The sequence below is a fragment of the Triturus cristatus genome, chromosome 2_1, assembly GCF_964204655.1.
Source record: "Triturus cristatus chromosome 2_1, aTriCri1.1, whole genome shotgun sequence".
NCBI lineage: Eukaryota > Metazoa > Chordata > Amphibia > Caudata > Salamandridae > Triturus > Triturus cristatus.
In genome coordinates, this window is record NC_140581.1 from 366,596,982 (window position 1) to 366,668,698 (window position 71,717).

The 71,717-nt window shown below is 47.7% G+C and overlaps 1 protein-coding gene, 1 long non-coding RNA gene, 3 other non-coding genes and 1 pseudogene across 5 annotated transcripts; 5 read left to right on the forward strand and 1 right to left on the reverse strand.

Annotated features, from left to right (window-relative positions):
- The first annotated feature begins 656 nt into the window (after positions 1-656).
- Positions 657-789, forward strand: LOC146865297 (U1 spliceosomal RNA; annotated as a pseudogene).
- An 897-nt stretch (positions 790-1,686) lies between these two features.
- LOC146865298 (U1 spliceosomal RNA) lies at positions 1,687-1,850 on the forward strand. Its single transcript, XR_014977318.1, has one exon. It is a non-coding gene; the product is annotated as a U1 spliceosomal RNA (small nuclear RNA).
- A 615-nt stretch (positions 1,851-2,465) lies between these two features.
- Positions 2,466-2,629, forward strand: LOC146865299 (U1 spliceosomal RNA). The gene has a single exon (XR_014977319.1). It is a non-coding gene; the product is annotated as a U1 spliceosomal RNA (small nuclear RNA).
- An 881-nt stretch (positions 2,630-3,510) lies between these two features.
- Positions 3,511-3,670, forward strand: LOC146865300 (U1 spliceosomal RNA). The gene has a single exon (XR_014977461.1). It is a non-coding gene; the product is annotated as a U1 spliceosomal RNA (small nuclear RNA).
- A 4,043-nt stretch (positions 3,671-7,713) lies between these two features.
- Positions 7,714-9,018, forward strand: LOC146865301 (uncharacterized). Its single transcript, XM_085640724.1, has one exon. It carries the CDS (start codon positions 7,714-7,716, stop codon positions 9,016-9,018), a length of 1,305 nt encoding a protein of 434 aa, XP_085496850.1.
- Positions 9,019-29,001: 19,983 nt separating this feature from the next.
- LOC146865302 (uncharacterized) lies at positions 29,002-51,125 on the reverse strand. Its single transcript, XR_014976621.1, has 2 exons — positions 50,880-51,125; positions 29,002-29,666 (listed from the first exon to the last, which is right to left on the reverse strand). It is a non-coding gene; the product is annotated as an uncharacterized LOC146865302 (long non-coding RNA).
- Between the last annotated feature and the right edge of the window lie 20,592 nt (positions 51,126-71,717).

Consider the following 71,717-nt stretch of genomic DNA (forward strand, 5'->3'; position numbering starts at 1 on the left):
CAAGGACATAGCATGGATGACTGTGAAGGGTGGCCTGCCAGTGAGGTCCTTCATGCACAGCAGAGGCCTGTGCCCGCACAGGAACTGCCCAAGGGGATGCCCCGCAGAGGAATCTGCACACCATCTCTTCTGGGCCTGCCCCTTTGCCCAGAGACTAAGGGCCGCCCTCCGACAAGAACTGGTAGCCCTCATCCCCTATGAGAACATTACGGACCAGTCCATGCTGTACGGGCTGTTTCCAGGGACACACACAGAGGAAGCTATCCAGGAGTGCTGGAGACTCCTCTGCTGTATTAAAGACATTCTCCTGTTCGCCAGAACACGCCTGGTGACCAATGGAGAGGTGGTAAACAGAGAAGGGTGCCGCAGGATGGTGCTCAGCCTGCTTAGAGACTATGCAGCCATGGACAAGAGGGAAAGTGAGGAAGAAGAAGAGCTGTGAGAAAACCCTCCTTCCCCACTGTACTCTTTAAAGTGGCGTCTCCATTAAAACCGTAAAACGCTATCTGCAAATACATCTGATGGAATGTAAAATGTCTCAATGCATTGATTGACTGAAAAGTTAAAGTGGATTGCCTTCCCTAAGGGGTGAGGTACCACTTCCTTAAAAACTATGTATCGCAACTTTTAAGCACTTAATAAAAGTTTTTGCCCCAAAACTGGTGGTTCTCCCAGGGTGAGGCTCATCCATTGCACTTCGGATGTGCTGACCCCTGCGATGTCCCCAAATGCGGGATACTCGACTGCATAATTTCTGGTAGTGGGGGACTGCGTTCGCGCTTTCCCCTGATCTCTGGTTTCAAGAAAGACAAAATGGAAAAAAAATAAAAAGGAGTCTGGAGCACCCTTTCTCGTCTTCTGTGGTCTTTCTGGGCTGCTGCGGCTGGATTGGAGGGGGGCGTGGGCAAGAGGGAATCACATGCTAAGTACCGAGCCTGGGGAATGATGGGATAGTTGCAGCCTCCCACTCTGGGGACCTATCCAGAGACAGGGCAGTAGGCCCTGGCCAGGTGACATGTCTGCTCCTTTCCATCGCCCCCCCTGGGGCTGTGGCCTGGCTGCCAGCCTCTTGCCTCGCCCTAGCCTTCCCAGGCCCAGACTCTGGCTGAGGACCCCAGGCCGTGGCCCGGCGAGGGCTCTGCCCGGCGAGGGTTCTGTCTGCAGCGTTTGGGAGCGTTCGTGAGGGGCTCGGGGCGAGAACCCCTGCTCACTTGCAGGCCTGTTTGTCCCTGGCTTTCAGCCACAAGCAGTCGACTGGGGCCTAGCCAGGCAACATGTCACTGCATACCTCTAGAGGGGGCCTCAGTGGCAGCTCTTAGGCTTCCAAAGCCCCAAATCTCTGCTTCTGGGCCCAAAGTGGGCATGGCAATCGCCCTTCTGTGAGTGCTGTAGCCCTGGCTTTGCCCCCGTGTGAGCAAGGTGCAGCATAGCGAAAGCAGGGCCCTGATTGGCGCTGCCGGTGGGCGTGGACATGCAAATTTTGCTGGCCGGCCGAGGCCTGTGGGAAGCTGCTGTGGGTAGCTGCGCGCTTTCCAAAGTGGGCACAGGGGCCTTGGCTGGTCACCTTGCGCCCCAAAATGCCCATGCTCTGCCTCGCCCGGCCTCAGGCCTTGCCTGTGTGAATGCCACCCTCGCCCTGCGGGGAGATGCCCAGCGGCCCGCCCTCGCCCTGTCCCCTTCCAACTCATACTTACCTGGCAGGGGAGACACCATGATCACGAAGGTGGTTCTCCCAGGGTGAGGCTCATCCATTGCACTTCGGATGTGCTGACCCCTGCGATGTCCCCAAATGCGGGATACTCGACTGCATAATTTCTGGTAGTGGGGGACTGCGTTCGCGCTTTCCCCTGATCTCTGGTTTCAAGAAAGACAAAAAGGAAAAAAAAATAAAAAGGAGTCTGGAGCACCCTTTGACGTTTCTTGTGGTCCGTCCAGGGTGCTGTAAGCTGGCTGGAATGGGGAGTGGGCGAGGGCCAATTAGTTATGCAAATTTACAAGCCTGGGGGATGCTGGCTTAGGGCTTAGAAACGTGCTTCTGGGCCCGATTTCGACCTGGCAAGCACTCTGTTGTGCTTGCGAAAGCCTTTGCTTGTGCACAATTTGGAGGGCCTGAAAAATCTGCTGTTGGGCCCGATTTCGGCCTGCCAAGCCCTCTGGTGTGCTTGCTGTAGCCCTGGCTTTGCCCCCGTGTGAGCAAGGTGCAGCATAGCGAAAGCAGGGCCCTGATTGGCGCTGCCGGTGGGCGTGGACATGCAAATTTTGCTGGCCGGCCGAGGCCTGTGGGAAGCTGCTGTGGGTAGCTGCGCGCTTTCCAAAGTGGGCACAGGGGCCTTGGCTGGTCACCTTGCGCCCCAAAATGCCCATGCTCTGCCTCGCCCGGCCTCAGGCCTAGCCTGTGTGAATGCCACCCTCGCCCTGCGGGGAGATGCCCAGCGGCCCGCCCTCGCCCTGTCCCCTTCCAACTCATACTTACCTGGCAGGGGAGACACCATGATCACGAAGGTGGTTCTCCCAGGGTGAGGCTCATCCATTGCACTTCGGATGTGCTGACCCCTGCGATGTCCCCAAATGCGGGATACTCGACTGCATAATTTCTGGTAGTGGGGGACTGCGTTCGCGCTTTCCCCTGATCTCTGGTTTCAAGAAAGACAAAATGGAAAAAAAATAAAAAGGAGTCTGGAGCACCCTTTCTCGTCTTCTGTGGTCTTTCTGGGCTGCTGCGGCTGGATTGGAGGGGGGCGTGGGCAAGAGGGAATCACATGCTAAGTACCGAGCCTGGGGAATGATGGGATAGTTGCAGCCTCCCACTCTGGGGACCTATCCAGAGACAGGGCAGTAGGCCCTGGCCAGGTGACATGTCTGCTCCTTTCCATCGCCCCCCCTGGGGCTGTGGCCTGGCTGCCAGCCTCTTGCCTCGCCCTAGCCTTCCCAGGCCCAGACTCTGGCTGAGGACCACAGGCCGTGGCCCGGCGAGGGTTCTGTCTGCAGCGTTTGGGAGCGTTCGTGAGGGGCTCGGGGCGAGAACCCCTGCTCACTTGCAGGCCTGTTTGTCCCTGGCTTTCAGCCACAAGCAGTCGACTGGGGCCTAGCCAGGCAACATGTCACTGCATACCTCTAGAGGGGGCCTCAGTGGCAGCTCTTAGGCTTCCAAAGCCCCAAATCTCTGCTTCTGGGCCCAAAGTGGGCATGGCAATCGCCCTTCTGTGAGTGCTGTAGCCCTGGCTTTGCCCCCGTGTGAGCAAGGTGCAGCATAGCGAAAGCAGGGCCCTGATTGGCGCTGCCGGTGGGCGTGGACATGCAAATTTTGCTGGCCGGCCGAGGCCTGTGGGAAGCTGCTGTGGGTAGCTGCGCGCTTTCCAAAGTGGGCACAGGGGCCTTGGCTGGTCACCTTGCGCCCCAAAATGCCCATGCTCTGCCTCGCCCGGCCTCAGGCCTAGCCTGTGTGAATGCCACCCTCGCCCTGCGGGGAGATGCCCAGCGGCCCGCCCTCGCCCTGTCCCCTTCCAACTCATACTTACCTGGCAGGGGAGACACCATGATCACGAAGGTGGTTCTCCCAGGGTGAGGCTCATCCATTGCACTTCGGATGTGCTGACCCCTGCGATGTCCCCAAATGCGGGTGTTGTGTCCTACTTTAGTGTCGTGTGTCTCGTGGTTTCGAGTGTTCCTAAGGTGAGTGTGTGTGCGTGCATGGAATGTCATAGTCTCTGTGACATTCGGGTTCTGGGAGTTGCTGTTAGTCTGGCTGAGGATGTGGAGGTGTATCCTGGCGCTCACCTGTTTCATACTTTGTTCTTAATAAAGAACTTGTGACTTACTACGAAGCGTACCGACCATCACTTCAATTGGCGACGAGGGTGGGATTGGAGCAGCGGCGTGCGAAGGATTTAAAAAAGTGATGGTCGGTACGCTTCGTAGTTAGTCACAAGTTCTTTATTAAGAACAAAGTATGAAACAGGTGAGCGCCAGGATACACCTCCACATCCTCAGCCAGACTAACAGCAACTCACAGAACCCGAATGTCACAGAGACTATGACATTCCATGCACGCACACACACTCACCTTAGGAACACTCGAAACCACGAGACACACGACACTAAAGTAGGACACAACACATCCCCCCCCCTTAACACAACAAACAAACAACTAACAAACCAAAACACAATAAAAAAAACAAAAACAGCTTATATCCACAAACACAGAAAGAACACCAAACACAAACAACAGTACTACACAATATACTCCTTAAGCCAACTAGGCAAAATCTTTTTCCTTTTTCCTACCCCCATGCCACCATCACCAGAAACAGCATCCCCCTGTATAGGTAATGTGACACATTCCTGTGGAGGTACCATGCTTGGCTGACACGACATAGACCCTTCCCCCTCTGTAACAGAAGAAGTGTCCTTGGCACCCCCATGACAGAATTCATCCTCCTGAACCACCTCATGTTCCCGTACACCTTCCACACCTAACTGTGACCGTAGGTTACTATTCTCAAAATAATCCTCCACCCATTCGAAATCTTCCCTTTGATCCTCCACAAGGTTACCATCATCCTGACCACCAATCACAGCTATATCTTTCAAATTCCACACCTTCCCATCACTTAACCTAACCGAATTCCTCAAAACCTCCATAACTTGCTGAGGTGACTCAAATTTACTCTCTCCTTTAACAACTTTGAACGGTTTCCTGACCCGTACCCAATCGCCAACTTCAATATCCACCTCCTTGGCACCATGGACCCTATCATAATAAACTTTAGTTTTTGCATGTACTTCTTCCAATTTACCTCGTACCTCATTAGGAGACCAATGATGTACTCCACTTTGTACTAACCACTTTGGATTGTACTTACTCCTTGGCATTCTACCCCTCATCATGACAAAAGGAGGCAACCCAGTTTGAATTTGAGAAGTAATTCTGTATGACCACACCGCTTTTTGCACTTGTATCCTCCAATCCAGATTTTTGTTCATTGACGCTTGAATGACCCCTTTAATCACTCTATTAAAACGTTCCACCGTACCATTCCCACTTGGATTGTACAGCGCCGTGGTTTTATGTTTAATCCCACACCTTTTAAAGTACTCTTTAGCCATATTAGAAATAAATTGCACCCCGTTGTCCGTAAGAATGCAACCCGGTAAGCCTTCCATCACAAAGATATTATCCAAAAACCTTAAAACGGACTGAGTATCTGCCTTCTCTACTATTTCTACAACTGGCCATTTGGTAAACAAATCTATAGCCACCAACCCATACTCTTTTAACTCACCAACCGGTCCAAAAATGTCCACCGCAATAGTATCCCATGGCAAACTCGGAATTAAACCTTCACTCATTGTGGGTCTTAAAGTTTTCAAAGACTTGTCCGCCGAGCAACAAACCGAACAAGTCTTCACAAAACCTTCAATCTCCTTGTCAATTCCTGGCCACCAGAACATCCCCTTCACAATCAACTTCGTTCTGACAATTCCAAAATGCCCCTCATGACATAATTGTAAAATCCTTCCACGCAATGTCTTTGGAGGAATTATTCTATCACCTCTTAACAACAGATCTCTGTCTAGAACCAATTCCATCCGTACCTCCCAATAAGATTGCAAACCTCCTGAAATACTCGCCTTCCTCGGCCACCCTTTAGAAACGTACTCCACAACTCTGTCCAACACCTCGTCCTTAGACTGTTCCTCTAGCCATTCACCTTTACTGATAGCAGCTGCACCAGAATCATGTACTAAAGCTATACTACAGTTCCCCCAAGGATCATCCACACACTCCTCCAATGGAGTGGGCAATCTTGATAGGCAATCCGCCACTACATTATCTTTGCCCGGAACATGCACCATCCTGTAAATGAACTCCTTCATCCTCATTGAAATTCTGGCCAATCTAGCCGAAGCAACTGCTGTACCCTCACTAGATAAAATACGAACCAAAGGTCGGTGATCCGTACGAATCACCACAGGTTTCCCCCACACAAAGGCACGAAAATGTTCAAGTGCCCATGCACACGCCAATGCCTCTCTTTCTATGATCGGATATTTACTTTCTACAGGTGACAATGCTCTAGAAGCAAATAAGATAATCTCTCTTCCGTCCTTCCCTTTTTGTGACAACACAGCGCCAAGCCCTTTATCGCTAGCGTCCGTAGTCAAGAAACAATCTAAATTCGGATCAAAACTAGCAAGAGCATTCACTGCTTGAAGATCCACCTTGACTTCCCTAAATTCTCTTTCACACTCCTTATTCCAATCAAATTTTGCATTTTTCTTTAAAAGTAAACGAACATTGTACACTTTCGATGCAAAATTCTTTATGAATTTCGCACAATATTCTGCCATACCCAAAAATGACCTTATCTCTTCCTTAGACACAGGGGCTGGTGACCTAATGATGTTTTCGACCAATGTTGGCTTAGGTCTTACCCCTTCCTCACTTATAATGTGCCCCAGATACGAGACACTCCTCTGACCGAATTTACATTTAGTTAGCTCAACAGTTAACCCCACTGACTGTAAAGTTTCCAAAACTTGAATCAATTTTTTATCATGCTCCAGTTTGTCTTTCCCTGCTACCAAAATGTCATCTTGAAAAAAACGAACACCTTCCACATCACCAAACAATCTGTGCATTAGTCTCTGAAAAACTGCTGCAGCAGATGCCAGCCCAAAAGGCATTCTTGTGAATTGAAATCACCCAAACGGCGTAATAAAAGCTGTGAGGTTCCTTGAATCTGCTTCCAACACAACCTGATGGTAAGCCGCAGACAGGTCAATGGTAGAAAACCACGTAGCCCCTCTCAAAGATGAAACCATCTCATTGATTTTGGGTAAAGGAAACTTTTCTATGACAATGTTATTGTTTAAATGGCGCAAGTCTATGCAAAGCCGGATTTTTCCGTTAGGCTTGCGGGCCACGACAACCGGAGAAATCCATGCTGATGTCTCCACCTCTTCAATAACTCCTTTGCTTAACAAATTCTGTATTTCACTCTTTACCTCATCCCTAATCAATATCGGAATGGGTCTTGCTTTGTGAACTTTAGGTTGTGCATCCTTTCTCAGTATTATTTTGTGCTCAAACCCTCTGAGCTCCCCAAGCACTTTCCCGAACACCCTAGGAAATTTCCTACTCAACATTTCACTCATCTTACTGCACTCATCCATTATCAGCACTTTTTCCACACTATTAGGATCAAGAATTACATGCAGATCCTTTTGATCGAACCATCCCAACACTGACGGTCCCCTCTTAGCTATGTACAATTTCCCTCTTGTGGATCTCCCTTTACAGTCAGTGGGGTTAACTGTTGAGCAGATAGCCTGGCACTGATAAGGGACACGATCCAGTACATCACGGACCGCAAGATCCGGGCTGCCCTGGTCTGTCTAGATCAGGAGAAGGCATTCGACCGCGTCTCCCATGAGTTCATGGAGAGGGTACTGCATGGCTTTGGGCTGGGGGAGCGCTTCTGCGGTTACGTTAAAGTAATGTATAAGGACATCTTCAGTTCAGTCATTGTAAATGGTTGTAAAACAGACCCCTTTCCTATCAGGTCTGGGGTAAGACAAGGCTGCCCGCTCTCGCCACCTCTGTTTGTTTTGGTTATAGAGCTACTCGCTGAGTACATCAGGAAGAACCCAAACATCAGAGGAATCCAGACACCCGGCGAGGCGAAGAGGGAAGTCAAGTGTTCGCTGTACATGGACGATGTCACCCTCTTCTGCGCGGATGCGGAATCAGTCCAATCTCTGCTGGAGGCGTGCACAGACTTCGGCAAGGCATCAGGGGCGAGAATCAACGTGGACAAGTCTCAGGTCAAACTCTTCGGGCGATGGGACCTCTGCAACGAGCCTCTCCCCTTCCCCATCGAGGCAGGACTGATGAAGATCCTCGGCGTCTGGTTTGGAGGGCCAGGGGCAGCAGCGAAGAGCTGGAACGAACGTTTGGCCAAGGTGAAGCAAAAACTGGGCCTCTGGAGCCTGAGAAACCTGAGCATTGAAGGGAAGGCTCTGGTGCTCAGGAACGATGCACTGCCCGTGCTGCAGTATGTGACACAGGCCTGGCCACTCCTGGCCAACGTAGCACGGGCCATCAACAGCATGGTGTTCCACTTTGTCTGGCACTCCAAGATGGACAGGGTGAAACGGTCAGTCATGCACAAGGAGCACCGCAAAGGGGGGAAGGCAGTCCCCGACATCTCAACGATCCTCAGGGCCTTCTTTGTGTGTGGCTGCGTCCGGATAACCCTGTTAAATATGAACAAGGACCACTCTGCCTACAAGGTGTTCCGCTTTTTCCTCCTCCCGGTGTGGAGACGGCTGGGATGGGATAAGTGGGAGAATGCTGTGACTTTCAACTGGGACCTCCCATGGTACTACAAGGAGGTAGAAAAGTTTGTGGGGGAATTTGGGCTGAACTGTGTCACTCCTTGCCTTTGGAAGCCCAAGACAATCCGCAAACTGATCAGGACCAGGGACACCACCGAACCAGTGAGCGACCTGCCACCAGCAACGGCAACGCACGTGTGGGAGAATGTATCCTCCCCAGTTCTGACCAACAGACACAAGGACATAGCATGGATGACTGTGAAGGGTGGCCTGCCAGTGAGGTCCTTCATGCACAGCAGAGGCCTGTGCCCGCACAGGAACTGCCCAAGGGGATGCCCCGCAGAGGAATCTGCACACCATCTCTTCTGGGCCTGCCCCTTTGCCCAGAGACTAAGGGCCGCCCTCCGACAAGAACTGGTAGCCCTCATCCCCTATGAGAACATTACGGACCAGTCCATGCTGTACGGGCTGTTTCCAGGGACACACACAGAGGAAGCTATCCAGGAGTGCTGGAGACTCCTCTGCTGTATTAAAGACATTCTCCTGTTCGCCAGAACCCGCCTGGTGACCAATGGAGAGGTGGTAAACAGAGAAGGGTGCCGCAGGATGGTGCTCAGCCTGCTTAGAGACTATGCAGCCATGGACAAGAGGGAAAGTGAGGAAGAAGAAGAGCTGTGAGAAAACCCTCCTTCCCCACTGTACTCTTTAAAGTGGCGTCTCCATTAAAACCGTAAAACGCTATCTGCAAATACATCTGATGGAATGTAAAATGTCTCAATGCATTGATTGACTGAAAAGTTAAAGTGGATTGCCTTCCCTAAGGGGTGAGGTACCACTTCCTTAAAAACTATGTATCGCAACTTTTAAGCACTTAATAAAAGTTTTTGCCCCAAAACTAAAAAAAAAAAAAAAAAAAAAAAAGGTGGTTCTCCCAGGGTGAGGCTCATCCATTGATCTCCTGAAGGGAAACTTGTTGGTCAGTGTTTAGGGTGTCATTTATGACTAATTGAGCCAGGTTAGGAGAGGCAGGGTTACGGTAGGTGAGTACCAGGTTAGTACTTTTGGGAAGCAGTCCTAGCCATTTTTAGGTCGAGCCTACAGCGCATGCGCTGTCTGCAAGACCTTTTGTAATCACTTACACCACGTTTATGCCCGCCTGCTGCTTGCCATAGGTTCCCTCCAATGCCCCTCTTAATTGCTGCATCTTGACTCGTTCTGGAAGCCAATAGCTCACTTTCGTTCAAGACAGAGGAGGACCAGCCAATTATAGTCTCCTTACAGTTTCATTCTTTTATCTGTCGATTTTGAGAACTCTTTTCTTTATTCACTGCAGGCACAGTGCAGCCTTGTCCCAGTGCTGCCTTATTTTTGCGCTTTCGCTTTCAGCATAGCCTCTTTCTATTGCTGCTTAGTGCTTACTTTAAACAACTGGTGTAATTCCCGAAGCAACTGCTTAAGAGGCCAGAGAGTGAACTAGAAAGGCACACGCGCTAGTCGTGCACGGTGACATTAATGGAATGCCTGATTATTCTGTAATTCACGCCCTAAAACTGGAGCGGCATGCTAGCTTTTAGCTCAATTCCCAGCAAACTTGCTTGGGAATTTAAGATTAGAATTAAACAAAGGGCAGCACTTGCCTACCAGATTGTGGGGCAGATTTATGTTGCCTGGCGCATCCCTGCAAATCAGCAAGGATGCGCCAGGAATGATGCGTCACGCAAGTTTACCCTTGCGCCACACATGATGCGCCGCATTTATAATGCGGCGCATCATGGCGCAGGAATAAACAGATGCGTGACGCATCCAATGGCGTAAGGTTGGCGCAGTGCTTCAGTTGCGTCGCAAGCGCGACGCAACTCCAGCACTGTTCCAACCAACCCTATCCCTAACATGGTGCGTCAAGCCTTACGCCTGCTTCAAGCAGGCGCAGGGTTTTGGCGCATCAGCGTTGGGAAAGTGACTCAGTCAAATCTTATAGATTTGACTGAGTCACTTTTCAGGGGCGTTCCTGCGACGGAACGCCCCCCCCTATGTCGACACGCTCACGTGAAACCTGACGCAGGTTTTACGTGGCGCAGGGCTTTACATCGTGACGCATCTCCATAGATGCGTCACGATGTAAATATGGTGCAACGTGGCGCAGGGTTTACACCGCCGCTGCGTCACAAAAGTGACGCAACGGCGGCGTAAAAGTGGCGCATCTCCGATATAGATCTGCCCCAAAGAGTTTATAGAAAGAATCAACAAGGTGGGATTATTCATGCTGCATGGATAATAAATAGCATTTTGTTTCTGCTTCTACTTTTTTTGCAAACAACCAGTATCATAAACAGTGTGCGCCGCATGCTAATTTCACAGTTGAATTTCCAGGCAATGTGCTGTCCACAAGAGCTTCTATTGGCATCTATGCAAAAAACAAGTGAATCTCATTTTTGTATGATGCCAAACAGGATGACATTTTACTCTGCACCGTTTTACTGGTGGCCTATTGGCTGCAGCTGATAAATGTTACCTTTTTATGCTGCAGCTGCACTGAGTATGAAGCTCATGGGAAATATTTGTAATTATTTATGCAGTTTTCTATGGCGCAAACTTAACCCGAAGGCTTTAGCGCGCTTTACATGAGCACCTGTTGCATTACAGATGGACACATTCATTTTTGGGCATGGGAAGATTAAGTGATTTGACCAGAAACACTGGATGTTTGAGCGTCCTTGCCGAGACTCGAACCTAGTTCCTCAGTTTCAAAGTCGGCCGCCCTAGCCGTTAAGCCACACCCTCTCCTCAAACCATATTTACTGGTGACAGTTACCTCTTTACAGACCAGTGGGTAGCTTCTTTTATTCGTGCTGTCCCTGTATGTGTGTAGACGGTGAACGTTTAGGGCTTATTTCAAGATTTTACCCAACATATTCTTTTACATTACCCCTATGGTACAGTGCTGGGATTATTAGGGAATTTGTTACTGTTTTAAAACACCTGCATTGTTTTCTTCGCATAACTATACTACAAATTGACAATTTAAAGGGGCCTCCAATGGAAAGAAAAGAAATATTTTAACAAGTCGAGCATTGCTTACAATGTCCTGCAATTGAAATTCTAGAATGTTCCTTTGCCTTTGTTGATGATTTCAGCATAGGTTTTGAAAAGTATTGTGGCATGGTTCACAGGATGGCTCTTTAGTAATTCAATTAAAAAAATACACGCATTCCCGCATTATGCATTGGATAAACAATGCCATCATTATTCTTTTTAAATGAAAGGTGTTTGAATTTACATCCCCCTTCTCTAAAATATGGTGCTAGCACTGGCTTCTACAATAGAATTACTAGAGGGAATGGTATTTCTGGATGGTGCAGTGGGATATAAAAACATCTTTGCTTCGTGGGATCAGCCCTCAAAATCAGTGGGAATTTACCTACAACTTATTTAAATTCCCGTTTTTATTGCAATTTGTTTTAAATGTTTCAAAGACAAATAATTGAAGGTTAATGCGGTCATCTAAGCCTACAGACTTTGGAGAAATACATGAAGCCTTTGCCCTGGAAGGAAAGTTGTTTGGTCTTTCATTACTTTGAAACGTTTTGGCTGATTCTTGGAGGCATCTACAAGTTATTTAATGGAGAAGGCAATTGTCTTGATTTTTTTGTGCAAAAGCATGTCAGCGAGAGGCCATCTTTCAGGTTTGCACACCCCTCCTCTCCACCCCCAGGAGCCCTCCTGCCTCAGCTCCCTTGTTTGAAAGGAGTATAAAGAGGAGTTATCAGCCGCCTGTGAACTCCTGACTTTCCAGCCCCTCCTCATCATCTGTACGAGCCCTCCCCGCAGGAGCAGTGCACACACAGAGCAAAAGACCCTTAATAAAATGCTCTGAGGAACATGTTTGCTTAGGTCGAGCCTTGGCATTGAGCATGCGCTGTCTGGAAGACCTGTGGTAATCACTGTACGGAGTGTAACAATGCTGTAATCCCACCTGCCACTTGCTATTGGCTCACTCTTGCGTTACTCTTTTTTCCTGGCTCCTGATTGGCTGGTGTTCCCGATACATAATTTCCGTTTTATGTCGAGGAGCACCGTCCAACTACAGCTTACTTGTGCAGTAGGTGGTTATGTGTTCCGTAGTGGACTACTTATTTTATATATTGCTAGTTAATCATTAAGGCGTCCGCTTAAGCTTTAGATCTGTTCAAGGCTGCAGATCTCTAAATGCAAAGCAAACCATTAGTCAAGAATAAGCTGCTCACGTATGGGTCAGCAAAACCTGACGTACTCAAAAAATAGGGTTGTTTCTGCTTAATGGAAGACCTGTTTACAGATAGGTCACCGTTCGCCGCGTGGTGCGGTAGCAATGTCATTGCTAAAAATCAGGCGCTGGTCTCGTTAACACATATAGCGCCTCTAGCACACAATTTTACGTGCAGCACGTTCGGCCTTTTGCCAGCTTAGTAGTCTGCAGCCTCTTTGCGGACGGGGTAACTTTGCCTAACTCAGAAGATGACCCATACGCTCCGGATCAGTGTGGGCACAGTGAAGTACTGACATAATCGGAGAGGTGGTAGGTTGCCAATGGTCGAGCAGCAGTAGTGGCGAGCGTGATTCGATTCATTGTCCGTGTCACCCTGTTGAACGGCCCACTCCTGCTCTATGAGACTAACCCAGGACCCGTATGTAGGAAGGTGAATATCTGACTATGGTTACCCCCAACTTTTTGCCTAGTGTCTAGCTGGTTTTTCGACTTAGTTGGCCTGAGATCCTGCCATTCAGGGTCTCAGGCTGTCTGCTCTCTCTCTAAAATGGACTCCATGGGGCAGATCTATGTCGGAGATGCGCCACTTTTACGCCGCCGTTGCGTCACTTTTGTGACGCAGCGGCGGTGTAAACCCTGCGCCACGTTGCGCCATATTTACATCGTGACGCATCTATGGAGATGCGTCACGATGTAAAGCCCTGCGCCACGTAAAACCTGCGTCAGGTTTCACGTGGGCGTGTCGACATAGGGGGGGGCGTTCCGTCGCAGGAACGCCCCTGAAAAGTGACTCAGTCAAATCTATAAGATTTGACTGAGTCACTTTCCCAACGCTGATGCGCCAAAACCCTGCGCCTGCTTGAAGCAGGCGTAAGGCTTGACGCACCATGTTAGGGATAGGGTTGGTTGGAACAGTGCTGGAGTTGCGTCGCGCTTGCGACGCAACTGAAGCACTGCGCCAACCTTACGCCATTGGATGCGTCACGCATCTGTTTATCCCTGCGCCATGATGCGCCGCATTATAAATGCGGCGCATCATGTGTGGCGCAAGGGTAAACTTGCGTGACGCATCATTCCTGGCGCATCCTTGCTGATTTGCAGGGATGCGCCAGGCAACATAAATCTGCCCCCATGTACCCAAGGTACATACCCGATTGGTAAGGATCACCTTATTGGACCCTGTACAGTGTACCCTAGGTACCCAGGGCATAGGTGTACCCTAGGCCTACCAGGGGCTGCTGGTGCAGATCAGAGCTTCTGAATCCCCTCTACTTCCACGGACGGAATGATTCCACAGTCACACACACATACATACATCACACGCCTGGAAATTCAACTGTGAAATTAGCATGCGGCGCACACTGTTTATGATACTGGTTGTTTGCAAAAAAAGTAGAAGCAGAAACAAAATGCTATTTATTATCCATGCAGCATGAATAATCCCACCTTGTTGATTCTTTCTATAAACTCTTTGGGGCAGATCTATATCGGAGATGCGCCACTTTTACGCCGCCGTTGCGTCACTTTTGTGACGCAGCGGCGGTGTAAACCCTGCGCCACGTTGCACCATATTTACATCGTGACGCATCTATGGAGATGCGTCACGATGTAAAGCCCTGCGCCACGTAAAACCTGCGTCAGGTTTCACGTGAGCGTGTCGACATAGGGGGGGGCGTTCCGTCGCAGGAACGCCCCTGAAAAGTGACTCAGTCAAATCTATAAGATTTGACTGAGTCACTTTCCCAACGCTGATGCGCCAAAACCCTGCGCCTGCTTGAAGCAGGCGTAAGGCTTGACGCACCATGTTAGGGATAGGGTTGGTTGGAACAGTGCTGGAGTTGCGTCGCGCTTGCGACGCAACTGAAGCACTGCGCCAACCTTACGCCATTGGATGCGTCACGCATCTGTTTATCCCTGCGCCATGATGCGCCGCATTATAAATGCGGCGCATCATGTGTGGCGCAAGGGTAAACTTGCGTGACACATCATTCCTGGCGCATCCTTGCTGATTTGCAGGGATGCGCCAGGCAACATAAATCTGCCCCCATGTACCCAAGGTACATACCCGATTGGTAAGGATCACCTTATTGGACCCTGTACAGTGTACCCTAGGTACCCAGGGCATAGGTGTACCCTAGGCCTACCAGGGGCTGCTGGTGCAGATCAGAGCTTCTGAATCCCCTCTACTTCCACGGACGGAATGATTCCACAGTCACACACACATACATACATCACACGCTGGTGGGGCGCATTACACCAACATTCATCCTAAATCATCCTATCCGTGCCTGGTAAAGGAGAAAACACTTTCAAAATACACCTATCCGATCTGCCTATACTTTGAGGTCAATGCGACCAGCTAGTTGTCTGTAAATCTAGCAAAATACATTTCAAAGAATACACAATAAATTCAATAAACATGACAAGAAAGAACCACCCGAGACAGAAATTCAAACAGATTGTTCATTTATCTAAAATTGTAAGAAAAGCCAATTAAATGCAAATTCATTTCTTCTCATATTTACCTATTCTGTCTAAATGTCAGATCCTAAGTCAGAACCGGTCCTCTGTAGAAGAATTAGAGTTTTCTGCCGTCATGTAGAGTCATCGTCCTCTCCGTCAGCATAGGGACCTCGCATCATCAGCTCGGGAAGAAGTGGCGCTAGACCTCTCTAGCCTACTATTATTTATACTAAAATTTATATTCTAAAAGTTACATTTCTTTATTCATAACGGATGATTTGGCGGAAATAATGTCATCTTGGTACTTTTCGATATTGTGCGAGATTTTCTCACGCATAGATTGTACCAAATAATGAATAGCAGAATTGAACGTCCATGACTAATTCGATACTTTTACGGATGTCTCTACTAGGTGAATTTGTTTCAATAGTGGGTTCATAACAAGTTCGTGTAGTCAATATTTCAACTTTTGTAACTTTTCCATCTTCCAGGGTCTTTTGGCAGATGTCCCGGACTTGTCATCATGCTTATGGCTTTTCAGTTCATCGGAGGTGCAAGGTCACAGGCAGAGCGAAGCCTTTCTGTAAATTTCCAGCAACTCCAATGCAGGCTGCGGGTGGTGGCCATTTTATGACAGGCCACAATGGACAACTTAAGCAAAACACAAAACATAATTACTGCACAGAAATGATTATACAGTGTTATTCCCCTGCTAATACCCTTATGTGTGTGTATTTATCTAGCCATTTGCGACATCAAAAGCCATTAATGCATATTAATTATAAGCGCAAAACATAATAACATTACATAAGCAACATCTATTTCTGTCAGTTTGCTCACCAACTTAGTTCACTTATTATTGTAGCCATGCAATAGCATTCCCACGTGTAATTCTCTGGTTAATAGGGTTGATTAGTCAACTTTTGACAAACTTTTAATACTTAATAATTAGTCAGTAGTACTTTTAGTTATAACATACGAAAATGAAACAGGTATTCGGTTTTAAAGTAAAAACCCTGCTCCATCAATCCCCCCTTTGGTGATATATAATCACCAAAAAAATCAAAACCCGAAAAAATCAATTTAGTTTCCCCTTTTTGGAAGAATTCAAAATATCTTCTTGTTCATGTTTTAAACCCTTGTTTCCATCTCATCTTCCTTTTTAGTTTCTATATACATGCTTTCTCTTAGCTCTTCCAGTTCTATTTCTTGTGGATCTCTTTCTGGTTTCTTTTGTCTCCTTTTAACATTTTCTCTTGTGTTTTTCTTTTTATTTCTTCTACATCTACAGCCCATACATCCTAATCTAAGGATCAATAATGTAACTATTACACAGGTTAGTGGAAATAATATCTTACCAAATATGGTACTACCTATCTTAGCTATAAAGTTCTTGATAGCAATCATCTTATTAGCCATTTTAGTCCAGATACTTTCAGCTTCCAGTGGTACTAATTCTTCATGCAAATCAGTAATATTTTTGATATAGACTTTTAGATCTTTACTTTCCTCAGGAATGTAAGTGCAACAATGTTGAACTTTCAGCATTCCACAGACTCCACCCTCTTTTGCCAAAAGAATATCAAGGGCAAGTCGATTTTGCATTGCCATAGCACGCAAAGCAACCATTTCGGTATTAACCAAAAGAAAGCCTCCAGCGGTGCTTGTTGACAAGCGATCCACCACTGTTGACAGCTTCTGAATGCCAAATGCATTCAAAGAAATTCCCACTGCTGGAATTAAAGCTCCAAAAATATCTCCTACAATTTCTGTCCATGTTTCTCTTCTATAACGTGTTAATGTGTTAGAATGTTCAACATCATCTACTCTATCCATGTGGAAAATCTTTGGAAAGACCAGGCCAACATAACATGTACCAAACCAATGATCAGGCAAACGGTAATAAGCCTTGTTCCCACAAATATAATACACTCCCGGAAAAACTGGATCTTCTCCTCCTCTAAATCCCCATCCGGTTGCAATAAAGTATGTATCATGGCACTCACTAGTCCCTATGAAATAATAATCATATTGTGATCTCTTTCTAGTAATGCACAATTTTCCTTTCTGTGGGGCATCTATAGCCATAGTTGGACTGGCTCCATTTTTCAACTCCTTTTCTTTCTCAATATCCCACATTGTGTCACTCATTTTATGCCCTTCTGCTTTCTTGTGCATGTTCAATCTTCTTCTCTCAACCATGTCTAGAAAATTCTTCTCTTCTCCTTTCAAACTGCAAGTTAAATTATTTCTAAAAACATAGTCTAAGGTTAATTCTTTGGTTTCTAAAAAAATCTCACCTAAAGTGTTAGCATCCTTTGCAGGATTCAGTGCTTTATTCATAGGCAACTGCCCAAGAATATTATCTATATTAGACATATTGTAATCTAATTTCCCTAACTGATAAAATATACTAATCAACACACTACAGGAAATTCCATACGTAGCCGGAAGATGATGATCAGTCACTCCTTCCGAAACAGAGGCAGGTAATTGCATGCAGACGTAGCAATCCCTTACTTCCATTGTCTTTACGTACTCATACAACAATTTAGAAAAAACATTGCTAGAAAAATCATTAATTGACCTATCCTCATGTATATGTATATTACTAGTTCTAGTCGGTACTATTTTCTGTGGACTTTTCCCTATATTAGTCTTGTTCTCAGTATGACCTTCTAAAGTGTCTATAGTGACTCTAAATGAAATCAGTAGAGCAAGCACGCTCCAAAGCAGCATTAATAAACCTGTACAGCAGCAGCACATCTTGCACCATCTTTTCAGAAAGGTACATCTACTTTTATTCTCAGTGTTAGCCATTTCGTTAATTTGACCGTGTCTTTTGACTTAGCCTCTTCTACTCCTCTACTGAACTTTTAAGGGCAGCAAGTACCCAACAGATTATTACAATCTACTAATTTTTTTTAGTATTTCTTCTTCTTCTCTTCTCCAAGTGAATTTTCCTTGGATTTACTCAATTTGGATTTTCATCACTTTTCACTGTCTCTTCATCATCATCAAACTGTATCAGGTCCTGAACATCCGTTTCTTCTCCAATGTCGGACAAGATAACTCTCAGGATTCCCACAGCTTCTTCTTCAGCAACCTCCTTCAGTAAAGCCTCCTCTGTATTTCCTTAACTGTCTGCCTCTTCTCCTTGTTCAGGCTGTGCCACATACGTCCATTCCGGTGACTTGTACCTCTGGTTTGGTTTTCTTATTCTTTTTGCTCTCTCAGGTATCTTTGTTTCTTCTTCTTTTGTTAAGTTTTGACTTGACACTTCGTTCACTTGCTCAGCTCTCGAAGAGTTAACTCGTGTCAGTCTGTACCTCAGTCTCTTTATCTTATTCGGCCAAAGATCTCCTTTAGCATTTCTCTTTTGTTTTCCTTCCTTATTGTTTCTTTCTCCAAGCCAAGTTCTCTTTCTCAGAACTCGTCCTCCATGTATCTCATTGTCACTTTCATCAGATTCTGTTTCAATTGCTTCTGGTTCATTAACAGCTTTCTTCTCTCCAACAACTTCCTTTTCTCCAACAGTTTCTTTTTCCACCAATTGAGATTTCCCTACTTCTGTCCCTCCTCGGGTCTCCGACACGCAATCTTCTTGCTGTCTACTTGTCCCTTCACCTAGCTTGTTGTTGATGTTCCCTACACCTCCTCGGGGTTTTTCCGCAATCTGTCCCTCACTGTCTTTTTCTGTCCCTTTTCCTTCAATATTTATCTCAGGTGGAACTTGTCCAACTTCCTCATGTGATTCAGGTGTCTCTTCTGTTGGAATGTTCTTTTCTTTCCTTTCTTTCTTTTTGTGTTGGTCACTGTCAATTGGAACCTCAGGCAATTCCTCTGAGTCTGAACTTGCTTCTGCAGTTTGCACTGTTCTCTTCAGAACCTCTTCTGGTGGGATGAAAATTTCTCTCGACTCACTTTCCCCACTTTCAGGATTCTTTTTCCTTCTTACTGCCTCACTGTCTGCATCATCACTGGAATCTGATTCTTCAAAGTATTCTTTTCCAGTACCATCTCTCGGATTTGGAACTCTCAGTGTGTGACTTGCATGTATCCAATTTTTCACACCAGCACACTTCACAGCAGTCGTTGTGGTCAAAATGACTTGTCTTGGCCTTCCCCACCTTGGAACCAGGCAATTCCTTCTTCGGTGGACTATTATCCTTACCCAGTCCCCTGGGCTCAGATCATGGGCTGGTTTCTTTTCAAGTGTGGTGGCGTCTTCTCCAACCTGGTGAAACACAGAATGAACTGCGTCAGCCAGGCCTTTGCAGTAATCCAAAATCATGTCATCAGTTATAGTCATCGGCTTGTTCACTGGTACATATGCATGCCTCATAGCACGTCCCATGATAATTTCATGTGGACTCAAACCTGTTGTTCTGTCTGGAGTAGACCTAATGGTCATCAGGACTAGAGGCAAGACATCGGGCCATTTCATTCCTGTGGCTAAGCACATTTTGCCAATTCTGTTTTTGATGGTACCATTCATCTGCTCAACTACACCAGAAGCCTCTGGTCTGTAAGCACAATGCAGCTTCTGCTGTACACTTAATGCTTCACAAATTAGACTCATGATTTCATTATAAAAATGTCCTCCTCTGTCTGATTCAATGGTTACTGGGAACCCGTACCTTGGGATGAACTCTCTTAACAGTAATTTGGCCACTGTTATCCCATCATTTCTTCTGGTTGGATAGGCCTCCACCCACCTGGAGAACAAACAGACCACCACCAGGACATACCTCAATCTGTTGACTGGGGGCATTTCAATGAAGTCAATCTGCCTTCTTGTGAAGGGTCCTCCCTCCCTGCCTATTGTTCCTAGGCTCACCACTGTTTTCTTTCCAGGATTGAATTGCTGACATATCAGACATCTCTGGCAGAGACTTTCTGCTATCAGTCTGAACTTTGGACTGTACCAGGTTTGCTTGAAGGCTCTTATCATAGCATCCCTCCCCAGGTATCCTTGGCCATGATACATCCTTGCCATTGTTGACAACATGCTGTTTGGCATGACTGGTCTTCCATCCCTATAGACCCACACATGATCTTTTTCTCTAGGTGCACAACCTGCTTTCACCCAATCTTTCATTTCCTCGTCTCCTGCCTCATCCTGCAGCTGTTTCACCTCCTCCCATGTTCCCACCTCATTAGTGAACATTAAGGAACAAGAAGATATTTCTCGCTCTTTACTCCTGTTAATTGAATGATTGTTTCTTGCACAGTATTGTGCTATGTCGTTGGCGAACTTGTTACCCACTGTTACAAAATCATCACCATGACCATGAGCAGCACATTTTACAACTGCTAGTTCTTTAGGCAGCTGTATCGCCTCCAGCAGTTTTCCAACCACTTCAGCATTCTTTATGGGAGTTCCACTTGAGGTCAGGAAACCTCTTTGTAGCCATAGCTGGCCAAAATCATGGACAACTCCGAAGCCGTACTGGCTGTCAGTCATCACAGTCACTCTCACACTTCTCCCAATCTTGCATGTTTAGGTCGAGGACTACCGGTCTGCCGAAAGGCAGAACCGGAAGTCGGAGATTTAATGACTTGGAGAAGAGGGGCTTGAACCAGCCCCTCTTCTCCCCTGTTCTCCATTGGCTGGCCTCGTAAATGCTGGCCAGCCACTGGAGAAGAGGTCAGTCACTCCGATTAGGCCCCGTCCTTTTCGGATCGGGGGGCGTGTTTTTTGCGAGAAGTCTCAAGGAGGAGACAACAGCAAAACACGCCCCCGAATCCGAAAAGGACGCTGCGTTTCTCCGAGGCATTTCTGCTCTGCCTCGGAGAAAGGCAGCGGTGTGCTTGTCCTCTCCCCCTGCCCACACATTTCTTCTAGGGCTATGTAAGCAGCCTTTGTGTCGCTGCTGGCCAGCATTTCCCCGTTCTGCTCATTGTCTAGAAAAGGTGTTCACAATTGTACCTAGAAGTTGATAACCTGACATGAAATCTTATGGCTTTTGCGGGGCCCTGCTTTCTCCGAGTGCCGCTTTCCACTGCATCCTGAGAGAGAGAAAGAAGCCACCTCTTCAGGGGGCGAGTCCGCATCTCTGTCGCGGGAGGGGGGTGCCGTGGTGCATTGTACTCCCCCATTTTCACAGCTCCGAGCGGCGGCGTCTTTAAGAGGAACCCCTTCCTGCGCAACATCCTGTCCGTGACGAAAAAAGAAAGGGAAAAAAAGTGGCGAAAGATGTGTAACCAAACATGTAGAAACCGCATCCGTACACGGCTCTTAAACATTATAGCACAGTCTGAAACAACTCTGCCCAACTCATCGAGAGGGTACAGGCGTTCAGGGCTGCCCCAACATGTCGAGGAGGGTTAGTTCTGGGCGGTTTTCCATGGAGCTCCGTGTTGCAGTGCGTCATGTTTAGTTCGTGCGTATTGTGAGTGGGCTCCAGTCCTGTGCTCCTAGCAGTAATCCAGGCAGCTATTACCCCTCCGCCCTGCCCCCGCAGGTAAGTGTGTGTGCCTTTTATTTTTTACTAGTTCGTCTCCTTTTCTTCTCTCTGTTCGTGTCTTCTTGTTCCAGAAGTTTTTAGGTCTTTTTTAAAAAAACGAAATGCCGCCCTTCGAAACATTCACGTTTTCTTCCTGTGGGATTCCCACTGGGGCTTTATTTTATTTATTTTTACTTCCAGGGCTGTGGCCTTTGCTCAATGCATGTTCATGTTATCAGTGGTCAGAGTGGAACAAAATTATTCAAATTGTTGGTTTTATTTTAAGCTTTTGGCTTATACAGCCGTCAACTTCATTTTAACCTGTATGTGTCATATTTAAATGAAATAATTAAAAAAAATAAACTGGTGTAGAGTTTATGAGATGGACGTTAAATTGGGTGTACATTTATTGCACGTTTGTCTGTGCGGATTATGATCAACTGATGCCGGGAATGTTGTTTATTTTTACATGAAGTGCCACTTTATAGTTCAGTTAGTCCATCCCGCGTGGCCCGTGTGCGTCACTGTATCTGCGTGTTATTTTTACGGCTTTATTTCTCGTTGCAGAAATAGCCCATTGATAGGCGCCGGGAGTTTGACGTATGTACGTTCCAACGGTTCCCTTGGGGAATCTGAATGATTCTGCACACTTTGCTTTGCGCGAAGCGTGGAATCTGAGGAGTTAAATGAAGAAATCATAACTCGTTCCCTGTCGGGTATCATCACTAATCAGGGTTCCAGGTTGTTGTTTAACTTGGTTCCGGTAGGTTGGGGTTTGTGAATCTCGCACTATTTTGCAAGCACCACTCTCTCCTCAGGAGCAGCGCATACAAAGCTCCCAAAGACTACCATAGCTATAGCCAATTTAGGAACATATAGCTACGTCTTAAAGCGGCTTAAGGCACATACATTTCCCAGATCTACGCTACATAGATATTAAACAAGCATTTACAATGCAACGGTCTCGGCATTGTTAAAGTTAGAGCTATTGGCATTGCTCATGACAATGCAGTTTCTTTAAATGTTTTAAAAACAAAAAACATAAGCAAAAATAATGTCATGAGCAATGCCAATAGCTCTAACTTTACCAATGCCGAGACCATTGCATTGTAAATGCTTGTTTTGTCAGTGCTACCAATTCTGCCACTTGAGCGGATTTAACTCCTTTCAAGGGTGATGCTTCCACAACTTCTGAGACTTTGCACACAGCATATGCAGCACTCAACACTCCTTCATCTGTTCTCAGACAAGATCCATCCACAAACAACACATGATCACTTTCAGGCAGTGGCAGATCTCTTATGTCTGGCCTTGGCTTTGTACAGTAATCAAGTACATCCAGGCAATCATGATCAACATCATTTCTCACTCCCACACATTCAGCATCAGGCAACAGTGTCGCTGGATTCACATTCACACATCTCTCCAGGCTTACATTAGTTGCACCGAGAATGACTTTTTCATATTTAGTCAGCCGACTATGAGACATGAACTGTGTCCGGCTCCTTGTTAAAAGGATAGCCACATCATGAGGTACGAATACCCTTACAGGATATCCCATTATGATTCCTTCACTTTGTTCCAGATTTTTGCAGGTAGCAGCTACTGCTTTCAGGCAACCTGGCAAACCCACAGCTACTGGGTCAAGAGTTGCTGAAAAATAGGCAATTGGCCTCCTCCGTCCATGTTTCTGGATTAACACTGAAAGTGCACATCCATTTCTCTCACTACAGTACAGCTCAAATTCCTTTTCATAATCAGGCATTCCTAGGGCAGGAGCTTCACAAAGTCTGTCTTTTAACTCTCTGAATGCAGCCATTTCTTCTGGGTTTAGTTCTAATGGATCTTTCACCTCACTTTTGGTCAATTTAATCAATGGTTTGGCAATCAGGGAAAATTACTTATCCACTGATGACAGTAACCCACCATCCCCAGGAACATTCTCACCTCTCTTTGGGTCATTGGAGCTCTCATTCCTCTAATGATTTTGATCCTGTCAATGGTCACTTTTCTCAGACCTTTCTCAATATTATGTCCCAGATACTGGACTTCTTTCTTACAGAACTGTAATTTGGCTGGAGATACTTTTAATCCTCCATCTGTCAAGTGATTCAGTAATGCAATGGTGTCTACTTCACAAGCTTCACGTGTTTTTGATGCCACAAGTAGGTCATCAATATATTGGACCAGGACCGAATTTTCAGGCATTGTCAGACTTTCCAGAGATTTCTTTAGCAACTGATTGAATATTGAAGGACTCTCTGTGTACCCCTGTGGAATTCGGCACCATGCCAAAATCCGTTCTCCAAATCTAAAAGAAAATATTGGCTGGCTGTCATGATGCAATGGGATTGAAAAGAAAGCATGACACAAATCAATTACCGTATACCATTCTGCATCATGAGGAATCTGATACAAAATCACTGATGGATTTGGCACAATGGGACAACATGGCACAACAATCTTGTTAATTTTTCTCAAATCCTGTACTATTCTGAACTTTCCATTAGGTTTCTTCAGTCCCATTATTGGTGAATTACATGGGCTGCTCAATATTTCTCTCAACACCCCTTGCTGGATCATTTTTTCAATTAAGGGTGTAATTCCTTCAATTATTTCAGGTGTCAATCTGTATTGCGGTATGTTTGGGTAAACCACTCCCTCTTTTACAGTAATCTTTAATGGATCTACATTTCTCATCAGACCCACATCTTCTCCAGTAAAATCCCAAACTGCTGCTTTCACTGTCTGTTTCAACTCTGGGGGTAATGCATCAGGATTAAATATTGCATATGTTCCCAAAGCCTCACATTCTCTGTTATCCATGGTCATTCTGTATAGAACATCCTCATCAGGTGTCTCAAAGGTTATTCCATCTGGAGTACAGAAAATAGTGAAATTCATCTTGCACAGCAGATCCCTGCCTAGCAAGTTCACAGGACTTGTGTCACACACCACGAATCGGTGCATGTCTGAAAATTTCCCTATTCTAATCCTTACTGGTTCAGTAAGTAGAGTCTTAATCTGTGTGTTGGACACACCAACTACTTGGATAGCTTCATCCGAGAGAGGAAGATTCTTTATATCAGCTGACCTGACAGTTGATCTCGTGGCCCCTGTATCAACTAGAAAAGTGACACTTTCACCATTTATTTTTCCATCTACAAAAGGCCCTGCCTGGTCTATTTCTAGAGTTGCGCCAAGTACGCACTCTTCTTCCTCTCTTCGGCAACGTCAGAAGTCTCCCTCGGAGTCACTTCCCTCATTCTTCAGCCAGTACTGAGAAACTGCGCTTGCGCGTTTTGGTTTGATTACCTGTTCTTCATCGTAGAAACCCGATTCTTGGCTGTACTTCTGAGATCCTCTTCTCTGTGGCAAGGGTGGTTTTGGCACCTGATTCTGCTGCTTATCAACCTTCTGCTGTTGCTGATGCTGACCACACCCCTCACTCTGCACCTGTGAATTCAATGATGGATTATCCTCATTAGTGGACGGTGGATTCTTACACTCGGATTTCCAGTGCCCCAATTTTCCACAGTTGTGGCAGGGAAACCTTTTCTTGGCTTCCTCAATGTTTCCCTTTCCTTTTCCTGGACCAAACCTGGGCTTATTTCCTGGGTTATTTGCCTGTTCAACCAGCTGAGCTTCCTGTCTTTCTGCAACTTTCACCTGTGCCCACATTGCCTTTTCTTTTAGCTTCCTCTGCTTTGCCTCAATCTCATCACTGAAGTATTTTGCATGTCTCAGAATCTCATCAATCTTTTTGCTCTGCCAGTCAACTGTATGCTCCCTTATCATTTCACTGATTTCAGGTCGCAAGCCATATACAAATCTATATACAAAATGGCTCAGATCCTTGTCACCCAGGTGTTCATCTCCACTGAACTGCTTAAAAGCTAGTATCAGTCTTTCATAGTGAGCATGGACTGATTCTTTCAATTCCTGATGTGTTCGATCTATTTTAACCCAATCTGTCTCCTTGGGGGGTACTTTATTTTTCAGGAAGGCCATAACCTGCTCATACTTCTTCATGACCTCCTGGTCTGGAGCTCCTGTTTTTGGATCTCTCGGGTATTCCTTAGTGGGCCAATCTATGACTATTTTACATTCTGCCCACAGGTCTGCTGGTACAATTATATCAAACAGACTATTCAGGTCAATCCACAGTACTTTTGACTGCTTTACAAATCTGTCGACCTGTCTGTACCAATCAACGGGCTTTTCCCTTAGTCGAGGGAAATCATTCGTAAATGATAGAATATCCTGTCTGGTCCATGGGACATGTACGTACCCACCTCCTGGAATCTCTCTCATGGGGTAGGCTGTCACTGCCTTCTCTTTTTCTTTCAGGGGAAATGCCGAATAAGTTCTATCTGCCCCATCCTCTCGCTTTCGATACCATCTGTCTTTCCATCTTTCTACATCTCCCCATTTCTTCAGCAAGGCAATCATTTCCTTAATCTGTCCTGTTCGGCCTGCATTGTTCAGATTCTCAATATCCTTGTCTGAAATATCCACTCGATAAGGCTTTTGTAAAGCTTTCACCTTATCCATGTCAATTCCCAATTCACTGGCTATTCCTTTCAACCTGTCGTGTATGTTCTTTGCTCTCCATGTGATGCTCTTGCACAGGAAGAGGATCTCCCCTTCCTGATAATCCTTCAGCGTTTCTGTAGGTATGGTTCCTACTATCAACTCCTCCATTTCCATACGTAGCCTAACTACATCAATTCCCTGTGACTCTTTCTCCTTTTTCTGTAATGTTTTCAGCCAATCATTCAAATCTTCAGCAGTTATCACAGATTTTTCTGCACCCCCTGGTTCTGTCACTCTTTGCGGTTCTAAAATTGATCCTCTGTTCCCTTCCATACATCCAGAATTCAAACTTGAGTTAGTCTGTACACTCAATTCTCCTCCGCATATGGTATGTCTCCACTGATTTTCTCCTGCTCTCCACTGGGTTTCTCCTGCTCTCATTTCTGCCTGCTCCGGAGGATCAATCAATCTATTGCCCACATATGGTACCGTCAATCCATTCTCACCCGTCCTCTGCTTGTCAAAAATCGGCATAACCGGGCCAATTGTCACAGGCACTGTAACTGCCTCAAGATTTTTAGTCAGTTCTCTGATTTACTCTGTCAGTTCAAAAGTAGTTCTGGCTAGTTCTCTGGTCTTTTCATCCTCAAGTTCATTCTCTCTTTCTATCTCTCTCTTTCTTTCTCTCTCTCTATCTTTCTCTCTCTCTCTATCTCTCTCTCTATCTCTTTCCCTGTCTTTCTCTCTCTCTCTATATCTCTATCTTTCTCTTTCCGCCAGAGAACAACTGCTTTTCAACCCAGGGGTGGTACCCTCTGTTTTAATAATCCACAAGGTGTCTCTCATCGGGGTCACTGCTGTCCCTACCTCTGGTTCTCGTCTATACGGGGGTGGTCTTTTATAGAGCATGTCCTCGAAGACATCATCATCAGACTAATTTTCCCCATATCTCCTGGGTTCTACATTATGTTCTTTCTCGGTACACTTTCTCCCTCCTGATTCCTCTGCCGTTCTTACAGGATATAATCCCTCAGTCAAACTGGCATCACGCCATCGTCTCATTCGGTCATGATGGGTTTCGCGATCATATTTCCGCCCAAACATATACCTATAGTTACCTCCACTCCTGTTTTTCCCGCTCATGCATTTCGTCTTCCCATTCAGTTAATGCCTCAAACTGCGTCGGCCTAGGCCGAGGCTCTAGATTCATCATCTGTTCCCGTAGGTTTCTCAATAAGGCCAGATTAAATGAACCATGTTCCGGGAATGCTAACACTCCATCGTCCTTAGTGTACTTCACCCAGTTATCTAACCAAATACAGGTATGATACCCATATTTTGCAACCATAAAGGATGCCGGGGATCTTATCGGAGGCAATAACTGTCCTTCCCTTGTCACTATGTCTTTATCCTTGTCAAATCAATTCTTCATTTTACCAAACAAGGATTTTTTCTTCTTCTCCTCAGCGTGGTAATACATCTTTCTTATTTTCCACTAGCTGTTTTCTTTTCCTGCAACTGTACGATCTCTTGTCCAATTGCAGCGCGACTCACACTAACGCACCAATCCTGGAGCGCCTACGTCACTTACTCAGTCCGCAAATCCCAGCGCGACTCACACTAACGCACCAATCCTGGAGCGTCTACAGGTATGTATGTCTCCCAATCCTAGCGCGGCGTACACCAGCACACCAATCACCGTGCTTCCACTGCTCTAACCCACTGTCCAATCATAGCGCGGTCTCCCTGACGTCAGCAGTCGCTGCAGTTGCTTCTGCTCCTGTCTCTCGTCTACCCCTCCTTTACAAGACTACTTGGTAGACTTTGTTTCAATTTCTACGTGTCCATTAGTTACAACATACAAACATCTCCATTGTCTGCTTCGCTAGCTACAGAACAGCAAAAGACCTTTCCCACGAGAATTCTGCCTTTCCCGAGAGCAGCGCTTACCTCTGCCCTACTACAGAATCGTTACTTCCGTTGATAAAGTAGCACATCCCTCTACTTTACCCTTCTAACAAGCATTAATTGTTTCCCTCCGGAATGTTCCTAAGAGTCTCACAATTAACCAGAATGCCTTCTCATACACGCACTTTCATACCAGAAAATGTAGTACATTCACACAGAATTCTGTCTTTCCCGAGAACAGCGAACAGTCTGTCCTACTACAGAATTATATCACACGTTAACAAAGCAGTGCTTACCTCTGCCCTGTCCTTCTAACAAGCTCCGAGAATACCTCTTACTTCTCCAGCGGTAAGCTTTAACGGAATCCCTTACGGATCCCTGGGACCTAAGACCAGAGTTTCACAGATAACCTTCGCTATCATACACACTTCTCTCACACAGAAATACGTTTCTAATGGTAACACACGGCGATGCTACCTCATCGAACCCAGACAATGCGACGTGCAACTTCAATTGTCACACATTTTCCCCTGTCTGCATACAGGGCCAACAATCCCGCCTTTTTCCGAGAGCAACACTCCCTCTGCTCTACTACGGAACTGTCACCGACTCCCTACATCCCAGAAGCCGTTCACAATACATAGAACTCAACACGACTTCAACATATAGTGTTAGTACAAATCAATCAATAATCAACAAGCCTATATACTCGCAATTTCGCCAGATCAAGACAATAGCTAACCATCATTCTGCTACCAAGAAACTGGTGCAGATCAGAGCTTCCGAATCCCCTCTACTTCCACGGACGGAATGATTCCACAGTCACACACACATACATACATCACACGCTGGTGGGGCCCATTACACCAACATTCATCCTAAATCATCCTATCCGTGCCTGGTAAAGGAGAAAACACTTTCAAAATACACCTATCCGATCTGCCTATACTTTGAGGTCAATGCGACCAGCTAGTTGTCTGTAAATCTAGCAAAATACATTTCAAAGAATACACAATAAATTCAATAAACATGACAAGAAATAACCACCCGAGACAGAAATTCAAACAGATTGTTCATTTAGCTAAAATTGTAAGAAAAGCCAATTAAATGCAAATTCATTTCTTCTCATATTTACCTATTCTGTCTAAATGTCAGATCCTAAGTCAGAACCGGTCCTCTGTAGAAGAATTAGAGTTTTCTGCCGTCATGTAGAGTCATCGTCCTCTCCGTCAGCATAGGGACCTCGCATCATCAGCTCGGGAAGAAGTGGCGCTAGACCTCTCTAGCCTACTATTATTTATACTAAAATTTATATTCTAAAAGTTACATTTCTTTATTCATAACGGATGATTTGGCGGAAATAATGTCATCTTGGTACTTTTCGATATTGTGCGAGATTTTCTCACGCATAGATTGTCCCAAATAATGAATAGCAGAATTGAACGTCCATGACTAATTCGATACTTTTACGGATGTCTCTACTAGGTGAATTTGTTTCAATAGTGGGTTCATAACAAGTTTGTGTAGTCAATATTTCAACTTTTGTAACTTTTACATCTTCCAGGGTCTTTTGGCAGATGTCCCGGACTTGTCATCATGCTTATGGCTTTTCAGTTCATCGGAGGTGCAAGGTCACAGGCAGAGCGAAGCCTTTCTGTAAATTTCCAGCAACTCCAATGCAGGCTGCGGGTGGTGGCCATTTTATGACAGGCCACAATGGACAACTTAAGCAAGAATAAACACAAAACATAATTACTGCACAGAAATGATTATACAGTGTTATTCCCCTGCTAATACCCTTATGTTTGTGTATTTATCTAGCCATTTGCGACATCAAAAGCCATTAATGCATATTAATTATAAGCGCAAAACATAACATTACATAAGCAACATCTATTTCTGTCAGTTTGCTCACCAATTTAGTTCACTTATTATTGTAGCCATGCAATAGCATTCCCAAGTGTAATTCTCTGGTTAATAGGGTTGATTAGTCAACTTTTGACAAACTTTTAATACTTAATAATTAGTCAGTAGTACTTTTAGTTATAACATACGAAAATGAAACAGGTATTCGGTTTTAAAGTAAAAACCCTGCTCCATCACTGCAGCATGTATTATGCCTCCCCTGGCCTGGCCTACCATTATGACACAAATGGCTAATCACTCAGCTGGGGCAAGGTCGTGTAATCACCCCTTGCTTAGGTGTAGTATTCCTACCTTATATATAGACACATGTGTTCCTATCAGCCACTCCTATGGCAGGCCTTAACAATCCTGGAGGCAGAGTGCTTGGTAACATGTGAGATGGTGCTCTAGCATGAGCTGAGCCTGTCTGCAGCTTTCGGAACCATGTCCTTATAGCTGTTCTATGATATAGCCTACCATATACTCTTAAGGTACCTTATAATCTTAAACGGTTATGGTAACTATGGTTTGGCTTTATCAAAACATGTCGTGTAAGGTGTCTAACACTTTGGAATAATACCCCCATACCATTTCTGGTGATGAGGATATTATTCCTCCCTTCTAGAGGGAGAGACATGTTGAAATCCTACTTTGCTGTTTAACTCTCATCAAAGCCTCAGCTTCACAAAATGGATGCTGCTGCCACAGACACGAGTCTGACCTCCTGCAGCTGGGAGCCCTCTCAGCCAGGGAGGCCTGGACAATAGGTTTCCTGCTTGGGGAGGTGCTAGCACCTCCCCAGACAGACTTTAGTGTATTGGGGCAGGGAGGGCTGAAAGGAATGAGACATGCCTGGGGCACACAAGGTGCTCCATGCATAGTCCAGTTCAAACCGGTGCTGGGGCACTCCAGCCCCAGCTCTGGCGCGAAACTGGACAAAGGAAAGGGGGTGTAGCCACTCCCCTTCCTGGTCCCACCCATAGGAGGGACCATGCAGGTAGCCCAGCCCACTAGCCCAGTATATCAGTAGGTAGCTGAGCCCTGCTAAATTAGATTAACCTGAATCTGCAACTTGAACAGAAACTCTGGACCTTCGACATTCGACCTCAGGAAGAAGACTGAAGAAATCTCCCTTGTGGCCAAGGAGTGACCACCCTGGGCAACCAGGCACCATCCAGCGACCGCTGCTTGCTTTGCGACTGATCCTACGAGGGACGACTGCAGAGACTGACCAGCGCCAAGACTTCCAGACACCTCTGAACCAGATCCACATCTCCAGCGAAGCTGAGACCCGTGGAGGCGACGAGGGACGTGGGACCGGCGACTTGGGAAAAGTGGCCAGTAACTGACTAGCGCGACTTCCGATGCTCCCTCGAGGCTGTGCTTGGAGAATTGAGAAGCCCCACTCCCGAGCACCATCTGCAAAGAGACCAGCTCCCCACACTTCACGTGTTCTGCGTGGGGCCCTTCTGTACCTGTGTTGCTCGACGTGTTGTCCGGTTGCTGGCCCGTTGGCTAGTAGCCTCTGCGACGACGAACCTTTTTTTCCATCTTGCTGGTCCGGCTCCTCCAGACTGGCACCCGCTCCTCTGTGAAAGAGAAGCACCCCAGACCTTCCTGGTGTGCACCAGAAGCAAGTCCTCCATCCTGCGTGGGTGCCGCTTGCCAAGGCTTGTTGGGTCCTAGCTCGACATAGACATTGACGCCGCCGACAGCAAGAGCCTTCGTGGGACAGCTCACCTCCTGGTCCTGGTCGTCCTCGACGCCTCCTGGTACCCGTGGCTGCTGCGACAAGCTTCACCTCTTCACCTGCATCTACACGACATCGCCTGGTTCCTTCCTGGTTCCTTCCCGGCTCCTGGCTGGTGACCTAGACCCGGTCCCTTCTGCTTGCAGGTTCCTTCCTTCTTGATCCCATCCTTGGGATCCACCGGACACTCTTCACTGACTGCCTGTCAGCAACTTTCCTTTAGGCATCCTTAGAAGTCCACGACGAAACCCGATGCAAGTTCACACCTATGCACCCGTAGCATGTGGGCTAGGTAACTTGAGTACTCCGGTGCTCACAAGGGTATTGACTATTCTAGGGTCTAGTTTCCGAGTCTCGACTTTCTAGCTATACCAGAAGTGTCCTAAAACTGTTAATTCCTAACTGCTAGTATTTCTATCGACTTTTACGCATTACGCGTGAGTGTTTCCACTCTGCACCTGAATCCTGTGGGCCTCCTACTTCCTAACCTTTGGTAGTATAGTGTAGCCCCAGCGATTCCCTAGGCCTAGGCCTATCCTGTGTTCGTGACAGTGGTCCGTATACCACTTACTTAGTATATGGTTTGCGTGGCCCCTAGGGCCTAACTGTATTACTTACCTGTGTGACTTATGTATGCTTAAATAAGACTGTGTTGTACTTACCTCGAATCTCATAAAGAGTGCTGAGGGTTTGACTAGAATAAATACATTCTATTTTTATATATATCTGTTGTGTTGTCCTTTCATTTGGTATTCAAGGGATTACAAATGGTATAACAGCTGGCTTCACATGCCATTCAGAGTTTACCCTAAGACTGCTCTTGTCCATGCTACCACTAGGATAGCTGGTCTATAAAGTTGACTTTACAACCAATCACCATAAGGGTTGTTTGCACTGATACATGGTGTACACTAGAATTAGTGACATCATATATCAGGCCAACTTCTCACACCGTACTTCTGCACTTTGAGGACCGTAAATGTGTGCTGCGGGGAATGATTTCACCCTCTCAAGTCATGATTCACTGCCCATAGTTTATAAACAGCTTGCTCAAAAGACAATAGCAACTTTAAAGTACATCTGTCAGGGTCATAAAACAGCCTTTTTGAGAACTGCCCGAGGCCAAGGGACCTTTTACTTAGGTTAAAGTTTTTTTCTACGTGTTGGGGCTCCCTCATGCTTCAATGTTTTAACTATTTTTAGTTCAAGCAATTTGGATTGTGCCCATACCGCCTTTAGTTAGAACTAAAATAACACCTCTGGGGATGTTAACGTACTGCAGAAATAGTTCACAAAACCGCAGTGCATTTCCCAGTCAGTGTAGCTTTCTCACCGGATAGCCACACTATCCGGTGTGTAAGAAACAGCAACCAGGGTTTAAGTTTCTTAATGCATCCCATCAGGATCTCTTATTGAATGAGTGCAGCCGATGCGGCAAGCTTTTTTTTGATAAACTTCTTTTTATTGTGTTTTGCGGCATAAAGAACAATATCAGGAATAATATACAGCAGTGCAGTGAACAAGGCATCAGTATCGGCAATCAGGAAAGCATCAACAGGCAAGTGCAAAAACCCTCCCGCCCCCTCCCATCCCCCGTCCCCCCCCCCCCTGCGCACCCACCCTTCAAAGCAGGCCCCCCAACCATTTCCCCCATATCTTGCGAAATTTTTTTGGGCAGCCCCGTGCAGTGTATAGCGACCGCTCCTGAGCTGCACACCAATCCACCCCTCTACTCCAGGTAGCCACTCTGGGCGGGTCTGGCTGTGACCACGCCGCCGCTATGTCTCTTTTAGCCACCATAAGGGCAGTGGTGAGGAAGTACTTCTCATTGCGGGACCCGTCCATCCCGTCCATGATGCCCAGCAGGGCCATTCTAGGCTCGTGGGGGACCTCCCAACCCAGGACCTCCGCTAGATCGGCCTCGATCGCTGCCCAGTAGTCCCCCAGACGAGGGCAAGACCACACCATGTGGAAAAAATCTGCCGGAACCTCCCCGCAGCGAGTGCAAGAGGCGTCCGCGCGGAGTCCCGCACGATACAGGCGGGCCGGGGTCAAATAGGCAGTGTGGAGGTAATAAAGTTGGATAAGCCGCAGCCTCGCGGAGGTGGTAAGCGACCGAGGGCCCATAAGGGCGTCCCTCCAGTCCGCCTCATCCAGGGGTCCCACCCAAGCCTCCCATCGCTGCTTTAGCCCGCTCCAATCCACCGGTGTATTGTTAATTAGGGATTTATAAATGCGGGATATGCCCCCCCTCCCAAGATACCCCAACATCACCTGGGCCTCAGGCGGACTATGGGAAGGCAGTCTGGAATCTAGAGGGACGTGAGCCCGAACCGCGTGGCGCAATTGAAGGTAGCGGTAGAATTGAGAAGGCTGCAGCGAGAAGCGGGTCCGAAGCTCCTGGAAAGAACACATGCGGCTTCCACGCCATATATCGCCCAGACAGGAGATACCGAGAAGATCCCACTGCCGAAAGCCCGTGAGTCCCACCACCTCCCGCAGCCACGTCCCGTGCCAAAGCGGAGTGAGTTGCGTGGACGTCCCCGACCATCTGGTGTGTCGCAAGGCCGCGCGCCACGCGAGAAAGGGAGCCCGCACGACGCCGGGGAGCGACAGGGGGATCGTTGTGCCGTAGAGCATGTTTTGGATGGAGGGGAACCCGAGGCAGTTCACCTCGAGTCGATAAGCCGGGTCGCCCCAGCCCCCTGAGAACCAATCGTGGACCACCAGTAGTTGGGTGGCCAGATAGTAGAGGTAGAGGTTGGTCATGCTTAGGCCGCCGTCGTAGGAGGGGACCCTGCAGCGGTCCAAGGCCAGCCGAGGTCGACCACCGCCCCAAAGGAATTTGGTCACCATCTTATCCAGGTCCCGGAACCACGGGCGCGGAAAGGGGCATGGAGTGTTCTGCAGCATGTAAAGAAACTTGGGGAGGATCATCATCTTATATAAGGCGACTCTCCCTAGCGGATTCAAAGGGAGGGCCTGCCACCGGAGCATATCTGATCTGGCTTTGTTTACTACTGGAGCCACATTGAGTGCCCAGCAGAGTTCCGGGAGGAGGGTGACCCAGATCCCCAGGTACTTAAAGGAGAGTCTCCGGAGGGGAATATCTGATTGCCAGTCGAAACATTCCCGCGACGGGTGTAGCGGGACTAGAACAGATTTTTTTGGGTTCAGATGGAGACCCGACGCCTGGCCAAACCGATGGAGGATCCGGCGGACCCGGGGCCCCGAGGTCGCTGGGTCGGAAAGATAGAGGAGGACATCGTCCGCGTATAGGGCAATCTTATCGGGGGCCACAGCTGGCCATTCCCAACCGCGAAGAACGGGATCCGCGCGAATCAGCATTGCCAGGGGTTCCATGGCCAACGCAAAAAGGAGGGGCGAGAGCGGACAACCCTGGCGCGTCCCCCGACCTATGGGAAACGGGCGAGAGAGAGCCCCGTTGACCAACACCCGGGCCCGCGGGTGCACGTATAGGACCGCTACCATGGCACGGAACCGGGGGCCGAAACCCATGCGTTCCAGGACGTCGGCCAAGTACGCCCATCCCACGGAATCGAAGGCCTTTTCAAAGTCAACCAGAAGGAGGGCCAGGTAGGGAGAAAGGCGGCCGCGGTGCGCCATCGCAAGATGCAGGCGCCGCAGGCAGTGTCTGGTCCCCCGCTCCGGCATAAAGCCGCATTGATCCGGATGGACCAAGGAGGCGAGCGACGGGCGCAACCGCTGTGCTAGGACCGTAGCATAGATTTTGAGTTCGGTGTTGATAAGGGATATCGGCCGATAGTCAGAGCAGGACCGCGAGGGAGGCTGAGTCTTGGGGAGGGCAACTATGGTTGCCGTGTCCGTCTCGGGCCGGAACGAGCCCGTGTCCACCACGGCTGCAAACAGGTCCCGAAGCCTCGGGGCCAGCGTCTCCCGATAGTGAGCGTAGTACTCCTGGGGGAACCCGTCGGGTCCCGGGGTCTTCCCAGGTGCTAAGCGGCCTATGGCCTCCTCGATCTCTTGCAGCTCGATCGGTGAATCAAGGGTCTCGGAAACCTCGGGCTGCAACCGCGTAAGTGTAGCCGCGGTCGTCCCCAGCAATTCCTCAAGGGAGAGCGTGGACGGCCTGCGGCGGTATAGCTGGGAGTAATAGTCAGCGAACGCCTGGGCTATCGCCACCGAGGCTGTGTGAGTACCACCCGCTGGGTCCGCGATGGCCGGAATGATCCGTCCCGCCCGGGGATAGGTCGCCAGCCGGTGGAGAAGAGTGCCGTTTTTGTCTCCCCACCCGTAGACCCGGGCCACCGAGGAGCGCCATAGAATCTTCGCCGCCTCCAGGGAATGGAGGCGAATCTCCTCCCGCAGGAAGGCCAAGCGACGAGATCGGGCGGCATCGTCCAACTCCCCCAGACCGCGCTCTAATTCCACGGCTTGGGCTTCGCATTCCGCGAGCTTCTGGGATTGTGCCCGCCGTTGGCGCTGCAGATGCCCCTTAGCGGCGCCCCGGACAGTCGCCTTGCCGGCCTCCCACAAGACGGCAGGGGAGGTGACAGAGCCCTCGTTATGGGAGTAGTAGTCGGCGATCTCGCCCCCGACCGCCTTCCGGAAAGCCTTGTCGTGGAGGAACCAGGCGTTCAGACGCCACATCGGACGGGCAGAGAGGGGTGGGGGACCAAGAGCGAGGAGCACAGGCGAGTGGTCCGAAAGGCCCCTCGGAAGAATGCGTACATCTCGCACCCCCGCGCAGTCGGTGGATGGTACGAAGATGAGGTCGATCCGGGCATGGGAGTGATGGGCCGCCGATGTGTGGGTGTATTGGCGTGCCTGTGGGTGCCAGATCCGCCAGACATCGCAGAGGCCCTGCGCTTCGGCCCAGGATGAGAGCTGTTTTGCGCGGGCGACGCGGGACAGGGAGACCGGGCCCGTCGAGTCCAGGGGAGGCGAGTAGACGGCGTTGAAATCTCCGCCGAGAATGAGGGAGCCCGCCGGAAGTGTCGGGAGGAGACCCGCCGCGTGGGAGAGGGCCGACTGCAAGAGGGATGGCGCCGCATAAAGGGACATCAGGGTAAGGGGTCGCCCCTCCAGATTGCCAGAAACCACCACTACCATACCTTGGGGGTGCAAATGCACCCGGGACAGGACAAAGGGGAAGGACTTGCGGAGCAAAATGGCCACCCCTCGGGATCCCCGCACAAAACCGGAATGCCATACCCTGTCGTAACCGTAGCGGCCAAGGAAGGGGCAGTTGTTACCCAACAGGTGAGTCTCCTGGAGGAGGAGTACATCGATCTCAGCGCGTTGCGCGTATTTGAGGACCGCCATACGTTTAAAACGGTCCAGAAGACCATTGACGTTCCAGGATAGTATGCGCATGGCGGCCCTAGGGACAGGCGGGTCAGCCATGGTCTAGGACAGGAGAGGGGGCCAGTAGGGGCGCGGCTGAGCAGGCCCCCAGAGAGGAAGGACAACGGGACATCGGGCAGGAGAGCAAGCCAGACAGCACATGATGCCTTAGTACAACAATTAAGAGGGAGTCATCCCCCACCAACAAAGTCTTCCCAACGGGGAAGAAACAACCCCAAACCAACCCCAACCCCCCCCCCACCCTACACTTCGAAAACGGAAGCATCTGTCGCCCGAACCAAATGGAAGAACCACCAAGCTAAAACGCTTGGGCTTGAGCGCTAGTGGACCCCTGAGACCGATGAATTCAGACCTGAGTTACCTGCCCTGGCCAAGAGCAACACTGATAACGGGGCATCCCATCCCCGTCCAGGCATCCCCAGCCCCCCCTCCCCCCAAAGGAAACAAAGAGAGTCAAATGTTGGGGCTGCGAGAGAGGTCCGAAGAGTCCACCAATTCGACCGGCTGAGTTGCAGGGCCCGTGGGCCGGGGCGACACGGTCCGCCGTCCATCTGCCCCGGGACTGGCATGTGCGGCCGAAGAGGCAGAGGAGGCTCTCGACCCTCGGCGTGACCTTCTCCCAGAGCGCGTGGTGATCACCTCCTCCGCTGTGCGCTCCCGGGGTAACGTGCGGTGCCGCCGACGGGTCCTCGATGTCCGGGGTCTTCCTCGTCCCCTCCGCATACCCACAGGCGAGCCGCGCCCAGAGCACTGCAGGGGGTGCTCCTCCGTCAACCAGGCCCAGGCCGCCCGCGGGGTATCGAAGAACAAAGTCTTGTGCTGGAAGACGACCCGGAGGCGGGCCGGGAACTGGAGCTGATACTGGAGTCCCAGAGAGCGCATCTTTTGTTTCACTTCCGTGTAGGAGCGGCGTTGCTCTTGGACTTCGCGGGTGTAGTCCGGAAATATCATGATTTTGTGGTTCTGGTAAAGGAGGGCGCCCTGGCAGCGGGCCTCGCGGAGGATGGCGTCCCGGTCGCGGAAGTTCAAAAGTTTGAGGATGAACGGCCGGGGAGGCGCACCTGGGGGCCTGGGGGCCAGGGAGCGGTGGGCTCTCTCCACCACGAACGAGGGAGATAGGCTGTCCGCCGGCATCCAGGACCGGAACCATCGCTCCAGGAAGTCGTCCGCTCGGCCCGATTCAACTCCCTCCGGAAATCCCACTAAGCGCAGGTTGTTGCGCCGGGCGCGATTTTCTGCATCCTCGACCCGGCGGTGTAGTTCCTTAGAGTGGGTGGTCAACTCCCGAACCTGGTCCTGTAGGTGGCGGATGTCGTCCTCGGCGGTGGAGATCCGGGATTCGGCCTCGGAAATGCGGGCGGTGGCATTCCGCAGATCCTGTCGGAGAAGAGCAACGTCCACTTTGACCTCTCCCACCATGCCCTCGAGGGAGGCGCGGGAGGAGTTGATGGCCTGCAGGATGGCAGCAAGGTCCGTGGCAGGGGCCGGGGCCGGCGCGGCCGTGGAGCCGGGCCCCTTGTCGGTAGTAGTAAATTTGTCCATCCTGGTTTGGGTGGCCCCGGACGCTGGCTTGCCGGCCCTGTCTTTGCCCATATCTGTGGCGGCCGTCCGTGAATCAGGGCAGCGAGCGAACGTCACACCCGCAGAGCGTCAAGGGGCGCTCGAGCGGACAGGGGCCCAGCACGGGGGCGGCGGGGGGAGCCCGCAGCCGGACAGGGCCCGACACGGCCGGCCCCAGTGGTCAGCCTCCGGCGGGGTCCCCAGCGGGGCAACGAGTCCGATCCCTCGCCTCGGCCGTGGCCGCGGGCCTCTCTCAGAAACGATCCTCCGCCGCCGCACTCACCGCCTATTCCTGCTCTCAGGCTCCGTTCGGGGGGGGTCCCAGCGCAGCCCTCCAGGGGGCCTCGGGCTGCAGCCGCGAGGTAGGACAGCACCCAGCCGGTGCACCAGCTCTCCGCCGCAGGCCTCGGGACACCAGGGCAGGTCCAGCAGCGTTGGTGGGGGAGAGTGGGGGGAGACTGTGCCCCGGCCGTCGACACCCGGCCCGAAGGGGAGGGCCCCCACCACCTCCAGCCCCACAGCAGCTCAGGTCGTCCCACCAGGGAGTGCCCCACTCACCGCCCGGCCCTCCGTCTGGTACCACAGCCCGGAATGGGCTCCACAGCACCTCGCCGCCGGCCACAGGATCCCAGGTCGGGGCCCCACCGAGGGGGGGGCCGCCACTGCTGCAGCGACGATCTCACCGGGCCGCCAGGATTCTCAGGCCCAGCACCCTCGTGGGCGCCGCGGTCTCGAGTAGCCGCGCGCCCGCAGCCAGCGTCAGGGATCAAAGCCGCCTCCCGCCGGGCGCCGACAGCAGGCAGCAATCACAGCTCCGGGGGGGCGGTCGCGCTCCAAACTCGCACCAGGGACAGCCAGGCGGGCCCGGGCCCCAAAACTGCCGAAATCAGCCGGCCAGGGCAGGATCAGGCGAAGAAGAAAGGATCGGCGGGGTCTCACGGCCGGAGCCTCACGGCAGAGCAGCCATGTCGGTCAGGCGCCACCTAGCGCTCCGATGCGGCAAGCTTTTATTGTTTTTTGCTCTGGAAGGCTCACTTCATTCTTTTTATAGCCCTCAAGCTGTTTCATGTCAAGGGTGTGCAACAACCTCACAATGCGCACTCTAAACGGAGGGCATTGATAAAAGGCGATAATATTCTCCAGTAGTCCATATTTTATCCACATAGGAAAGATGAGATGCTGAGTTGGTTCCGTCTATGTTCAAATCCGCTGCGATCAAGGCATACTCTGATTCATGCATTACCCCCAATGAACTGTGGTGCAGGAGTAGGGGAGCGATGACTAAAGAGAGCCAGGTTTCCTAGGGGCATATCAACAAGGGGTTTATCTCTGCTTTTTTGGCTTTAAAAGCCAAAAAAGCAGAGATAAAACTAGCACCCTATCAACAACAGGGTGCTAACATGCAAATTGACATGTTAGCACCCTTTTACTCTACGCTTCCCCTTGCATCTCTAATGAGATGCAAAGGAGGCGTTCCAGAGTAAAATAATAGGAGAAATGTCGCTAAGCGACATTTCGCCTATTATCAAGAATATCGCTAACCCTGTTAGAGACAAAAAAAGCAGCGCTAACCTCGGTTAACGCTGCTTTTTTACGTCTGGTATTTTTGTGACTTAGCCATGATATCCTATGGAAGGAGGATATCATGGCTAAGTTTGTCTGTCCCTATCAACAATCTAACGTGAGATTATCGCTGGGTTTCCAGCGATAATCTCACGTTAGCCTGTTAGCGTGAGGATTTTTATCGCTATTGAGATAAGCGTTGCTAATAGCACGCTATCTCAGTGATAAAAATTAACGCTAGCCGGCGATAATTATCCTAGCGCTAAGTGCGCTTAGAGATAATTATCGCCGGTTGTTGTTGATATGCCCCCTAGAAAGTGCCATACAGCTCCTCCTCTCCTCTCGGCAGAGCTACAGCCTGACCTTGCTTTCTGTTAAAATTGTGCTTGAGGAACCAGTGCTGTGCTTTACAGGCACCCTAGTACTGCGCACTGCCAACAGAGTCCTCATTCATGATTTCGAAACATATTTGATCTGTTGGCAATGTTTTTATTTTGTAACAGGCAAAATTGCTAGCAGGAATCCTCGCTTACGTGTCAGTTACCACAGTGGAGTAACAGGCAAAATTGCTAGCAGGAATCCTCACTTACGTGTCAGTTACCACAGTGGAGCACATGCTAAATGTCTCATACGTATGCAGTGCATAGTGGAGTGCCAGGTAGTTATGGGAACAGCATAATAACCTGATTTGCAGCTAGCTCAATGTCCGATCTAATACCAGCAGGCAGTACTGGCTTTAAAACTAACCACATTCCACCTTGTGGGCAAGGGTACCACACATATAAATGTTGTATTTTGGAACAATGAAGTGCATGAAATTGCTCCAGCATTGGTTACATTAGTAGAGGTAGGTGAGCCACTGAAAGTTCGAGCCAGGCCCGAGCCTGAGGCATGGCTCTGGCTCAGCTCAAGGTTCTGTTGGAACTTCGAGCCCATACCATTCTGAGTTTTCATATGGCTTCTGTCTGTTTGCCTGCCTCCCTCTACCTAGGATGTGGCAGTACGGTCAGAACTTCTGACTTAATCGCCCCTGCCTATGAACAGTGAATATCATCTTGTGTAATGTAAGAAACAGTCATGTAAAGCGCTCAAATACATTTGGGCCGAGTTCATGCTATATAAAAAACTGCTGAAAAATCCACAAAGAGATTTATACAAAGCCTTAACATAAGGAAAGCCACCTAGATGCCCATGGCCTGGCTGATTTGCACAAAGTTAAATTAGAAAACCTGGATAAAGTGCGGCTTTTCAGCTTAAATTGTGTGATCTTAGACAAATATTTTAGTTCACTGAAACTCGTTTTTCTTCATTAACACGCATGAAAGCACTTTCAGATATTTGAGTTCAGAATGCCAGCTGTAAACGAGCATTTGCAAAGCAATAGGTCTCATATTTTAGAAACTTTGACCTATTGGTATTGTAAATGATAATGCCTTTTATTAGTGCAAGTTGTTTTAAACAAATAAATAAATGGCATTGCCATTTACAATGCCAATAGGTCAAAAATCTCACAATTGTGAGACCTATTGCATTGCAAATGCTTATTTAAGATTGTTAATATGGTATATGTGTGTCTTTCTATGGGTCATCTGTAGGCGGTAGGTAGTAAGACCAACTTTTCCCACTATTTTATACGGTCCTTTCAACTCAGATTTCACTTTGGCGATAGAAGAGGGAAGGAAAACTAATACACAGTTATTGACCTGGAGGTGCTTCAACTTCTTCCCTTTGTTATAGAAGGTATTTTTGTCTTGCCTGTGCTCTGTCTAGATTAGAGCACGCAAAGTCCCTTAATTGACTGCTCTGTACCTGACCCCGTATGACAAAGAGGGAAAGTGGTAGGGGTATGCCCCATTCTTTTTCTTCATTGCTTAACATCTTTTTTAGGGTTAGTCTAAGAGTCCCATTATATCTCTCACACCACCATCCACTTGGGGATGGTACACAAAGGTGTTTGTGTGTGAGATATTCAGGGTTTTCCAAACTCGGCCCATAAGGTGAGAGACAAATGGGGTACCCTGGTCTGTTAGGATTTATTTGGGAAATCCTACTCTTGAAAAATATTCAATTTCTCAGAAATGTTTGAGTGATAGGTGCTCTTAAGGGAAATGTGTTGGGATATCTAGTCGTATTGTCTACGTATAGTCTACGACCACCAGGGTGTATTGATTTCCTTTTCTGGTTTTAGGGAGAGGCCCTATGAGATCCATACCAATTCTCTCAAAGTGTTTTCCTATAATGAGAAGGGGTTGCAATTGAACTGAGGGTGGTTTGTATGGATTTTTCTTCTGGCAGATTTCACACTCCTGGCAGTATTTAGTAATGTTGGAAAAAATGCGAGGCCGATAAAAATGCCTCAAAATATTTTGGGTAGTTTTTCAGCACTATTATGTCATGCAAGGAGATGGAAGTGGGTGAAGAAAAGTATTTGCTCCCAAAAAGCCAGGGGGACAACTAGTTGAGGTAGATCATCTTTTGTTTCCTATGCGGAAAAGGACGCCGTTTTTAATCTGAAAATAAGGGTAACTATTTTGGAGGGACGTGTTCGTGTGTTTGGCTTGTTGCCATGCCATTTAAAACGTGGGGTCATTGGCCTGGGCGTAGCGAAAACTTCTGAGGACCAGGGATCCAGGGTAAGAAGAGTTAAGTGGGTATTAGCTTGGGCTTTTTGAGTCCTCATCTTATCAATGAACAGGCTTATAAAAATCGGGGTTGTCTGTTCCTATGATGAGTTCTTTGGGAAGATTTTTTTAAGAACACCTACCCTAACTATAGTGGTGTTTCCATTGGGATTCTTCAGAGGTACCTTGGTCACTGAATACAGCTTAATATCACTATGAACACACCTTATGGATACTTTTTCTCTGGGGATAAGTTGAGACTCATCAACTAATCTGGTTTGAATAACCGACTGTCTACACCCCGAATCTACTAATGCGGTAACTTTTGTATTGTTTACTCATAGACTTACATGAAAGCATGTCCCCAGTTCTTCCGTAAAAAGAATAGACTTAGGGAGGTAACTGACATCCATGGGTTCCTCCGTATTCTTTTTGTGGGGGCAAAACGGAGCGATATGACCCCACTCCCCACAGTTGAAACACTGAGGACCTCTGGATAGGAAGGTCTCAGTCTTGTGATTTCGGGGTTGTGTTGGTTCCGGCATGGGTCTAGGTGTTTTCTTCGCGGTTTTCACGACTGCTGTGCTGGGGCATTGGGGTTTCTCGTTTTCCCAAGGAGACAACCAGCACTGAGCTTGTGAAAAGGTCGTAGCTATCTCAACAGCTTGTTAGGTGGTGGTGCTGCCGCAGCCAGCGCTGGGTGGGGAATGGCAGAGATTCTAAGTTCTGCTCCAAATAAATGAAAACCATTAGGTCTTATTTGGATTTTTCAGCAGGCTTAAGTCACTTATCGGCAGTGGTCTTTAGCTTAAAAAAACAGGGGAGCATATTTACTAAGAAGTGATGGAGTGCGGCGTTAGCCTTCCTGGCTTAACGCAGCACTCGGCCACTTCTGAAACGCAGGGCTGCACCATATTTACAACAATATGATGCAGCCGTGCGTTTTCCCCTGCACTGGCGCTAAATTTAACAGCCTAGTACCAATGTAGACACCCTTCCACCATAGCGTACGGGTGTCTGCATTGAAGGGAAGATTATGTGCAGGAAGGTCTCCCTTCCTGCACATAAACAATCTATAGATAGTGTTTCGTAACTTCTATGTGTGCTGCTTAATGCAGCACACATAGAAATTGAAAAACATCATTTTTTTAAATGATTGTTTATGTGCAGGAAGGGACACCTTTCTACACAAACAATTGTGTTTTGCTGTTTCTTTGTGGGCTGCACAACACACATGGAAACAGCAAAAACAAGGTGAAATTAAACATTTCTCCTCGTTTCGCCTGTTTAAGAGCAGGTTTTCCCTGGTCTTAATTTTGGTGCTGCCACCGTTTTATGCCTCCCTTGTAAATGGGAGCAGCATCAAAATCAATGGTTGTAGCAGTGGAACGCCCACCGCAACACCAATTGCCCACCCCTTTCATGCTAAGTGTAGCGTGAAAGAGGAGCCTTATTTACAAGGCAGCGTTAAGCCATGTTAAGTTGCTTAACGCTGCCTTGTTAATAAGGTGAAGCCTCTTTTGCCTCTACAAAGTCCTGAAAAGTGACGTTGTGGTGGCAATAGGGGCTTGTAAATATGCCCCAGAGTTTTAGGGCTGTCTACGAGAGAACCTCTCGTTTTTCTGGACTTAACCCTATATGCTTCCGAGTGCATGCCTAAGTGGTCCAGTATTATTTCATTAATCTCTGTGTAAGAGGTGTTTCCGCCAGTGTTGGCCACTTGATTCGAAGTCTTGGGCTTCTCCCATTAAAAGGGGGGCTACAAAAAAATGGCCATTTTGCGAGGAGCCAACCACACGCTCTAGCAGCTCTCTCAAAGCTCAGAAAAAAGGTGTCGGGGTCCCTCCCTGGGATGTGCATTTGGAGTGCTATATTCAGGATTCCAATATGTCCCCCTTGTGGGCTCTGTAAACGTGTGGCCAATTGTACCTGGTCTTCTTCCACTTTGTGAATGCATTCCACTTGCTGTGTCATAGAGTCCTTAAACAAGTCTCGGTCAGGCTGTACCGATGACATTTGCCTTTTGAGGGCCCATTCCAGCTTCTCCTGCCCTTTTATGAGTTGCTGTATTAAAGAACAAGCGACTTACTTTCGGTAACGATATATCTGTAAGAGACGAAGATTATAGATTTCTCACCTTAAAATCACCCCCACGCGTCAGACTGAATCCGGAGAATTTCTTCATTAGCAGTACCCATGCACGTCGATAGGTGGCGTCGGTCAACTATGCGTTCATCAGAATGGGGGTTGGGAGCACACTGCCTCACTGTCCCAGCACAGTTCGCCCCTTTGCATCCCAGTAAATGCAGCACACAGTTCAAACTTACTTCAAAATTAGCTGGAGTTTTTCACCAAAGTTGGTGCATATATTGCTGTATATCTCTAGACACGGGTTTCTGGGTTGAGCCCTTCATTAGTAGAGAGCAGCAGTATTAGAGAGCAAAGAAAAAGGGAGCCTTTTAAACAGAATGGGGGTTGGGAGCACACTGCCTCACAGTCCCAGCACAGTTCGCCCCTTTGCATCGCGTTCGTCTTTGGCATCGTGGTCGCCGGGACGTCAGTTCTTCACACGAAATTCCACGCCAGAAGCGCAGAGCCATGCAAGACACTGCCACTGGTACACAAAACTATGGCCCTGAAAGGGAATCATTAACCCTAGAAGTCAGTTAACCGAACGGGGAGGGGAGGAATCCATAAATAATCTGTGTCTCTTACAGATATATTGTTAGCGAAGGTAATTAACTTGTTCATCTGAAAGCGACAATTAGCTATGGATTCCTCACCTAAGAATATATACCCCAGCAATACCAACCCCGGAGTGGGGTCTGCAAACTAAGTTAACACCAGAAAGTTCTGGAGAACTGAACGGCCAAAGAAGCAGTCTCTCCGGACTTGGCTGTACAGTCAGTAGTGTTTGGTAACGTGTGCAGTGAAGCCCACGTAGCTGCCTGGCAGATGTCAAGAAGGGGGACTCCACATCCCAAAGTAGTAGTGGCTGCCGTCGCCCTGGTGGAATGGGCGCGCAATCCCACTGGAGGTTCCTTTTTTGCTGAGGAGTAGCAGATTTTGATGTAAAGAATGACCCATCAGGAGATGGTCCAATTTTGCTCGGCCCGACCTTTCTTGGCACCCACATAGCCAACAAAGAGCTGATCATCCACCCGGAATGGTTTCGTGCGATCCAGATAGAATGAAAGCACACGTTTTGGATCCAGGCGGTGGAGCCTCTCCTCTTTAGAAGGATGTGGGGGTGAGAAAAAGGTGGGCAAAGTGATGGTCTGTCCTATTTTGAAAGAGGTAACCACTTTGGGAAGGAAAGAAGGCCTAGTGCGAAGGACAACTTTGTCCGGATGAACAGACAGGAAAGGAGGCTTAGAAGAAAAGGACTTGAAGCTCACTCACCCTGCGAGCAGGGGTGATGGCAACCAGAAAGGCAGTGTTAAAAGTCAGAAGCCTGAGAGGACAGTTATGTAACGGCTCAAAGGGAGCGCACATAAGATAGGTGAGAACCAGGTTCAAGTCCCACTGAGGCTTTTGCTGCGCACCAATGCCACAAATTTGTTCCATCCACAGGCATAAACCGTTTTGGTGGAGGGACGCTTGGCTGCATAGATAACATTACAGACTTTGGGAAGAAGGTCAAAAGCTGTCAACTGTCACCACTCAATCTCCACGCAAGGAGGTGGAGGCTGGACAGGTTCGGGTGGAGAACCGTCACCTGCTGCTGCAACAGAAGATCCTCCCAAAGAGGCAGTCTGATTGGAGGATCGATGGCCATGTGTAATAGCTCGGGATACCAGACTCTTCATGCCCAATCCTGAGCCACAAGAATGGCTTGGGCCCGGTCACGCTTGATCTTCTTCAGCACTCTGGGCAGAAGTGGTATAGGCGGAGAGGCGTATAGAAGACTGCAACTCCACTCGCGACGAAAAGCGTTGCCTAGCGAGTGCCGCCTTGGAAATTCCAACGTGCAGAACTGCTGACATTGCATGTTCTCTTCGATGGTGAATAGATCTAACCAAGGTTCTCCCCCCTGCTGAAACAGACCTTGCACAACCTTGACTGAAGATGCCATTAGTTCGTCCCCCCTGGCGTTCAGTGAACCTGCCAGGTGTTGAACCACCAGGGATATGCCCTGATGTTCGAGCCATGTCCAAAGGCAAAGAGCCTCTTGACATAGGGTCCACGACCCCACCCCGCACTGTTTGTTGCAGTACCGCATGGTGGTGGTGTTGTCCGTGAACACCTGCACTACCCATCCCCGTTGCAGTACCGCATGGCGGTGGTGTTGTCCGTGAAAACCTGCACTACCCTTCCCCGGACAGAGGGAAGGCATGCATTTAGTGCAAAACGAATCGCCTGAAGCTCCAGACGGTTGATGTTGAGTTCAGACTACGCCGGAGAGCAGAGACCTCTGATCTCCACCTCTCCAATGTGGCTGTCCCACCCCAGCAGTGATGTATCTATCACCACTGTGAACCCTGGTTCGGGAAAAGAGAGTGATATGCCATTGATCCAATCCTGGTTCGTTAAGCCACCACTGCAATTGACGTGCAGTGCCCTCCGAGATCGACGCAATCAGAGATGCTGGGCCCACTGGAACTTCAGGTCCCACTGCAGAGCCCGCATATGCCACCTGGCATAGTCCACCAGCAGGATTCAGGAGGCCATGAGGCCCAGTAGCCTCAGGGTTATTCTGACCGAAACCCAGGATAGAAGCTGAAAGATCGGAATCATAGCCCAAATATCCCAGGGTCGCTGCTCAGAAGGATACGCCCGAAACTGTGCTATGTCCAGAACTTCTCCGATGAAGAGGAGCTTCTGAGAGGGAATCAGGTGTGACTTCGGCACATTGATGGTGGACCGCAGCGAATGCAGGAGGTCGGCCGTAGTCTGGAGGTGGGAGACTTCAGCCTGGGGCAAGATAGGGGAAGACTGGAACCCCTGATCTGCGCAGATGAGCTGCAACCACCGCCATCACTTTCTTGAACACCCGAGGGGCGCTGGCAAGGCCAAAGGGGAGCATGGTAAACTGAAAGTGGGCGTGGCCTACCGTGAACCACAGGTAGCGCCGGTGGGACGGCAAGACGGGAATGTGAAAATAAGCGTCCTGCAAGTCCAACGCAACCATCCAGTCTCCAGGGTTGGGAGCAGACAGGACCTGAGCCAGTGTCCACATCTTGAATTTCTCCTTCCGGAGGAAGCAGTAGATGTTCCTGAGATCCAAGCTAGGACGCAGGCCCTTGTCCTTCTTTGGCACCAGAAAGTAGTGGGAATAGCAACCACAACCTACTTCTGGGGCAGGAATGCGCTTGATGGCTCCCTTGGCCAAGAGCCGTAACTTCCTGTTGGAGAAGGGCCAGGTGATCCTCCGACATGCGATGGAATTGAGGTGGCATGGATGGAAGGGTAGTCTCGAAGGGGCGGGAGTAGCGCCTGCGGACTATTTGCAAAACCCACCTGTCCAACATGATGTTGAGCCAGTGGTGGAAGTGATGGCGAATCCTGCCGCCCACTGACGATGGATGGGCCTGAAAGGTCTGGCTTAGAGGCTGCTGCAGAGGGGGCACTGGTGGACTGGCCTGCCCGCTGGACCCCTGACCCACGGCGGTGGAATCGACGTACCCGGCCGGCCAGAGGCTTGATAGCTTGCGCAGGCCTGTGGCTCTGGGTGGAACGTGGTGGGGCACCCTTTCCATAGCCACGAAAGGGGGGAAAAGCAGACTGCGCTGGGTGGGAGGTGGAAGCGAGGCCTAAGGATCTGGCCGTAGCCCTAGAATCCTCAAAGCACTCCAGCGCGTTGTCTGCCTTATCGCCAAAAAACCAATGGCCATCAAAGGGCATGTCCAAAAGTGTTGCTTGGACATCACCCCAAAAAACATGTGACCTCGACCAGGCGTAGCGTCTCAGTGCTACCGACGTGGAAATCGTCCTGCCTAGTAGTGAGTCAGCGGTGTCCGCCCACACCAGATGGCGAACTTCGCTGCATCTCTCCCTTCGGCAACAGCACGGGAGAGCACGGCTCGGCCTCCTCCGGGCACTGTGGCAGCACCTGCGCAACTGTGTCCCACACCGAGTGGGAGTAACAGCCCAAGAGACATTCGGTGTTCACCGACCGCAGTCCTAAGTTGGAGTAAGAAAACTTAATCTTCCCAAGGTGGTCCAGCTTCTTGGATTCCCTATCAGGTGGTGCATTTAGGGAATGCGCCCTTGGAAGTCAAGGCTTGAACCACCAAGCTCTCAGGGGTGGGGTTTTGGGAAGGGAAAAGGGGGTCGCCCGGGGCCGGGCGGTGGCATCGGGCAATCATCCTATTAACAGGAGCCCCTGTTTTGGGCTTGGACTAGGTGCCCAAAAGGATGTCTGAGGGCCTCATTAAACGGCAGCAGGCGCTCCGACGAGGCCGCTGCCGGCAGAAGCACCTCGGTCAGGAGGTTAGTCCCGACTACCACCGTAGGAAGCTTGAGGTTTAGTGCCTCAGCCGCCCTACGCAACACCACTGTGAAAGATGCACCCTCCTCCGTAGCCACGGTAGGGGGAGAAAGCATGCCAAGGTCTGGGGACGTATCCAGATCACTGGCTTCACCCAACTCCTCTCCCCAATCCAGTTCTTCCAACTTGTCTGCTAGAGGGTCCACAGACCCTCCCAGTCCTCCTCACCCACCTCTGGTAGCAACTCAGGGCGATACGGAACACCAGGGGAGAAAAATGGCACAAAAGTACCGGTCAGCGCCGTTCTTGACATCGGTCTGGCTCCGCATCTACATCGAGGGGGAGGCCGGGGTCGACGTCGGCTGGGGACACAACCAGTCTGAGGCGGTGAAGGTGTCACTGGATTCGGCGCTGGCAGTGTCATGAGGTCGGCCATCCTGGATCCTTGGGGACCCTGCGGAGCTGGAGCCAAAGCTACCAGCATCGAAAGCCTAGATCCCCCATCCGAGTCCGCGGGGCCCGAGGGTAGGCCGGCGGAGTCGGGTTGCCCGAAGATGGAATGCAAGGCTTCGTAAAAGTTGCGAAGCTGGGCAGGGGTCGCTCTGGCTCCCGGAAAGGGAGGGAAGGCTGGAGTCGACCCAACAGGCTCCGCGGGCATAGCCAGACGACTACCTTCCGCTTTCCGCGTTGCGTCGGCCAGGGAGAACAAGAAGAGCGACCATGCTTCTTCACCTTCTTTTTGTGCTTCGACTTACCCATAGACAAAGACTTGGATGAAGAATGGTGGTGATGACTCCGTGACCGGTCCCGCAACCTCCCTCTCGACCAAGACCTCGAAGTGCACGGTGCTGACAGCCGGACCTCGAGAAGCTTTTGGGACTGCTCCCGCAAAGACTTGGGGTTCATGGCCCAGCAGTCCAGGCATGACTTCGGGTCATGGTCGCGCTACAAGCACCAAAGGCACACAAGCCTTGAAGCCGGTTCGAGGATGGGACATCCTTGCGTGCACCAGGAGTCGAAGGACTTGAAAAGACGTTGACAAAAGTCACAAAAAGAGTGTCAAAAAGTTACTCTAGGTACAGCTCTCTGCGCTGGATGGCGCGGAAAAAGAAAGAACTGACATCAGCGTGTGAGGAGGCGCCTAAGTAGATACCGCGACGTCATCCCAGCGACCATGACGAACGCAGTCAACCGACGCCACCTATCGACACGCAGGGGTACTGCTGATGAAAAAATTCTCCGGATCCAGTCTGACTCTTGGGGGTAATTCTAAGGCAAGGAATTCATAACTAATTGTCTCTTTTGGACTTCTCTATATTCCCAGTCTAATGGAGAGTTGCATTCTCCACCACATGTAGGGCATTGGCTATTTAGAGAACAATAGGGGAGCGTAAGACGTTTCTTGTCACTATTTTTATTTCATAGTGAAGTGATACACGAAGGGTTGCAATTATATTCTGGTCTTTTCTTCTGTCTGTTTTCCTTTTAGGGTCTTCCTGGACGTGAATCCTTTTGTCTTCTACCAAGTGGGATGCCAGCCTCAAAAGGAATGGAAACCCTGGTAAGTATTTTGTTCTAGTATTCACATGCTAAAAGGATAGGGTGGTGAGGGGGGGGAATTACCACCTTAAGTAAATCCTCCACCAATGTGTTAACGCTACTGGTTCCATAACGTTCTTTTTTTTTTCCATCTATACGTTCAGCGCAGCTCAGGCTTCTCTGCCCTCCTCCCTACCAGCCCCCGCAACCGAAGACGTACCTGGGTGGGCCATGCCCCTCCAAGAACATGGCTGGACACCTCGCGAACCCGCCAGTGTGCTTTGACCTCTTCCTCCGATGAGTCAAGGTCCCATGTCTTCTCCGTCCTCGGGTTTGGCAGAGAAGGCCTGCGTTGGTCTGGAGTCTTTGCCTCACAGTCTTGCGTATCCTTGAGGTAGTTGTAGGAGTGCGAGTCTCGTTCTTCTCCATGTCTCGGCGTTCTGTTGCAGTTTTCAGATGTTCGAATGCCCGATTGGTTGCGCGGTATTGATCACATGACTCGGGGAAGGAGTCCGGTATTTTGGGAAGTACGATCCCTTAAAGGGACCGTTTTTAGATGCATGTTCCTCGTCCTGACTGCAGGACAGCCCTTGTCGGTCAGGCTGTGAGAAAAACAGAGGTGGGAGGTGAGGGGGGGAATTGGTCAGCTTCGGTTTCCACTTTAGTCCTCAAGTAGCAGACTTGGCACACTTTGACACTCCTCTTTATACAAGGGTGGAAGTCCTGAGAATATATTTATGATGCAGGCTTGTTCTGAAGTAGATTCTGAAGTGATCACTAATGCAGACTGCAGTAGTCCTGTTGGAAATAATCTGTAATATGAAAGCTTCTAGAGCAGGTGGTCTTCCATCTGTGATATTTAAAAAAGAACCAAAGAAAAGGGGATCCGTATTGAGCATGTTTTTCCAATGGGTAAAACTGACTGGTTTCATCACTGAATCTCGGAAGGGAGCTATAGTGAAGCCTGTTCATAAAAAGGGCAAGATGGATCAGCCAGCTAATTATTGCTTGATTGCTCTTTTAGATATCCTGTCCAGACTTTAAGCCCAAACACTGTTAAAACATCTAGCGGCCTGGGCCTTCGATACTGGATTGATTCCAGCGGAGCAAGGGGGCTTTAGGCCGAAGCACTCCATGATGGAACACTGTTTTACTCTGTGAGGAGTTGCAAAGAAGTCAATGGAGTCAGTAGGTGGCCTTTGCTACTGTTTCGTTGACTTCCAAGCAGCTTTCAACAGGGTAGACAGAGGCACGCTTTGGCGTAAACTAAAGCAGTGGAAAATATCTGGAGCCCTGTTGGGCATCGTGATGAAGCTCCGTAGTGGTAACTGGGTACAGATTAACCTTGATGAGTTTGACAGCCTGACTAGCAAAATTCTGATTAAGAACGGCTTGCAACAGGGGTACGTTTTAGTACCCCTGCTGTTTAGTCTGTTCATTGCAGACCTCCCCCAGACGTTATGTGATACGCATAGTTTTCCACCAAAGGTTAAAGGTAGGCATATTAGTTGCCTCATGTACGTGGACGATTTGGTGGTGACTGACCTCACGTCTATAGGGCTGCAACGGAAACTAAACACCCTAAATGCCTACTGTCTTGAAAACAAATTAATGACAAATTTGACAAGACAAAAAAATGTTTTTTGCTAAGAGGAAAAGGAAAGTTGGGAGGTTCCTAGGGGACGTACATCTAGAGCAGGTTAGAGAGTATAAATATCTGGGTGTAAACTTTTCAGATAATTTGAGGTTGGATGAACAAATGGCTTCCCGGTGACTTGTTTTATCCACAGTAGTGAATGGGGTGAAAAGATTTGAATGTAAGTTTGGGAGCCATACCTTTGAGCCACTAAGTAAAGTTATACAGAGTAAGCTAATATATCAAGCCCTTTATGGAGCAGAGGTGTTGGCTTAGGATAGGTGGGTATCATGGGAAGGTTTGGAAAGTAATTCTCTGAAACTCCTACTTGAACTCTCTAAAAATGCTATGACTCAAACGGTAAGGATGGAGTTGAGAACTGAAGCCTGTTGTGGGCTTGCGGACGCCAGAGCCTTGCGCTTCTATTCTTCTCTCAAAGATGGGATGCCTTGTGATAAAATGTCAGAGCAGATCTTACCAGAAATAATGTTAACTTACACCGATAAAAAGAATCCTGTGGTAATGATGTTGAAGCATTTGGGGGACCCAGAGATGCGCACCGAAAGTGGGGAAGTAGCCCAGACCAACCAGATAAAAAGTACACTCAGGCAAAGTTCTTTAGAAACTAGCTAGAGAGAGGTTTTGCACTATCTTAAAACCAAGAGCTCAGTTATTCCCTACTTCAACTCTCAGGAGAGAATGGATTTATTCCATTAGCTGTATAACATTCCGGACAAGCGCCAACGTAATTGTCTTGTGTTTGAGGGTGGAAATCGACACTGGGTGGCATATCAAAGGATTAAAAAAAAAGAAGTTGTTAAGAACAATGGCCAGTGCTCCTGTAGGCGAGGTAGGAAATATTAAGTGAGCCATATATTGATGGATTGTGCATTCTTCATGACGGAGAGGAAAATACGCCAACCTGTATTTAAAATATATGGAATCCAAAGGAGGGAAATGGGGGCTGGATTTGGTAAATGACCTTAGGTTCCAAGATGTAGCTATAGCCATTGACCAGTATGTGTGTAAAATCTTAAGGACACCGGTGATATTGCCCCTTTTTAGGATGTTAACATAAGGTTTGCATAGGTGTTTTTTATTTAGTAATGAAATCTTAATTACAATGAGAGGAACACATAATATGTTAGAAGATGAAAAGTATGTCTTAAACTGAAGCAAGATTAAGAGTGATCATTGAGGTTGTGATAAGCTATTCACTTTGCAATTTATAAATGCCAACAGGCGTATATGAATTGTTTGTCATTGGCTAAAATCTTACGTTGTTATGAAAGTGCTGTAAATATATGTGAGAGCTGTGAACTATATTGAGTAATTGTACAGAGAAATCTTAATGTTTATATGTTTTAATGTGCAAGTATATGGGGTTGAAAGATGTTATCGTGAATTGTTTTAGGCTATTTAACAAAATATTGTCTATTTTTTATGAATTGTGTGTGTATTTCTATAAGAATTAATTTCTTGGAAATAAAGTACGTTGACTTGACATGCAGCTCCAGCAAGTAGGCCACAATAGGCAAGCAATCTACAGCAGGCAGCTCCAGTAGGCAAGCCGTACCGGCTGGAAAGGCAAGCAGTACTGGCTAGAAAGGCAGGGAGTCAGTTCCTGCAGGCAAGGCAGCCCTAACACTCAGGGCAGCCTCCATAGGTAAGGCAGCCCCAGCAGGGAGGAAGGAATACTTTATCAGGCAGGCAACTCCAGCAGGCTGGGGTCCACAACAGGCAGGGAGGTAGATCCAGAGGGCAGGTGTCCTCAGCATGCAATACGCTGGCAGTAGCATTTAAAAGTGCCTTTGTGTGTTTTAGCAGAACCGGGCCCCTCTAGTGGAGACTAGTGGTACTACAGGCAAGGGAAGATTATAATGTCTCCCTTGTAAGTATGAGTTGGAATGGGAGAGGGCACGGGCGGCCCGCTTTGCACCTCCACTTAGAGCAAGAATGGCATTCACACAGGCAATGCCCGAGGCTGGGCAGAGCTTGGGCATGGTAGCACGGTGACAAGGCATGGCCCGCACACCGTTCGGAATGCGTGGCAACTGCCTAGCCACAGCCACTTCCCACAGGCCTTGACCAAGTCAGCAAAATTTGCATGCCCACACCCATTAACAGGGCCATTCAGGACCTTGCTTTCAGTATGCTGTACATTGCCAAACGGTAGGGGAACAAAGGGTACATCAAGCACAGACGGGGCTTGCCAGGTCAAAATCAGGCCCAGAAGAAGGGCTATGGAGCGTCTGACGCTAAAGAGCTGCCACTGAGGTCCACTCTAGGGGTAGTCAGTGACTTTTGCCAGCCTAGGCTCAAGTTGACCTGTTGTTGTTCAAAGCCACTCATCTCCTCTTACAGCTGCAGGAGGTCTGGTCCCACAGTGAAACATAGAAGTAGACTGAGACCATCACTCTGACCTCTGGCCTTCTGGTCAGAGACCCTGCTCTCCACCCCAGCAGCTCCACTGTTGTGCCCCTGCCCCCTACACCTCTCCAGGTAGGTGTTCGAGGGCCTCCTTCACCTGCAGGCTCCTGCCTGCGGCTCATCCCTGGTTGTCCAGTGGGAGAGCCTTGCTCTTCTGCTGGTTTGCTGTTGTCTGTCTCTGTGTTTGTGCCCGTGTACTGTTTTATGTCTGTCTTTTTTATTATTGTGCCCTTGCAATTGTTATTTCTGTATTCCTGTTACTTTTGCCTGTTTTACTGTCTTCTTGTTAATGTACCCGTGTCCTTTGTCCTCCGTGCCCATTTTTGCCTCCCTTTTCCCGTTGCTGCCCCTGCGGCCCCTCCCCCTGCTGTTTCCCACTCCCACCTGCGCTTCCCTTCCCTTCCCTATTTAATAGTGACTGCGAGCTGCTGGCGCACCAAAGGCAAGCCCGTCTGTGCCTGTCCACGACCAAACCGTGACCAGCGCCAGGGACCCTGATTCTCCGGCCATCCACCGCTACGACTCAGCTGCCCTCCTCGCGCTCAACCCCAGAAGGAACAACTGCAAGCTGTCTATACCGAACACCACCCACGGCCAGTTCTCCTGCCGACACTGCCGTCAAACCTTCACCACCCTCCGCACCCCCACGGCCGCCGCCCCCACGCCGGACGCCACCACCCTCGAAGCCCTGAGGTGCATCCTCCTTAACGTGCACTCCCTGCACAGACACGCTGTAGAAATCTAGGAGCTCCTCAACACCCTCTCACCAGACGTCACCTTCTTCACAGAAACTTGGACCAAATCCACCTCCACCCAGACAACGCCACTGCCATCCCCGACGGATACAAGATCCAGAGGAAGGACCGCCCCAACCGCCCAGGAGGACTGGCTATCGCACATAGGAGCTCCCTCCGACTCCCCACCTCCAGCGACTCCCTCTTCACCACTGAACACCTCCATTCCAGATTCAGACCAGCCCCAGAACAACCTTGCGAGGCACCCTAGCCTACAGACCTCCCGTACCTTGAACCGCGTTCACCACTTCCATTGCCGAACTCATTGCGCCCCACGCCATCGCCTCCTTGGACTACATACTCATCGGACACCTCAACTTCCACCTCGACAGCCTCAGTGACCCCAACTCCGCCACTCTCCTGGACAGCCTCGCCAACCTCGGACAGAAACAACTTGTCACATCCCCCACGCACAAGGCTGGAATGGGCGAGGGGGAATTACATGCAAATCTGGGAAATGCTGGGATAGGGCCTGCAATTCTGCTACTAGGCCCTATTTCGACTTAGCAAGCTCTCTTTTGTGCCCGCTGTACCCCTTGCCTGCCCACCGTGTGAGCAATGTACAGTGGACTGAAAGGAAGGCCCTGCTGGTGGGCGTGTGCATGCAAATTTTCCTGGCCGTCCGAGGACTGTGGGAAGCAGCTAAGGGTAGCTGCACCGCTTTCCAAATTGAGTGCTGGGTCATGGCTGGTCACTTTGCACCCCATTGCCCAAGCTATGCCCCGCCTCCGGTCTTGCCTGTGTGGCTGCCACTCTAGCTTTGCGGGGAGATGCCAAACGGTCCGGGACACCCTTGCCCTCTCTTCCCTCCCAACTCATACCTGGCAGGGGAGACACCATGATCATGAGGCGCAGCTGGTTGTCCTTCGGGACAAGCTTGAGCTGCGTGTGAACATTCAATTCTCTTCAGCTGTGTGTCACACAGTGACACTCTTCTGAGAAACTAAAGGGAATCCCTTTGTGATGGGGATTTTTAGTCAGAATGATGCCAGTGTCGAAATGGAGTGAGGTTTCCCCTCACAGTAACAGATGTGAAGATGGACGGACTTCTGTTTCGCAGGTTAGTGCTGCAAAAAGAACTGGCTTTTAGATATGACCAAATTGACTATCTTTTTGTTTTTACTGGTGGCAGGGTGTATGAAGTAATTTTCACTACTTTTGTGCTGTTTGAGCAATGCCTGAAACGTTTTTAAGAAAAGCAGTCTTTGGAGCCTCTAAATAATTTTATAATGACCGCTTTAACACAGCCTCAAAAGAAATGGGTGAACATATCTAGTATGTTCAATGAATTTATATAGAGCAGACATTATAACATGGCGTAATCAGTTTTGTGTAGTTCCCCATGGGGCTAGAGTAAGAGATGCAGATGGTGTTCAAACAGGCTAATTTTAGTCCCTGAAAAGGAACCCAGCTACTGAAGAGTTATTTCATATTCCAAGTATTATCCAACTTGGAGGCGCCATGGGGAGTGTTTTCAACGTGGGAGAACCAAAAACACGTAGGAGTTGTAATGCTGAGGAACATTTTGCCAGAGACTGCACTGAGGCCTACTGCACACAGCATTGGTCATGAGACTGAGTAAATGTACAACAGAATATTCCTGCAATCTCTGCGGTTCCAAGGAGCACATGTTAAAGAACTGTCCATCCTCATATGCCTTTAAGGCAAAGGCAGCTGAGAATGAAAGTAAACTGCCTATCCCACACCCAAGAAGGCTTCCAAGTGATGATGACATGGTTTGGAGGAACAAATAACATCTCTACAGGAGCCTCCTCACTTAACAAAAAGACTGAAATGAAGGAACATATATGATTAATCCTGGAGAAGCATCCCTTCTGGAAGGGAAGGTGGGGAAAAAAACATGCTCCGCTTGCAGTCCAGCTCCCAAACTCTAGCGCAAAAGTGTTTCTGGAGCCTCTGGATAAACCTGCCTCCACTATGTTAAGTGGTGTGCCACTGTCACATGTTCAGCAATAGCAGCTTCCTATCTTACTTAGTGAGGCTAATCTCATACAACCAAATTCAATGTCTGCAGTTGAAACTGACAAAAATGCTCTGCATTGTGGCTCCTCCTTTCCCGCCTTGCTCTGCCTGACAAAGAAATCTCAAGTCGCCACAATTAAAACCTGATGAACAACCAACGTTAAAGGAACCGTTTTTTCGCAGTCATTCAGTCAATCAATGCTGCAGGAGGACACCATTACCTCTTTTCCTAAAGAACAGCATGTTCATCAGATTAAGCCTGTGATAGGAATTCTGAGATCCGGTGTGTTTTTGATGCTCATACAAAACACTGATAATTCTCATGCCTCTCCTGAACGGTTTCCTCAACATAGCCAATAAACATTGCAAATGAAGAAATTTCCCCTATTCCTAAATTGAACACCAGCTAGAGATGGTGGGGCAGATTTATGACTTCTGGCGCATCTCTGCTAATCAGCAGAGATGCGCCAGAAGAGTTGCGACGCATCTGCCCACCCGTGCGCCACTACTGATGCGCCGCATTTATAATGCGGCGCACCGTGGCACTCGGATGGGCAGATGCGTGACGCATCCCCTGTCGGAAAGGCGGCGCATTGCTGGAGTTGCATCGCAAGCACGACGCAGCTCCAGCAAGGCTCTATCCCTATCCCTAACATGCTGCGTCAATCCTTACGCCTGCTTCAAGCAGGCGTAGATTTCACTCAGCCACTTTTAGGAGGGCTTTACAACGTGACGCATCTCCCAGATGCGTCACGTTGTAAATAGCCTGCAGCATGGCGCTGGTTTTGCGCCGCCGCTGCGTCACTAAAGTGACGCAACAGCGGCATAAAACAGGTGCAAGGGGCTTGTAAATCTGCCCCCTAATTCTTAATGTATTACCCCAGTTTCTGCTATGCAATAGGAATGTTGTTTTGGCTGGTGATTTTAATTGTTTGCTAAATACAAATGATAGAATCTCTTTCAACTGTATGTCTAGATTCTATTTCTATAACATTTAAATCTAATTTCCGATTTTCATATACAGGACACATATAATGTTTTCCATCCCAATGACCCTGGGTTTACTTGGATTCGGCCCAACTCCTCTACTATTGACTTTATTTTTACCAGTCCCTCTGAGAAGGTCCTTTCAGCAAACATCATATCTGTATTTTTCTCAGACCATAATCTTATTAGAGAAGTCTATATGCAAAAACTTCAGACACCCTTTCAAGAAGTGGCAATCACTGAAAATTGTATTCCCTTGAGTATTTGAACGATGGGAAGATGTCAAAGTTTGCGCTAGATCTTTTTTTATCGGTGAAGTGGTTAAAATGGCCAGAATGATGAAAAATAACATTTACCATTTCCAATTAAAGTTGCAGAATCGCTCTTGACTTTTAGATGAGTTTCCCAGTTCAGTTAGATTTTTTGATGTGCAGACAAAAGCTTTCTTCATTGTATTCTGACTTCACAAAATGAGTAATCCTTCATAGCCGAGCTAATTATGTGGAAGAGAATGAAACATTTTCACGTTTCTTTTTTCAGAAAGCCAAGGCAGGTGGCAAAATAATTGACACTATTTTAGACTCTAAAGGCATGAAACATACTAATTATGCTATAAAAAATGTGTATTTAATTTTAATAACAATTTGTATGCTATCAATGCTTCTCATGAGGCAGCTGCAAATGTTTTCCTCCAACATTTACATCTTTTCTTATCCGATGATGATAAAGAGATTGTAGAGTCTGATATCTTAGTAGAAGATATAGATATAGCTGTCCGTGGTCTCCCTAAATGGAAGAGCTCCTGGCTCTGATGGCCTACCTGTTAAGTTTTACATCACCTTTTGAGATATTACTGGCCCTGAATTGCTTAATGTACTTTCTCATTCACGTATGGTAAGCCCCCTTCCTAACTCTTTGAGAGGGGGTTGTATTAAGTTAGTCTTTAAAAAGAAAGATGATAGACATGATTCAAACACTTGGTGTCCGATTACTCTTTTAAATGTTGATTTGAAAATGTTGTTAAAAGTCTTTATCTTTTAAATTAACACCTGCAATTTTCTCTGTTGATAGTGGCATTTCTCTTTGCAGGTTGAATTTAGACCAGGAAAATGCCTTCAATAAATTGAATCATTCTTTACGTTTTAAGGTCCTGCAGAAGATGCATTTGGGCCCAAATTCAGCTCTTGGGTCACACTTCTATATTCAAATTGTTACCGTACAGTTTTAGTCAATGGTACTCTCATTGACACCTTCCTTATTTTATCTGAGGCGAGGCAGGAGTGGCCTTTGTCCCCTCTTTTGTTTATTTTGGCTGTCAAGACTCTTTTGGCTACTTTGAGGGCTGACAAACTCATTAAGGGACTTCCTTCCATATATGGATGACATATCAGTGTTTTGTACAAATAATGTCTCCATACAAGTTCTGTGGTTTTGTGACTGTTTCTACTTTGCTGCTTCATCAAAAGTTAATTTCACCAAGAGTGAATGTTTATACATTAATCGTATAGAACCAGTTGTGGACTGGAAACTTAAAGTTGTCCGTAAAAACATTAACATTCTTGGCCTTTTCTATGGAAAAGGTGGGAGTGCTTGTAATTGGCTGGAATGAGTGAGTAGAATAAAACAAAAAATTCAGTTTTGTAGCTTAAGAAGACTCTTGTCAGGAAAAAACTGGTGTCGAAAGCAGAACTACTTCCCATCTAACTCTATTGTAGCTGTGGTTTTTCCCATGCCTTGTGATTACATAGCCCAGGCTCAGAGGTGAGTCTTCCAGTTTTTCTGGGGAGGTGCACCTGAAAGAATAGCCCATGTGAAAATGTACTGACCTGTCGTCCAAGGTGGCAAAAATCTTCCGAACATTGGTCTGCGTACCCTTGCATTTGTCAGGTCTAACATGATAAAAGGGATTATTTGGCAAGTTAAAAATTAAAAAATTGTCTTTCTTTTGTTGTTTTTGGTTGGACTTCACAGTTTGTAGAATTTGGGGGAAGGAGGTGTCAAATACAGTACACATTCAGAATCTTGCCTTTATGTATACTTTTTTGCCAGAAAGATGTTAAAACAATGACTTCAGCCAGATTCCCCTTGATCTGCTGTCTCCAAAATAAATTACTACTACTAAAGACTTTCTCCTGATCTCTGGTTATAATAAAGATAAAAAGAAACATTAAAATGAGTCTGGAGCACCCTTTGTCGTCTCCTGTGGTCCATCCAGGGTGATGCTGGCTGGAATGGGAAATGGGCAAGGAGAAATACCATTCTAAATGGTGAGCCTGGGGAACGATGGGATTCCCTGCAGCCTCCCACTCGGGGGGCCTATCCAGAGACAGGACAGGGCAGTACACCCTGGCCAGGTGACATGTCTGCCCCTTTCAGCCGCACCCCTGAAGCTGTGGGATGTCTACCAGCCTGTTGCCTCATTGGTCACCTTCCTGGGCCTGGACCCTTGCTGAGGACCCCAGGCCTTACCCCGGCAAGGGTTCTGCCTACTTTGGGAGCGTTCAGGGTAGGTGTGAGAGGCTCAGGGCAAGAAGCCCTGCTCCCTTGCAGGTCTGTCCCTGGCTATGAGAAACAAATCAACAGGGGCCTAGGCTGGCAAAAGGCACTGCCTACCCCTAGAGATTGGGCCTCAGTGGCAGCTACTTACCTTCAGAAGCCACACATCTCTGCTTCTGGGCACGATTTCGACCTGGCAAGCCCTCCTCTGTACTTGCTGTACACTTTGCTTGCCCACCGTGCAGACAATGTGCGGCATACTGAAAGCAATGCCCTATTTGGCCATGCTGGTTGGCCTTTCCATGCTAATTTTGCTGGCTTGGCCGAGGCCTGTGGTAAACAGCTGTGGGTAGGCACTTGCAGCTGCACGGATATCCAATAGTGGTGTGGGGCCTTGGCTGGGCACTTGGCACCCCCATGCTCATACTCTACCCTGCCTCAGGCCTTGCCTTTGTGGATGCCACCCTCGCTCTGCAGGGAGATGCAAAGAGGGCCAGTCTTGCCCTCTCCCCTTCCAACTCGTGCTTACCTGGCAGGGGAGACACCATGATCATCTGCCTGCAGTACTTCTAGTTGCCGCTAGGGGGTAGCTGTTCTGCTAAAGAGCTATCCTGTGCTTTTGAGCACACAAAGGTACTTTTAAGTGCTACGGCCAGAGAGTTGCCTGCCGAGGACGCCTGCCGAGACCTTCCCTTCTGCCTGATGGGGATGCCTTACCTTCTGGGGCAGCCATGCCTGCTGGGGCTGCCTCTGCTAGAGCTGCCTGCCTTTGCAGATGGTACTGCCTGCCTACTAGAGCGGCCTGCCTGTTGCTGGCTACTTGCTAGAGCTGCCTGCCAGCTGGGGATTCTTTGCCAGCCTGAAGGAGTCCCCTGCCAGCCCCCTTTGGCTCCCCCCCATGCCTGTTGGGGAGCCAAGGGTCTACTGGTATCCTCCACCCACCTAAAGGGGGTCCACAGCCACTGGTTTTGAGGATTACCTATCTGCCACAAACTCCCTGAGGAATCCCTCTGTTGGGGGCACCACAAAAGAACAAGATGAGCAGACTGCTGAACCTGTGATTTCACAAAATTAGTAAAGATGCAAAGGAAAGTGGAACCAGACAGGTTCACACTGCACCTGAGCAGAAAGATCTTCATAGAACTGCTGGTTATTAAGATGGGTTTCACAGCAGCACACATGTGGTGAATTATGTCAGACGCACCTAAAGGCACCTACCTGCTTACATTCTTGTCTGAACAAATCGACAGAAGATACTGGCAGATGTGTTGGTCATCGCTGGAGAAGAAACCCTGCTCTGACGTCTTCCTGCAATGCGAGCTCATGATGGAGATAAAGAGAATGACTATGCACATCTACAACCCACATGTCAATATCCAAGACCTGACAACTTTCCGATGCTGCCACTACATAGTGATGAAAGAGCCCTCCTGCAACCTGGACAGCTAAGGCACCTGGTATAGTATATGGACAGTTATGATAAAGCTGTAGGAGGACCCGTCTGCCCCCTTCCAACTTCTCACTAGGGCGCGACTCTGGATACATGTATTACCCTGGGCAGCACAAACTAACAGGTGCAGTAAACCAGGCCACACCGCCATGGACTGCAAAGAGCAAGAACTGCAAACAAGGTCACACGTCCAAGACCTGCAAAGAGGAGATCCTATGCAACCTCTGTGGGGGTTTGGGCCAATTCTTCAAAGACTGCCCACAAAGAGCCAGGTCCTACACTCAGAAAGCCAAACCTTCTTGGAGACACCCACAGGAGTCGGCTGACAAGACCAGGCTTCCAGTCCCAGCCTCCAAGGGAGCTGGAATAGGGAAGGACTCTAAACAGGACAAACTCAAATTTAACCCAGGCCACAGACCCCGAAGATATCCAGCCTGCCATCCCTGAGCCCAGCAAGCCAAGCCCTGTGAGCCAGTGGATGCTGCCACCTAAGCTGCCAGGAAGGACCAGGTAGAAGCCCCCTGGACAAAATAGGAGCACAGGAAAAGGAGGCACAGTACCTCACAGGTTGAAACCAAAACGGGCAAATACATCCTGAGCAACCACCACCCCTACGCTGTGCTTGAGGATTTCAGAAGAGGAAGATCAGTCAGTGAAAGGCAGCCCGGACGACCATATCAACCAAGTATCGAAAGTGCTAAGGGAAATGAGGGCGCTGGCAAGCGTCAAGTAGGCGTCCCCACCTCCATCGCCACCAACAGCTAAACAGGAAGAGGCCTTGAGAGGACCGAGAGCAAGGCCTGACCGTCACCCTGGAGGAGGGAGACTCCAAGCCCAGCCAAGAGTGTGTGCCAGCCTTTGAGCATCATCAAGAAACAGTGGCCGAGCAAGAAGGCCCAGCACTGGAGACACAACAGAAGCCTGACCAACCTTGTAAGTAGCCTTGTCATTGAGTATTTGCAACCACTTGCTCGGACTTGATAATTAGTCATTAAGTATTACGTTCAATTCTTAAAATCTAATTAATGATGATGGCTATTTCATTATTTTCTGTAAATGTCAGAAGTATAAGAGACAGGCTCAAATGTGCTAGTACTTTGAGTTTTCTTGCCAGGCAGGTATGTGATGTATACATGATTTAGTAATGCTCCATTCCCTTTGCAACATCATACAAACACCTAGAACAGCAGTGGGACCTAGATCCTTCGTTTTGGTCGGGTGGGGGGGGAAGGGGTTAGGAACAGCAATAGGTCTGTAGGAGATTGATGTTAAAGCCTAAAATTTGGGGGCCAATGGACCACCGGGGCAACCCAAAGCACATACAACAGAGGCCTCCTATTTTGGCGCCACTACATCGCCAAGCCAATGAATCTTTGCCACCATTTTAGAATGGAGCTGCACTCAAATGCATTTGAAATAAAATCATCAACTTTCAATATTGTAATGTCCAGTCAATGATGAGAGTTGCGAGTAGTTTTAAAGGGTTTTATTTTCTAATTAAAGTTTATTTTTATTTTTCCGATTCTTTATTCATTAGTCAAATATCCATCAGGTTACAGAATTAATAATAGAAAATATGGTTAGGACAAGTCATACTAAAATAACACATTCAGTATGTCCCATAAAGCAAAGAAATCCCTAACTAATCACTGGGGCACTACTAGTGTCAGTCAGAAACCATGAAGAGTAAAAAACATAAAGGCAAGAGTGAGAGGAGCATGAAGCTAAAAATCAATAATTATTAATGTGCAGAATTTCCCATAGAGAGAAATAAAGCATAGAACAAATAAGCCATCACAAATGCCAATTAGTTAAAGCATAAACCTTGGGTTTTTAATAAATGTCAAAAGGACACAGACTGTCTTTTCTGCTCTGAATTTCCCTTCCCAGCTGAATCTTTGCAGCTCTGAATCTGATCTGCCCTCTTTCCAGCTAATCTGCCTCCCCTCTCCCAACTCTCTAAATATTGTTTGTTCTCAGATCTCTGCTCCCAATCTTCATTTCTCTTCTCTGTCCGTCTCCCGTCATCTGCTGTCATCTTTCGATTCTGCTTCCTGTCTAAGAACACGTTTTTTTTTTTTAAAAAAAAAAGAACATATTTTATTGAGTTTTGCCAAAATCGTGCTCCATGGGCCATGGTGTACAAGTACAAGCGTAATTGCAGAATTGGCTTGATTTTACAACATATTATTTTGTAAACTAAACAATAAAGCTGCAAAAAGAACAAAAGAAACTTGTCCGTGTCCCCTCGTCGTATTCCCAAGCAATAATACCTCTCATCAAGCTCTTGGTGTTGCATGCGTTCTGCGATTTGGCCATAGGATTGTACCTCGGAGTCTAGTGTTGCATTCATTGATGGAGCATGGGCTAGAATAATGCCTCGGTAACCCGCCTAGTACATCCGGATGCATGTGAGTTTTCGGCGGCAGCACATAGCCTGAAGGTGCAGGGATTCTGCCTTTCAGGTTCGGGCAATGTCCCATTTAGCAGGAGTATAAAAACACGCTTTTAAGGCGGTAAATCATTGTTGCAAAACATGTGACCTGTTCTCGTCTCCATCCAATGAAAATTCAGCATTCTCCAAAAGTCACATTTCTCTTCTCTTTTTCCACAAATCATCCCTCATCCCGCAGGATGTGGCAGGCTGTATCTTCCTACGTTTGCAGCAATAAATCTCCATAGCTTACATGACTTCACTTTGCTAAACTTCTAATAAAGCAATTGTTATTTTAACTAAACACATGATCTGTAAGCTGCAAGAAAAAAATGATTAAGCAGGAAATCATTAGAAACATACAATCGTAATCCATTTTGCAATACGTGTGTTTTCTGTTCTCTATAGCATGTAAAATGAAGCTTTAAGTCATTTATGAATGGGGCTCTGTGTGAATGATAACATTTACCAGCAACAAAATACGTTATCAGTGAAGGTTCCAAGGTTAAAAGATGTAATTTATGTGAGACTTCTTTATTTCACAAAAGAAAGACACATTCCATCTCATGTTATCTTAAAGGCTAAGCTGTGGTCAGCTCTTTGAGCAAGCTGCATTTCTACAAACCATGATTTTAGTTGGCAATCACTGTTTTCAGCACAATTAAATGTTGTGTTAAATTAATACAAACTGCATGTTAATTCTGCACATGTTCTACTTCGTAAGTTTAATAAGAGCACATTTCCACAGAGAGACAAACCTAAACTAGTCTTTTTAAAGTCAAACCATCAAATATATTTGTGCATGTTTCAGCATTCAAAGAACATTATTTATTGAAGAGAAACTCTCAAGTTAGAGGACTGGCATTGAATATGATCGCCTAATGTTTGTGTGTCATGTTTGAAAATACATTTTGTGGTCTTTAAAGTCCAAGGCAGATTGTCATTAGTAGTGCTTAATTTTATAGGATATTTTAGACTTTAACCAGGGGTGTGGAATTTAATAAAATATCTACTTGTCCACGGGGCAGGTTGCTTCATAAATCTACTTGTTCTGTACAAAAATCCACTTGTCTCTTTGGTGCTATGAAGTGCAGCAAAAAATTATGGCAGCTATCTCATTATATAAGAACTCTGAAATAGCCTCTCTGATTATAGTAGGGTTTGAATACTAGCAATTCCCTTATGTTGCCATGTTTCCGCAGACCTACATACTGGGGCTGAAGGTAATGGTAAGCAACAGTTCTGTGGTTGGAATGCCCTTTTGAATCTGTGCAAACCTACTACCTTGTATGTTTTAAGGGTTTTCACTAACTCTTCTCTAATCTTTTTCCATACTGAGAAAGGTTGGAAATTTACTCCTGACAATGGCAGATATAAAACTTCTTCCAGGGTTGGGGAAAAAAGAGGTTGGAGGGAAAGTGAACCTGCAAACACTCAGATTTTCGCATGAGCAAATCTACACCTGCATATTTGCTCATGCTAAAATGCAGTTAACAAATATTTTTTTAGGCTGACTATTTCGTGGCCTACTTCAGTAAAGTCTTGTGAATTCACGAAAGCCATATATGTGCACTTAATGCAAGGACATGGGTGCACATTTGAGACTAAAAAAAAAAAATGTTTTTATTTGAAACATGTGATCAGTGTACAGCTCGGCATCGTGCCTACATCCCCTCTGGGCCGGCAATGCGACAACAACTCTTTGCATATATCGAAGCAGCTGGGGGTAGGGGAGTAAACAGCAAGCCGCCTACAACCCTTCTGGGCCTGCCGCGTCTAGAGGTCTAGAGGTCATTCGGCTGTATCACCTACAGCAGATGCGATGTCTAGCAGTAATAAACGTCAAACAACATAAGTAACAATCAGCTCTACTTGTGACCATAACATAATGAAGTGTATCTACACTGTTGGAGTACCGTAAGTTACCCCGTGTGGCAGTATTTCGTAACACCCCTCGCCCTCCAGTGTGCTAAATATGTGGGCTCAGGTCAAGGGCAATGGTTGGGGATATCGCTGGAGGTCCCGATGTGAGTATGTCCCCGTCCGTGACAGCGGCATGTTCCAGCAGATAAGCTTGCAGGTGCCCCCATATATCTCGTGGTCGAGATGAGGGGGGATGGAGATCCGCATATACCTGCAGCTATTCTTGACAGTAAGTAAGATCACGGATCCAGTCTTAGAACTTCGGCGCCCGCCCTCTATACCCCACCGGCAAGCAATTCTTCGTTTAGCTAACAGTAACGCCAACGAGGTGTATCTGCACATTTTGGCAGCCAGGGGCTCAGTGTATCCGAGCAGGGCACTAAGGGGTTCCGCAGGGATGTGTAGTGCTTTCTTCAGGTTTAGCGCAGCAAAGACCTCAGCCCAGTAGCGCTGTATAGAAGGACAGTCCCAGGCCAAGTGTCGAAAATCTGCCCCCTCCTCCCCACATCTGTCACACCGACCGTTATCCCGAATTCCCAATTGTAGTGTATGATTCCAAGTCTACTGCTAGCCGAAATTTCTCCCGTCTGTTTGCAGCAATAGAGCCACTGTTTGTCTGTGATGGGTTGATCTAATTCGGCTTCCCAGCGACTACGAGCTAGTGGCGGGGTATAGTCCTTGTTGAGTTGGACAGTGCGGTATAAGAGTGAGAGCACGTGCGCAGGGGTATCCTGTTAGAGCATGCAGCGCAGGCATCACCAGCGGTTCTTGGGGAAAGGCAGATATAGCAGCCTTCACGCACTGTTGAAGCCTTATATAGTAGAAGCGGTCTAAGGGGGTGGGGTTTACCTCTCCAGAAAATTCATCACTAGTACGGAACTTTCCGCCGATGTACAGCTGTCCCAAAGTGTGAAAAGCGAGTCTACGAAGGAGCTGTCTGCAGCCTCCCTCCTGTGTGACCGGAAGGTCCCGCCGACCAGAAAGAGGCAGGAGCGGGGAGTACAGAATCGTGCATCGGGTTGCCTTGGCTAGATTGTGCCACGTACTGACAGTGCACTGGACAGTGGTGTTCGAGAGGTGTCGGGCGCACTTTTGAGACTTTAATAATTGGACCCCTAATTATGTCTGGTGTTAACCATTACCTTTTGTGATTATTATCTATCGGCAAGCTTCTCTGTGAGTGACAGCATTCTGTTTTTTCACAAAGAGCTTATCGAAACAGTCATTTTGTTCAGTGCCAGAAACTACTGAGGCAATGTGTGCTTTTTGAGACAGAAACTATTTTTGCTTTTGCCATTGTTTGCTATAATGGTGGGGGCTCGGCAGCTCCCACACAAATAAGGTTTTACAAAAACCATGCCGAAACAAGTCACGCATTGACAAAACCAAAAGGCTGACCAACAATTTCAGACCTACTGGCTTTACCAATGCTTGTTTATTGTTGGGTTTCCCATAATCTTATTAAAACTGGTTACACTGATTTGTCCATTGGGAAATACTAGCATACATCAACACATTTTACTAAATGATGCTGCAAAGAAATGGTACCTAGAATTTACATTAGTTTAGTGAAATGTTTTTGCATTTTATTTTGTGAACATTTTATTTTGAAAGCAAAGAATCATAAATCTTGCTTTCAAGCTTCTACAAATATTTGCATCTACTCAGAGAGCATTCTGGGAGCATTATACATAGCCTTATATTGCTAAACATTGAAAACATGTTTACATATTTTTATACTGTAACCACTGTCAGTAGTGCAGTCTGACCTTACAACATTTACTTGGAGCGCTCACCCCAATAATAAAGGCTTTGTTTTAATGAACCATAAATACAAGTTTGAACAGCATTAACACAGAGACAAATATTACTTTAACTGCAGGCAATGCCTTTCCCCGATCCATAGTGTCGCACTAAAAACTGGCACTGTAGGGGGTTGGGCCTACTTGGCCCAAGGACAAACTACGCACGAAAACTTGTTGCCCTTGACCCCAAACAATGTCTCCTGGGCGTCGGGCTATAGGAATTCCACATCCCTGTTTAACATTCCCTCCCTCTGATGGTCATCTAATCCATCACACTAAAGTTATTTTACACGTGAAATCTTTCAAAAGAGCACTCTCATCATTAGTTGAATCAATCTTTTTTCCTAACCTAAAATATTGCTACTCATCTGTGGTGTGTGTAAATTTGGTAATTTCATTAGTAGACCTAATTTCTAGCAGTTGTGAAAAACAACCTTACTAATGCAATTATGATCAGTATTACGGTTATTACAAAAATTTAGCACATAATTACTTCATATCCAGTTCTAAAGCAACACAAGTTTTGTCTGTCATCAGATCATATATTCGGCCAAGCTCAAAGGTTCAGTACAGAGTTCTGTAAGTAGCTTCTTTAATGTGGTTAGCCTTCAGCAGTTTAGATTTCTAAATAGACGATCCTTAAATCTACTCCGTGTTGTTCTAAAAATGTAATCCCTAACTGTTCTGTAGCTTCTTACTCGGGCCTAAGTTGATCTTCTGTAAAATAAGAAATTAAAATAATAAAGGTCTAACAGCACAGTTCTTTTTCATTTATCAGTTATTGTTTTCTTTCAGCTTTTGATAGTTCTCAGTTATTGGTTTCAGCTTTTCTCAGTTCTTTTCAAAGTTCGAAATCAGGGTGGCTCATACAGTTCAAATCTCACATTCCACAGATCATCTAATGTGACGTTCAGTACTTTGTCCATGTAATGACAACTCACGTGCTAAATACCACCGACAAGGCACTTTTGCGGTCTCTGATGTTCTTTGTTTCTGTTGATCTTCTGTTGTGTCACTTTCACCACTTGATTCTGTTTGTTCAGCAAAAGTCTTTGATATTTGATCAACTGATACACTTTATTTCAGTCTCTTTTCCACATGGTTTTGTGGAATGCTCACAAAAAGTTCACAGGTGACTCTTCTTGTTTCAGTGCTTATTTCTTCACCCAAGAAATGTACAGTTTGAATTAATGCCGTCTCAGTAGTTTTTTCAGCTTGTGGTGTCTCTTCATCAGAGACTTCAATGCTATTTTGCAGAATCACAGGAACTTGGATTGGTGCGACTGGTTGCAGATCTTCACCCCTTTCTTTGCCTTCCTGTAGTGCTCTTTGGGTCACTGCTTCTTTCTGTCGTTCAACTTGTGACAAACCTGTCACCAGTAATCTCAATTCAGGCTCTGAGAACACTTCTACATCATGCAGATTTCTTACTCTTCTGGTGTACAATGCATACACCCAGCTTAGCACTTAAGCACATTTGACAACAGTACTCTAGACCAGAATGAATCTGGAAGGGGCGTTTCCATCTTGGTTTCAAACAAGTCTTCTTAACGTGCTTCTTGATCACAACCCCATCTTTCACATTGAGGTTGTGGCACGGTTCACTATGTGGGTCTTGTGTAGCAGCTGCAACCTAGTGCAACCTAGTGAGATACTGAATGCACCAAATCAGCCAATCCTTTGCAGTTAAAGTATCTTCTCATCTGTGATTTTCAAAAGTGCATTTTCAGGTACAGCGGGCAATCTCATGTCACGTTCCATGAGAATTTCTTGAGGCGACAAACTAGTACTTTGAATATCCATCAGCATCAAAGGCAAAGCATCCCACCACTTCAGTGAAGTTGAAAAACTGACTTTTGCTAAGCGAGACTCTATGGAGTCTGTGTTGCTCGATTATACTTGATGCTTCAGGTTGATAGCTACAATACCATCCTTGTTTAATCTGTAGTGCTGCACACATCTTCAGGACTTCATGGATAGAGAGGGTCTTTTGATCTGATTTCAGAGAAACTGGTAATCTACACCTGGGGATCAATTCTTGCAATAACCGGTTTACTACAGTGTCACTGTAATTTTTCTGGCTGTGTGAGCTTTCACCACTCATGAAGATGTACACTATGACTAGGACGTATCTCAGGTCACCAATCAAGCATTTTGATGATGTTCATTTGCATTCTGTTGAAGGGACCTGCTGATCTCCCTATGTGATTCTAACATGTGTTCTTTTCCCTGCATTCATTTGTTGACATGTCACATATCGATGACTCTTCTGCAAAGTTCCTAAAACTTTGGTTTGTACCTTATGTGTCTTAAGAGATGTTACTGAATCCCTAAGTATGGGTGTTCGTGAAAGTACAGTGTCATTGAAAGCAACAAACTATTGGGTAACACTGGTTCTCCCATCAGCTGACATTTGGATGGCATTTGTATTTTCACACAAAATCTGTTCTGAACCAACCTTCTTGTTCTGCCTCAAACATTTCCTTGTACCTCTTTTAAATCATCTGAAGTGTCAGTTATTTACATCAACAATAGACAGTGTCTTTCTCAAATTCACATGTGAAAATTCCATTAAATGAGCAGGCTAGCAGGGCACAATATTGTGCATCTGAATTTGCAGCTCTATTTCCCATGGCAATAGTGACTCCCATTTGACCAGTTATACTGTATGCTATGATAAGAGCAATTAATTTAGTATCTTGTGCGGAGGTAACCCCTTGAAGCCAGGAAGCTCTGACAACATAATTTATTGTGCACACCGCATATGCTGCTATTAATGTGCCATTGTTACATCTTAAACATGACCCATCTACAAAAAGTACATTGTCGGACTCAATCATGGGTTCATCCATAAGCTCTGGCCTTGGTCTGCATTGATCAATGAACACCCAGACAATCATGTTCAGCTTCATCATAAACATTTTCATTTACTCACAGTAGGCAATACATTTGAAATTTGACAGCTTTAGATCACAACGTTACTCAATGGAAACTCCACAAAGTAAGGGACCATTTTAATTACTAGCTATTCCATCACTACTTTCTCACTCTTTTTGTGAGAGACACAAACCACAGCTACTGTTTTAAAGCAGCTGGGCATTTTTGTGGCGACGGGGTAAA

What these genes read in the sequence shown, in the direction of transcription:
- LOC146865301 (XM_085640724.1), top strand. Translation starts at nt 7,714, where the DNA reads ATGGACGATGTCACCCTCTTCTGCGCGGATGCGGAATCAGTCCAATCT.